Genomic DNA, 56,751 nt, shown 5'->3' with positions numbered 1-56,751 from the left:
TTCAGGTTCGATCCCTGGCCTTGCTCAGAGGGTTAAGGATCTGGCGTTGCCGTGAGCTGTGGTGTGTCGGTCGCAGATTCAGCTTGGAGCCTACATTGCTGTGGCTGTGGTGTAGGCCAGCAGCTGTAGCTATGATTTGACCCCTAGCCTGGGAACTTCCATTGCCTTGGATGCAGCCCTAAAAAGCAAAAAAATTAAAATAAAATAAAAAAAAAGAAGAAGAAGAAAAGAAAAGAAACATCAACCCAAACCAGTAAAGTAGGGGAGGGACTTACTGGTTTGCTAGCAGTAAAGTTCAGTAATGGTAAAGGCATCAGATACAGCTTAAGGCGGAGCTCAGTGTCACATTGTCACCTAGCTCTCTGTGTGGCTCAGCTCAGCTCTGCCTCTCAACTTGTGTTGTCCTTATCTTCAGATGGGTTTACTCCTCATACCTGCAAGATGGCTGTCGCAGCTCCAGTCCTCACACCACCTCATCTTGTAAACTCAGTACAGAAGAAATTGAGCAGCATTCCTGCTGTGGCTCAGTGGTAACGAACCTGACTAGTATCTATGAGGATTTGGGTTTGAGTCCCTGGCCTCACTCAGGAAGCTAAGGATCTGGCATTGCTGTGAGCTGTGGCATGGGTCACAGATGCGGTTTGGATCCTGAGTTGCTGGGGCTGTGATGTATGCCTGCAGCTGAGGCTCCAAATTGACCCCTAGCCTGGGAACTTCCATATGCGGTAGGGTACAGCCCTAAAAGGAAGAAGAAGGAGAAGAAGGACAAGGAAGAGGAAGAAGGAGAAGAAGAAAAAGAAATAAAGCTTCTTCCCCTAAAAGTCTTGGGCCTGGCTCGCACTGACTTCGATGAGGTCGTGTGATCATGCCTTGCCTACTGAGACTGGAATGGGGGCTGGAATACACCGGCTTAGATCAACCAGAGCCCATTCTATACTGGCTGAAAAGGAGGGGGGAGGAGTTCCCGTCGTGGCGCAGTGGTTAACGAATCCGACTAGGAACCATGAGGTTGCGGGTTCGATCCCTGCCCTTGCTCAGTGGGTTAACGATCCGGCGTTGCCGTGAGCTGCGGTGTAGGTTGCAGACGCGGCTCGGATCCCGTGTTGCTGTGGCTCTGGCGTAGGCCGGCGGCTACAGCTCCGATTCGACCCCTAGCCTGGGAACCTCCATATGCCATGCCGAGGGAGCGGCCCTAGAAAAGACAAAAAAAAAGGGGGGGGGGAGCTGTCACCATTGGTACAATCTCAACTGCCTGCATCAGGTCTTTCACCTGCCCTTGGTCAACTCCCTCTCCTGGATCATCCGTGAAAGGAGAGCCTTCCTAGGACAGACTTCCTGCGTGGGTGTGAGGATGCCCAGAGCTTGGAACCCATCCTGGAGCACTGAGTTATTGTCATCCCACTCTGCAAGGCTAAGCCAATTGGATCTACCGCCTGGTCAAGGCAATTGCTTCAGGGTTGGACAAGTGGCCCAGTTCAGATCAGTGATAGAGAAGAAATTGCTGGAAGCTCCTAGAAAAGAAGGTCTTCTCTCTTCTCCAAGCATAATAGGAAAGGAACCCCCCTCCAAGACCAGAAAAAAAAAGCAGGGGTGTGTGTGGAGCATGCAGCTCATGGCCCTGGCTGCTGTGTGGAGCCTCAGCAGACACCCTCAGCGACGACTTCTCTCAGCCCGTAAATTCCTTTTTATTAAAAACACTCGGAGGACTTCCCATTGTGGCTCATGGGGGACAAACCCAATTAGTATCCATGAGGATAAGGGTTCGATCCCTGGCCCTGCTCGGTGGGTTAAGGAGCTGGTGTTGCCCTGAGCTGCAGTGTAAGTTGCAGACATGGCTCAGATCCGGTGTTGCTGTGGCTGTGGTGTAGGCTGGCAGCGGCAGCTCTGATTCGACCCATAGCCTGGGAACTTCCATATGCCATGAGTGTGGCCCTAAGGAAAAAAAAAAAAAAAGGCTTTGAGTTGGGCTTTCTGCTACTCACAACCAAAATCAGTGGAACTCATCTCATGAAACCCATCGCCCCTCTGTGAGTGCATATGCACGATTCTCTCTGGCCAGGACCTTCTGCCTCCATTTTGACCCTAACCGGCTCACTTTTCAGGCTCCATCCTGGTGACAGGTGCTGCACACCTGGATTGGGTGCTGATCTTCTGGGCTCCCACTGTGTCTGAGGGTCTTCAGCATCGCCCTTTCCACATGGTCTTCGAATAGCCTACTTTTGGGTCTGTCTCCTCTAAAGAGTTCCTGGCACAACTCAGTAGCTATCAGTGGAATGAATGAATGAACTGAACACCAGTCAACAGTGGAGGCGTCGGGATTTGAACCCAGGACTCTCTCCAATGCTGTCTGACACCCCACTTCCTTAACATCCTGTTCCCTGATCCCCCAGCTCTGCCAACCTGAGGGCTGTGGCTCTGTCACACAACCCCACCTGTCCATCTGAGAGCACGTATTCTGTGGCCCAAACTTCCTTCCTTGCAGGCCCTTGCCTGCAGCTGTCCCCAGTTCTCTGCCTAGCCTGGCCTGGATGTACCAGTTCTACTGAATATCACACTGGATCTGTCTCTCCAGCGTAGTTAGAACCTCTGGCCCATCCTGCCAGGCTGCCCTTTTTTTTTTTTGGTCTTTTTGCCTTTTCTAGGGCTGCTCCCACGGCATATGGAGATTCCCAGGCTAGGGGTCTAATCGGAGCCATAGCCACCAGCCTATGCCAGAGCCATAGCAAGGCAGGATCCGAGCCATGTCTGCAACCTACACCACAGCTCACAACAACGCCGGATCCCCAACCCACTGAGCAAGGGCAGGGACCGAACCCGCAACCTCATGGTTCCTAGTCGGAACCATGCGCCACAACAGCAACTCCTAGGCTGCCTTTCTGCAAAGCCAGTGTGCCTCACCCCAGGCCCCCATCAGGAAGCTCTGCTTTGTAGAGGCTCACGCCAGACAAAGCCACGCCCTCAGTTGCCCTCCAGACAACTGTCTATCAAGGAGACAAAAATGACAATGTCCTTGATCTCTCTCCCTGTCTGTCCCTTTTCCTTCCAGGAATGGGACTTCTAGACTTTCCACTGCTTGGTGCTACAAGCACTGGTCAAGGTTTGTCGGGTGGGGTGGGGGTGGAAAAGACAAGACATGCTTGAGATTTTTAGGAGGCAGAGAATTTCTTAATTTAGCTGCTTCAGTTGATGTGACCACTTCCTGGGGCAGACGGCTCTGTCGAGGGCACTCAATTCTATAGAACTTTCACAGAGGCCCCTTGATCTCTAGCACTGGAAGCACTCTGGCCACCGCGCTCAGGAGGCAGTTTTGTTCTTGCAAATCTCATTCAGCTCTCAGGAAGCGCGTGGCTAATGCCGTTGGGCACGTGACCTGCTCAGCGACGACGGGGAGTCCTCTGGTCTGACGCCAGCTGGTCCCACTGCCATACCCCGGCCACTACCTGCCTTTCAACTTAACCCTCCACTCCCCTGACTGCTGTGTGACAGGTCCCGAGGAAGGTACAGAAATAAATGGTCAAGACATATTTTCTGCCTTCTAGGAGTTCACCATCCATTGGGCAGAGACCAGAGTGTCCTGACCTCAGCACTACCGACTTGGTGGGCTAGCTATTCCTTGGGTCGCCGGCCTGTGCACAGCAGCACCCCTGACCTCTGCCCGCTGGACGCCAGTAGAATCCACTCCCCCAAGAGTGACAACGAACCCATCTCCAGCCATCGCTAATTGTCCCAGGAGTCCCCGGCCGCCGAGCATCTATGGCGCCAGGCACTTGGCATATATTACTTCCCGAAATCTGAGTGGTATTTGAGGGGGTTTCCTCCCACTTTCCAGCCTGTGAAATTGGCGGTGGGAGCCTAGGATTTAAGGAAACGAAGGGTAAAAATTGCTCCGAGGCACACAGCCCCCAGTGTGGATTTCAGGCAAAGGCTCCGCCAGCCTTCTCGTGCTGCAGCGCTGCCCCCTGGCGGGAGAGCCTGGCACGTGCGTAAGGCAGCGAGGACTCCCCGCTGCTTTCCTTCCTCTTTTTCCTTCTCAAGGGACGGCCCGCAGGAGGTGAGGCAGATTCTTCAAGCACAGGCCACAGGATGGAAAAGCAAATGTATTAGAATCGTGGAAAATTATAATGATAAAAGAAAACTGGAGTTCCCATCTCTGCTCAGCAGTAAACAAACTCGATTAGTATCCATGAGGAAGCAGGTTCGATCCCTGGCCTTGCTCCGTGGGTTAAGGATCCGGGTGTTGCTGTGAGCTGTGGTGTAGGTCACAGATTCGACTCCCATCCTGCTTTGCTATGGTTGTGGCCTAGGCCCGCGGCTACAGCTCCCATTCGACCCCTACCCTGGGAACCTCCATATGCCCCAGGTGGGGCCCTAAAAAGACAAAAAGACAAAAAAAGAAAGAAAACCAATTTTAGAAAATAACACACAATGATGAAGGCAATGCTGGGGTGAGGGCAGAGGAGTCTTTGGTCCTTTGTCCAGAAGGGGTGCGTCCTTTTCTCCTCTTTTACAGAGGAAATGATGTTTCCAGAACTCGCATGGGCCGTGTTGGGGCTCTGAGGAGGAATACTAAGGCAACACACCTCTGGAGCATTTGTCTTGTCTACACGGCAGGGCTGGGCCTCGCCTTCGGGTCCCCAGCATGCTGCCCAGGGCCGTGTTCCTTAAGTCCTCGCTGGATTGTGCCACCCCGAGCGGCACAGCTACTCCCGCTTCCTTGGGCAATCCATCTCCCAGGCCTCTAACTTGCCTTGGTGATGGTGGTGAATATCTGTGGCACGGGCGTGTCCCCAAACGGTTGGAGACCCCGCCCTCGGGCAAACCAGGACAGTCACCCTGCTTGGTCAGAGTTCGCCCATCCCCACCCACCTCGCTGAGGATGGAGCACCCCCCACCCCGCCCACCCCTGCTGTGTCAACGGAGCGGAGCGCTTTGCCGAGGGAGTCAGCACACCCTTAGTCCAGGGACAGTTCCGGATTCTGCCCCGCTGATCCAATAAGAGGGGTCTCAGGCCTGCTTCCTGTTGTCTGCTCTTCTGGCCAGCAGATGTTTTTTTTTTTTTTTCTCCTCTGACCACCTGCTGTGAAAAGGGCATGAGAATGGCTTCCCCGTCGTGAGCCCTGTTTGATTCTCAGCCTGTGGGATTGCGACACCCCAGAGTGAGACACCCTAAGAAGGAAAGGCTGTTTTGCCAGCATGAGGGCATTAGTGGGTCAAGTTCTAAGACTCGGAGGACCAAGAACCTGTGAAAACATCACAGCTCATCATCTAAATCACACTCCGGATCCCTCCAAGCTCTGTTCAACCCCTGAAATGTATCTTGTCTTAATTACTGGCTTCGCCATACACCCCAGACCTTGACCTAGAAATGCAGAAATCATTCCAAGCTCTTCATTCTCCCTCTTCCAGTCTCCCCTACCAGGCCATTCCCCACGCAGGGCCGCTCCCAGCCCATGCAGGCTTTTCTGCAAAATTGGAAAGGGCATCTCTTTCTCAAGATAGTTTACTTCCACCGATTGAAAAATGGCCATAAGGCATGGATTTCATTAGAATAAGACAACGCACTACCTTCTGCCAAAGAAATGTCATAAGAAACATACAACTCTATAAGGTCTAAGATGTGAAAGGGGGCTTCTTGGATGTGGCATCCTTGTGCAGTGTGTAACCTGAACAACCACACCCAGCAGCCCTGCTTCTACATTCTAGAACTAATTCTATTACCACCCCTTCCCAACTGAAAAACTGTCTATAGCTCCCCCTCATCATATATCAAAGTTCCTGATATAACTGCAGGGAGTCCCTGCCACCCTATCATGCTGGCTTGTCCCATCTCCTTGGACCTGAGTAGACACCTGACTCAAATCCACCTGCACTGGGCAGCGCTGCCCATGACATGGCTTAGTTGGAAGAGGTGAGCTGGGCCACTCAGAGGAAGCTTGTTGGAAATGGTGCAGATGGAGCAGATGCAGAAAGAAGCAGCCACAAGAGGTCAGCCTTCAGGGACAGGTTCTGGTGGGTCCTTAGGACAAACTCGACCTGAGCTGTCCTGGGTGGGGCTCTGACCTGTGAACTGAAAGTCACCATATCAGAGCTGTGACTTGGGGAGGGCACCCTGACCCTGAAGATGGCAAATTTGAAGTTGTCTCAATATTCTGAAGACCTGGAGATGGGGGTCCTCAAATACACATGGGAATCTAATATATGACAAAAGGCGGCATTGGGGGAAAAAAGAATTATTTCATAAATATCTGACAGCCCTTTAGAAAAAAGATTCAGGAGTAACCTTTGGGGCTCAGTGGTTAATGAACCCGACTAAGATCCATAGGATGCGGGTTCGATCCCTGGCCTTGCTCAGTGGGTTGAGGATCCAGCATTGCCATGAGCTTTGGTATAGGTCACAGATGCGGCTCGAATCTGGCGTTGCTGTGGCTGTGGTGTAGCCTGGCAGCTGTAGCTCCGATTGGACCCCTAGCCTGGGAAATTCCATATGCTGTGGGTGGGAAGAGGAGCAGCTGGACTCTGGGCTCTGAGCCCACACATCTACCGCTCCTGGCCCCCTATTCCTGCTGCCGCCAAAGGGAGGTATTCGGTGATGAGCCTCCATCCCCTCCACCCATCTCAACACCCCTTGGTACAACGTGGGCCACAAGAATTTCACAGGGCAATGGCGGAACGTCACGCCTGTCCAGGGACGTCAGGTTTTAGTCTGGTGAATACAGAACTGATGACATCTGATAGCAGCAAACCCCACTGGGGGGAGTTGGCTCTCAGTGATTTCCGGGTCCCTCCCTGCTGCTCTCATTCGGGAGCCTCAGAGCCAGTGTCTCCATCAGCCCGGGCAGTAAGAGCATCTATGCTTTTACTCCACCCTGGATCCCCCGGGAGGGCTGGGATGGGTCAGTGGGCTGGACCAAGCCTTCTGTCTTGTCATCCCTTAGCAATTTCCCTCTGTTTCAGAGTAGCAGGCACTTCAGAGGGTCTCAGTGTTAGAGGGCATCCCCCTGGGCAAAGCGGAGGGAATGATCAGGGTTCTGCCCTCTCTGTCTTCTTACGGAAGCCTGGGGCCACCCTGTGCGCCTCCTCTCTTAGCAGGTAAAGGGCACCTGGTGGCTCTCACACTCCCCCGAGATTCCTCTGTGACATCGCTCCCCCGAGGGCTTATTCTCACTTGCATTTTCAGCTCCTCTCCCTCTACTGGTTCCTTCCCTACTCTCCAGGAGGCAGAAGAAGCACCAGCCAAGTCCAAGCCCAACCCAATCTGCTGTCTTCCCCTCGAATTGTCCTCTCATCTTGCTCTTCCCCTTCTCAGAAAGTCACTCTCAGAGTTCCCTCTGTGGCCCAGCGGGTTAAGGACCTGACATGCTGTCCAGGGGATGCGGGTTTGATTCCTAGCCTTGCACTTTGGGCTAAGGGTCTGCTGTTGCTGCAGCATTGATTGAGACAGCAGCTGGGATCTGCATGGCTGTGGCTGTGGTGTAGGCGGGCAGCTGTAGCTCCAATTCGACCCCTAGCCTGGGAATTTGCATATCCCGCAGGTGTGCTGTGAAAAGAGAAAAAAACCAGCACTGTCTCTCTTTCTGCTTCCAGTGTACTCTTCAGCCCACGGGCCTCTGCCCCCTCCTCTTGTTGCTCCAGTCAGGGTCCAGCTCATAGTTGGGGGAGAAGGACATCCATGGCCTCTGTGACTGCCTCCTCCTCCCCCAAGCCTGTCAGAAGACACCCTTGACTTCTGATTCGTCCTCTCCAGCAGCATCCTTTGCTTCCTCCACCTTTGAAGTTGGTGTTCTAGGCCTGCCCCTCTTTGTCCTCTTCCTCCACCTTTGTTGCCAGTGACTTTCTCTCGCCCGTGGATGGTTCGGAGCTCCAGACCTGAGTTCAGATCCTAATCCTGCCGCTAGGGCTCTTCCAGATCCCATCTCCTTTGATGTAACTGGACACTGACAGTCTTATGCTCACAGGACTCTGATGGGGTTGGGGGCTGGCGCATCCAAGGGGCAGCACAGGGAGGGCTCAGTAACTGTTCACTCTTTTTTTTTTTTTTTTTTGCTTTTTAGGGCCACACTCACAGCATATGGAGGTTCCTAGGCCAAGGGTCGAATGGGAGCAACAGCTGCTGGCCTATGCCACAGCCGCAGAAACGAGGGATCCAAGCTGCATCTGTGACGTACACCATAGCTCACGGCTGCGCTGGATCCTTAACCTACTGAGTGAGACCAGGGGTTGAACCCACAACCTCATTGTTTCTAATCGGATTCGTTTCCGCTGCGCCACAATGGGAACTCCAGTAACTGTTCACTCTTACTGTGCACTGATGACTCCCTCAAGGTGATAGCACAGTGGCTTGGGGACTGACCTCCCGCAGGTCTCAGTAAACCAGGTAGAGCCCTGAGATGCCGGCACCATGGAGGTCTGTGGGTGCCAGATGCCTGCCTCATGCCAACCCCTTCCGCCCCATCACCATGGGAGTGTTGCCAAAACACTCATCATTTCATAATTTCATCATTTCATAATTTTTCAAGTATTTCATAATTTTTCATCGAGTATTTCGCAAGTATTGAATGCTTCATCAAGTAGTTCTTCCATTTGTTGGGGGTTTTAGTTCTGCAGAAAGGCTCAAAGATATTGTTATGAGAGTTTCCATTGTGGCTCAGTAGTTAATGAACCCAGCTAGTATACATGAGGACGCAGGTTTGATCCTTGGCCTTGCTCAGTGGGTTAAAGATCCGGCGTTGCCATGAACTGCGGTGTAGGTTGCAGACGCGGCTCGGATCTTGTATTGCTGTGGCTATAGCTCTGATTGGACCCCTAGCCTGGGAACCTCCATATGCCTTGGTTGTGGCCCTAAAAAAACAAATAGACACACACACACACAAAAAGATATTGTTATGAATATTCCTTAAAGAGGAACCAGGACCTGCCCCCATGCTGCGCGGCTCCTCCCAGGTCTCTGCATCCCCTTCCTTCCCTGATTAGCAAATGCCCTTTGGAACTCAGGGAAGGTCATGGAGGCTGAGGCTTATTCCTGAAAAGCAAGAAATGGAAGACACAGAAAGGCTCGTGTGCCCAGGAGCCCCGCAGGGCCCTGTTGGGGGTCCTGTAACCAACTAGCTTGGTTACAGGAGCCAGGCTGGGGGGCAGGGAGGGGGCTTGGGAGTCTGGACGTAAATCAAAGACCTTGAAGAGGAAGAAGCGCCTGGGGGAGGAATACCTGCCCTGGTGCCGTGGGTCAAGGACCTGGTGCCGTGGGTCAAGGACCTGGTGCCGTGGCTCAGGTTGCCGTGGTGGTGTGGGTTGATCCCCAGCCCTGCAATGTGGGTTAAAGGATCCAGCGCTGCGTAGGTCTGCAGCTGCAGCTTGGATTCAATCCCCGGCCTGGAACTTCCATTAAAAGAAAGAAAAAGTCTAGGGGAGTTGATCTGAAGGGCAGAGCCCCAAGGGACCTCTCTTCTTCCTTCCTAAAAATAATGTTCTATGGAACAGGAGGGTCAGGAGAGATTTAAAAAGGTCCCTGGTCTTCCAGCTGGAAATGTCACCAATTAGATTTATTTGGGTCACAACATTAGTTCTTTAAAGAGCAAAGTAGGGCAGCCTGGAAGAGTGGAAAGAACACACACAGAGAAAGACAGGCCTGGGTTCAGAGCCAGCTTCTCCGCTGCCTGGCTCAGTGTCTTTTTTTTTGTTTGTTTTTTGGTCTTTTTGCCTTTTCTAGGGCCACTTCCCAAAGCATATGGAGGTTCCCAGGCTAGGGGTCAAATCGGAGCTGTAGCCACCAGCCAGAGCCACAGCAATGTGGGATCCGAGCCGAGCTGCGTCTGCGACCTACACCACAGCTCACGGCAACATCGGATCCTTAACCCACTGAGCAAGGCCAGGGATCGAACCTGCAACCTCATGGTTCCCAGTCGGATTCGTTAACCACTGAGCCACGACGGGAACTCCCTGGCTCAGTGTCTTAGAGAAATACTTGAACTCCGTCTTGGTTTTTCCTCCTCAGGATCATCACGCTGACCAGACAGGGATGTTGGGATGAGACCTAAAACGACATTTGTAAAGTACTCAGCTCCGTGTCTGGCATGCAACAGGCGCTTAATAAAGGCAGCTGTATGGGACACAGGATGTTAATTCAGGTAGTTAGTGTAGGAGCATGGGCTCCATACATTCTTGGATATGGATGTTGATTAACCTTTGTGGCTTAAGGCCTCCAGGGAGCAAAGCCCCCACAGGCCTTGTTTTATTATAGGAAATGGGCACTTCCCACAGGCTTTGTTTACTGGCGAGTCTCTAGCCCACTCCTCAAGGATAAAAAGAAATGAGAAGAATGGTGACTTGATCTAAGGAAAGAAAAGGACAGGGAAACCACAAAATTTACAAACTTACAGGGGACATTTCCACCCCTAAGACCCCCTATTGGACAAGGATGGATATAGGCAGTGGAGCAAGGCCAATGGAGAAAACCACATCGTTCTGGACCCCACGTTGGGGCCCCTCCCCACTTTTAAGAGATAAAAATCCCTCTAGGACAATAAAGAAGGGGGCTCTTCCCCCCGCCCAGCAGCCCTGGGAGCTATTTGCTTTTTTTTTTTTTAACTCCTTTTTTTTTTTTGTCTTTTTGCTATTTCTTGGGCCGCTCCCGCGGCATATGGAGGTTCCCAGGCTAGGGGGTCTAATCAGAGCTGTAGCCACAGGCTTACACCAGAGCCACAGCAACGCGGGATCCGAGCTGCGTCTGCAACCTACACCACAGCTCACGGCAACGCCGGATCGTTAACCCACTGAGCAAGGGCAGGGACCGAACCCGCAACCTCATGGTTCCTAGTTGGATTCGTTAACCACTGCGCCACGACGGGAACTCCCTGCTTTTCTTTAATAAAGACTTTGCTTGCTTGCTGCCTGTGTGTTCACTGAGATCATTCTTCGACGGCCGTGAACCAGAATCCAGATTCCGGTATCATCTTCCCAGAATCAGAGAGGCTGGTGCCATCTCAGTGTGTTTCCTTCACACCAAGCCAGCTCTGGGAAGAATGATGCCTAAAATCCCAGGTGTCACAGGCAACTATTACTCCTGAATCTGGAGCCTCTTCAAGGCCCCCATCTGGACCTCTCCCTTTCCTACCAGGGGTTCCAGGGGTTCACAGTATCCCCAGGATGGATGGGGCTCCCTATGTCATGGGAAGTCTTCCTTCACCAAAGTGAACTTAGGCACCTGGAAAACTGCCTTCTTTTCGCAGTTTGAAGAGCCTGGAAGATGCTCCAAGATAGGCTGGTGGGTGGTGGTGGGGGCAGCAGAGCAATTGCTCAGGCAGGACCTAGAGACTGTGGTTGGCTCTTCAGTCGCACCCCCACATCAGGAGATTCTGTGGTTCTACCACTTAATACTTCCTGGATCTGACCACTCCCCTCCACATGGCTACCTCCTGGCCTGAGCCCCTGTTCTCTCTCCCCTGGGGCTTGGCAACCTCTTGCCCAGTCTCTCTGCTCTAGCCCTGGCACCGTTCTGTTTGTCTCAAGCCAGACCGATCCTGTGAAAATAGAAGTCAGGGGCCCTTTTCGTGGAGACGGTACCAAAACTAAGGAAGAAGCACCTGCCCTCTTGTTGCAGGAAGGGGGACCCCTTCCAGGGGCTGAGCATGGGCTCTTTCCTAATGCTCAGAAATGAAGTGGTCAGGAGTTCCTGTTGTGGGGCAGCGGAAACAAATCTGACTAAGAACGATGGGGTTGTGGGTTCGATCCCTGGACTCACTCAGTGGGTTAAGGATCCAGCATTGCTGTGAGCTGTGGTGTAGGTTGTAGATGCAGCTCGAATCCCGCATGCTGTGGCTCTGGCGTAGACCAGCAGCAACAGCTCCAATTAGACCCCTAGCCTGGGAACCTCCATAGGCTGCGGGCGTGGCCCTAAAAAACACACAGAAAAACAAAAAAAAAGAAATGAACTGGCTGAGGAGACACGTGTGCTGACAAAGCAAAAGACTTTATTGGGAAGAGGTACCGGAGCAGCCAGCTGGTGATGCCGGAGAGATGGTACCGGAATCTGGGTTCTTGTTCTCGGTGGTTGAAGAATGAACTCCGCGAACACACAGGCAGCAAGCAAGCAAAATTTTTATTAAAGGAAAGCAGAGAGCTCCCAGGTTACTGGGAGAGGGGAGAAGAGCCCCCTTTCTCTATTGTCCTTATAGGGGTTTTATCTCTTGAAGGTGGGGAGAGGCACCAGAGTTGGGTTCAGAGAGATGTGGTTTTCTCCCATTGACCTTATTCAATTACCTATATCCGTCCTCGTCCAATAGGGCTTTTAGGGTTGGAAGTGGCCTGAAAGTTCTACTGGTTTTTTTGTCCTTTTCCTTGGCCATTCCTCTCATTCCTCTTTTATCAGTGGAAGCGTGGGCTAGAAATTCACATTTTCTATAGTAAACAAAGTCTGTGGGGAATGCGCATTTCCTATAATAAAACTGTAGGAGAAAATGTCCCAGTAAAATGTAGAAAGGAGAGACCCCAGCCATGATGACTAAGCAAAGTCTAGCCAACTGCCCCAGCCAGTCCTCCCCCATGCATCTGCTTCCGCATCTACTACCTTGCCTGACGTCACTCCAGTCCAACTAGTCAAGCTTGGACCCGGAAGACGTAGCCCATAAAAGTCTTGTGAAACCCTTCTTCCGGGCTGAGACTCTGGAGAGCGATCTCCTCTGAGCCCGCCGGCGTAACAAAACTGAGTTCTCCAACTCTCCCAGTGCTCGCCTGGTTTCTCGCCAGGTAAAAGAGCTGATCCCCTGCAGCCGCAAAGCTGCCGGAGCTGGTACGCTACAGCCACGGGGCTGTTGCCAGAGCTGATACGCTGCAGCGCAGGGCTGCTGGGTATCTGCCGTAACAAAACAAGGCCTGTGGAAAGGTTACTCCCTGAAGCCCTTAAGCCACAAATGTTCAGCAATGGCCATATCAAAGAATGCATGGAAGCCCAAGCTCCTACACTGACTACCTGAATTAATATTCTGCCTCAGTGGGGGAACCTGGGGGAATTGCTCTGCCGCATGGCTCGCTGTCTCTGGTTTTATGGGAATGAGGTTAGTTTCCAGGTAGTCTTTGGCCAATAGTCTTGCTCTGCCCTTAGTTAGTCTGGCCCGGGATCCTTCTTGGTGGCAACGTACCTCTTGGGCAAGGCGAATTCCAGCACCAAGGATCCCGTTGGCCTCTTCCAAATTCTCACAGTTCATCTTCAGGGCAGCATCTGATCCTTATCAGGGTTCCTATTGTGAGGTAACTCAAGCGTGCCTGGCCAAGGTGGGCCGTTTCAGTCAATGGTCACCTCACACTCCCAAAGCTGAATCCAAAGCAAAAGTTCTGAAGCCCAGGAAGGCAGTGCTGAAACACACGCACAGACACACACATGCAAGATCCACTCACACGTCACCCATCTTCCTGAGGACGAAGACACTATAGCTCTGAAGGCAGCCCACATACCCTCAGAAGAAACAAGCTTGACCACTATGCCATCATCAAGTTCCCCAGGCCACCAGGAAAGGTCCACCATGATGGAGATAAAAGATAGAAACAGGAGTTCCCATCATGGCGCAGTGGTTAACGAATCTGACTAGGAACCATGAGGTTGCGGGTTCAGTCCCTGCCCTTGCTCAGTGGGTTAACGATCCAGCGTTACCGTGAGCTGTGGTGTAGGTTGCAGACGCGGCTCGGATTCTGCGTTGCTGTGGCTCTGGCGTAGGCCAGCAGCTACAGCTCCGATTCAACCCCTAGCCTGGGAACCTCCATATGCCGAGGGAGCGGCCCAAAGAAATAGCAAAAAGACAAAAAAAAAAAAAAAAGATAGAAACATAGTTGTGTTCATTGTGGAGGTCAAGGCGACCAACACATGTGTCAGACAGGCTGGGAAGATGCTTTTATGACATCACATAGCCAAGGCCAACACCCTGATGGGGTCTGATGGAGAGAAGAAGGTATATGTTTAACTGGCCCCTGCCTGTGATGCTTTGGGTGGTGCCAAAAAAATTGGGGTCATCTAAACTGAGTCCAGCTGGCTAATTTGAAATATAATTTTTTCACCATAAATAAATGGTCAGGTCGTGTTCCTCCTTAGCTCCAAACCTTCTGGTGGCTCCAGCCTCAGCATAGTCTCCCCTCCCCTGCCCCGAAAAGGACCTGCAGTCCTGCGTCTTCCCCAGTTCTTGCTCACTCACTCTACTCCCCTGGCACTGGTCCCCTCTCTTCTGCTCCTAGGACAGCTGAGCCTAAGGGCCCACCTGAGGGCCAACACCTGGAATGCTCCTCCCTCAGGTCCTATTCCAGGTTCCCTTATCAGACAGGCCTTCTGGCAACACTCCACATAAAAAGGCAACTCCTTTCCCTTCATCCTCTCATCCAGTAAGTTTCTCAAGTTTCTCCCGGTTCTCATCACCTCCTCTGACATCAGCCCCCACCAGAATCTGAGGACTTGATGTATTCTCTGCAGTGCCAGTGGCAGTGCTTGCAAAACAAGGATTTATGCAAGAATGAATGGATGGGTGGGCAATTGTCCTGCCAGATGCCTTTTAATCCACACAAAAGCTGGGAGGGGTTAGGAAACTTGCCAGAGGGCAGGCAGCTGTCCTTAAGTGGTGGAACTGGGACTGGAGCTGGAGTTGTCTGGGCTTGATTCCAAACCCTGCCTGTTCCCCTCCCCTCCTAGACTATCCTTCCTCAGCTGGACACTAAACTAGGCTCTGGGGGGAAGGGGGTGTAGGGATTCCGTAAGGACATGGCTCCTGCCCTTAAATCTGGTGAGACAGAAACTAAAAAACAGTGCCTAGCAAATAACAGGCGCCAATAACACGTTTTGTTAACCGAAGGACTGAAGCCCTAGGTGGTCAGCAGACATTTCCGTGGAGCCCAAAGGAGACATTAATGTGTTGGATGAGAAAGGGGGCAGGAAAAGACTTCTACAGGGGACAGTTGAGGTGGTCCTTGAAAGGTAGGTCTTTGCCAGGGGAACGGCATGGAGGGATGAAAAGAAGGCAATCTGAGACAATGGAAGAGCTGTGAAAGCCACGATAGGGAATACTGTTAGTGTTAAAAGTCCCCCAGGAGCCCTCATGGTTCTAGCTCGAGATGGGCAGACAGTGCTGGGGCCTGGCCAGACCCCCGGACAGACCACGGTGCTGGCAGCAGGGTGGGTGACTACCCCGCACAGCTGCCTCCCCCAGCTTTCCCTGGCTCTGTCCTGCGGGACGACGACGCCTGGGACCGCCGAGTAGGCGAGGCCCTCAGCAGGCCGGACCCTCTGTGTTGTCACGTACGGAGGCGGGACTCAAGCTTGTGGGCGGAGCCGAGCTAGGGGCGTGGCCCGACGTGGCTCTGGCCCCGCCCCGAGAGAGGCCTAGGCGGGGGAAACCGGAAGTCCTCCCGCCTCCACCTGCCTCCAGGCTCTCTTCGATCCCTCCCCTCAGCTCCGTGCGCAAGGTCGTGTCCCGGAAGTGAAGGGGCCATGTTGGCGGGTGACCCCAGGAGAGGTACCGGGCGAGAGGCGAGTCTCGAGGAGTGGTAGCGCGCGCGCGGCCCGCAGGTAAGTCAGGGGAGGGGTGAGAGCCAGGGCTGGGGGCTCGCCGCCTTTCCTCTCAGGGCCGCGGCCGGTGCTCCCTATCCGGCCCGGGCTACCGACCTGGCCGCCGGGGGTCTGGCCCTAGCCTGCCCTGGGCTTTCCCCCTGAGGCCGCTCGTTGGCCCCGCCCCAGCCTCCGGAGCCCTCCCGGGGGGGCCTGAGCCGGCCTGCCCCAGCCTCGGGGTCTTCCCACTTCGGCTTGGTGCGAAGGCAGGGTCAGGGAAGAAACTGGGGACCCGCCGGGGCCCAGCCGCCCACTCGCCGCTCGACCTTGTAGTAACAGCTCTGGCGTGACAGTCGCTTCTTACTTTATAAAGCACTTTTCCTGTTGATTTCTGGACTTATCTCCTGCTGCGGGAGACCCTTAAGGGGGGCTGAGGGGTGCTCTTCTGCAGTTGAGGGAAAAGGGACGGGGATGGCTGCTAGCACTAGGCCGGAGGCTGATGGCTAGCTGGTTTGGGGCCCAAAGTCCAGACGTTTTTACCAAATGTTTCCCCCACTCCGTCTCGTTTCTGTATTTCAGAAACAAGGGTCATCATCATTTTTTTCCACAGAAGGACGTTTTGAGGGTTCCCTCTTTAGTATGTGCCAGGCCCTGTGCTGGGAAAGTTTGTAGAACACCTAGAAGTGCTGTGCACTTGGTAAGCTCCTAGCCAATGGTAGTAGCTGTCATTACAGAGGCAGGCAGAGTTGGGGACAAGCGTGCACCCCCTCTTTATAGCTGTGTGCCTGTGGGCAAGTTACTTCCCTCTGGGAGCATCAGTTTTCTCTACTTAAAATGGGGATACCGATGACACTGGTGGTGTTGATAGAATGGGATGAGTTGTCACGTGGGACCTGCTTAGCCCTCGCAGGATATCTAGTAAACAGTAAGTGTTAAAGCTTGACATGAACCCGGACCAGTTGTAAGTTCCTCAGCTTACATGTGATAAGGGATGACAAAGCACTTTACAAATGATAACCCCCTGCTGTTGTGTAAGGACTGACTGTGACAGTTTATGTGTAGCTCCATTGAATACAGATGAGAGTAGGTAACCCTAATAATAGCTGTCCCTGATAGACTGCTTAGTAGATGCCAAATGCTGTTCTAACCACATTCACATACATTCACTCATTTCGTCCTCTTAGCGGCCATATGGAAAATACAGTTTTAATCTTCCTTTTACACATAAGGAACTAAGGTAAGTACAGAGAGGTTAAGGAACTTGCCAAAGGTCATCGGCTCATAAGTGGTGGTGCTAGGATTCAGTTATGACTGAGAGCCCTTACCTTCAACCCACCTAGACGCCCCCTTAGGGTAAGGTTCTATTGCAGGTGCTTTGCGAACAATGTCTCAGCCAATTGTTAAAATAACCCTTTGTGATAAGTACTATATAGCAACGTATAAACGTAGATAGCATTATCAATGTTTTTGCAAACGAGGAACCTGATGCTTGTTATTGTACTTTGCTGGAAGTCATGTACTTTGCTCGAAGTCGTGGCAAGTAAGTGGCAGAGCCAAGAGCCAAGCCCTGGTCTTTCCACATAACCTGTAGTTTCCCAGGAGCAGGGGTCAGCAGGCTAGGATCTGGTCCCATCCCTGCCACCAAGTCATAGCGTGACCTTGGCAGGGTGAGGTGGGGTGTCTCTGAGACCGAGAGGAAGAACTGCTGTATTAGTCTCTGTGGGCCCTTCTGTCATGAATTCTGATTCTAGGCTTCTGTTCCTTCCCTTTCGCTTACAGCCTGACGCCCAGCCCCTGTCAGTCCCCCATGGCCTCATGGAGCCGAGAGGCGGTGCTGAGTCTCTACCGGGCTCTGCTGCGCCAGGGCCGGCAGCTTCGCTACACTGATCGAGACTTCTACCTTGCCTCCATCCGCCGAGAGTTCCGGAAAAATCAGAAGCTAGAGGACCCTGAGGCCCGGGAGAGGCAGCTGGAAAAGGGCCTGGTCTTCCTCCACAGCAAATTGGGAGGGCTTGTTTAGGAGTTTCCCTCTTCCCTTCCCATCCTAATTCCGAGGGCAAGAGGACAAAGGTGCCTTCCATAGACACGCTGCCTCTCCCCACCTCCACCTCCCAGATGCAGTAAGAAGCCTCAGGTAGGTAGGCTGATAGGTTTCATTTTTTCTGATGCAGGGAACCAAGAGAGGGACTTTTAATGACCAGAGTCCTTTAGTCATAAATCAGTGGCTGACGTACAAACATAGTAACAGAAGTATGTTCTCTTATTGAGAAGAAAACATGCCCTGAGTTTCAAGCCCCACTGGGGTACCATTTTGTTTTCCAGAATGTTTTACATATGAAAATGCTAGGAAAGGCATTGGTTAAAACCATTAGAGCTCAGGAGTTCCCGTCGTGGCGCAGTGGTTAACGAATCCAACTAGGAACCATGAGGTTGCGGGTTCGGTCCCTGCCCTTGCTCAGTGGGTTGACGATCCCGCGTTGCCATGAGCTGTGGTGTAGGTTGCAGACGTGGCTCGGATCCTGCGTTGCTGTGGCTCTGGCGTAGGCCGGTGGCTACAGCTCCGATTCAACCCCTAGCCTGGGAACCTCCATATGCCGAGGGAGCGGCCCAAGAAATAGCAACAACAACAACAAAAAGACAAAAGACAAAAAAAAACAAAAAAAACATTAGAGCTCAGTTCCAGGTTGGCTCATTCTTCAGTGGATTCAGCTCTCTTGTGGGCAAGGTTGTGCTCTCCCAGACACGACTGTATTCTGTTACAGCAGACTCTAAAGCCAGCAGAGTGTGTAGACCTCAGAGGGTGGTGCCTGGGTTCAGATCCTGGCACTGCTGCTAACAACTGTGGGATTTAAGGCAGATCACTGAACTTGTATAGGCCTTCGTTTCTTCATTTGTAAAATGATCATAGTACCCACCTCTTCAGCTTATTTCAAGAATTAAGTGAGACAGGGTACTCAGTACTTGGAATGGTTCTTGGCCAGTGGTATGTTAGCTCTGTTTGCTTCCAAGGCTAGTGTCACCTGGAAGTCTCACTGTAACCTAATGGTTATATTTAATTCAGCAGCTTGCCCACAGGGCCTTCTCTGGCCCTAGCATTCTGGTAGGCTGTGAGGTAGAGGGGACTGATAGGGCCCCTCCAGGGGCTCAGTCTAATGTGGAGATCAGTGGGAAGTAATCCCAGTGTGAGCAGCTCTGTACTGGAGGTCGGGTAGAGCTTGGAGATGAGGACAGAACTGTGCCTTGGGGGAGGGTGGTGATGGAGGAAACACAGGTGGCTATAGGAGGGAGGACATTGAGGTCCGTCTCAAATAAGAAATAGAAGCTGGCTGGGCCGACAGGCAGGCATAAGCAGAGGTGTGGTCTGGAAACTTAAGTCTGGTGCACTTGGAAGGCAGGTGGCCAGAATTGAAGCTGGCCTGGTCTGGGAGGACATCGAATCCTCCGTTGAGGTGGTGATATCTGGTAGTGGGGAACCATTGCAGCTCTGTACTTGGGGCCCCTGTAAAGTACTCCCCAGCACTGGGAACTCTAGGTTCAGCTCTTGGCTGCACAGTTTACTGACATGGTGACCTTGGGCCAGTGAACTTAAGCTCTGCCTCAGTTTCTTCATCTGTAAATTGGAGATAACAACATGACTGACCTCATGGGGTGGTTGTGAGAATTAAAGGGATTAGTAGGTTTTAAATGCCCAACACATTGTACACACTCAACATATGTTAGCTCTTATGTGTACTCAAGCCAGATAATGTTTGAGTCATATGACTTTTTCCAGTAAAATAAATTGGAATTTTCAGTTCTGTGCTGTCATCCTGGGAAGCTATAGGGCCTCCATTACTCATCACCCCCATGGTATTGGGGTGATGAACATTCCTAGTCCCATTTCTTTATTTAGGGAGACAGGTTAAACAACCCATCTGAAATGTTAGCAGAGTTCACATTCTCCATCAGTGCTGCTCACCAGGCAGTGTTCCACTTTTTTTTTTTTTTGGCTTTTTAGGGCCGCACCCGAGGCATATGGAGGTCCCAGGCCTTGGTGAAATGGGAGCTACAACTGCTGTCCTACACTACAGCCACATCAACCCAGGATCTGAGTCGTGTCTGCAACCTACACCACAGCTCACGGCAGCCCCAGATCCTTAACCCACTGAGCGAGGCCAGGGATTGAACCGGCAACCTCGTGGTTCCTAGTTGGATTCATTTCCGCTGCGCCATGACAAGAACTCCCACTTTTTTTTTTTTTTTTAAATTTAAATATTTTAACCATTTGTAAGTGTACAATTCGGTAGTGTTAGGAATATTCATATTGTTATATTCCAGCAGATCTCCAGAACTTTTTCATCTTGTAAAGTGGAAGCTAAAGCCCTTAAACAATAGGGTGCCTTCTTAATTGCACTAAGGGGTCCTTGCAGGTGGAGGGCCCAGCTCCACCAGGCTCTGGGCTAGTGCTGCAGAGCCTGAGTGGAGGGGGTACTGTGGACAGGTAGTTTCCCCTGGAACAGATTGAGTTTGGTTGTAGAAAAGGAGCTTTACTCTCCCTGTGGGAGTTTGTGGATGCTGTCTTCTTCCAGGTCACCAGGTCTTCGTGGGCCCCTGGTCCTTGGATGGGGCAGGGAGTGATTTGCACCAGAGTAGGAAAACTCATTTCCCAAGCCCACTCACCTTCATGGTTTTGGTCTCAAGCCCAGCATAGCCTCAGTGTGTTTTAGAGACCATCCTGGCTCCGTCTCAGGAGGTAGAATGTAACTCACAGGATGGTCTGGAGTGCTGACTGCCTCCTGGAAGGTGAGCCTTTGTCCTGTGGCTGGAAATCTTAAAAGACTTAAGGACAGCCCACACCTGTAGAGGCCTTTTACAGTTTCTAAAGCGTTCCCATGCAGCCTGCTAGCAGACGTGCTTTCCTCATTACCTCCCTGTGATTTAGGCCACGCAGCTATCATCATCCCTCTACCTCACTGAGGGTGCAGGGACTCATTTGAGGTCACCCAGCTAATTAGTCAGGGCTCAAAGGCAAGTACTCAGCCTCCAGATTTCTGACTCTGAAACCCAGGCTCTTTATTATGCTACCTCCCTGCCTCGATCTCACCAGTCAGCCGAGGGGCCAAGAACTAGATGGCCCAGAGAGGCTCCTTCCGGCTTCTGCCCAGGTGGATGTGCCTGCCTTGTTTTGTTGTGTCACATCCAAGCGTCCTTTAGAGAGTGGTTCTCCCCCCTGGGAAAAACTGCAGCAAGGTCTTTTATTTTATTTTAATTTTTTTTTTGTCTTTTTGCCATTTCTGGGGCTGCACTTGTGGCATATGGAGGTCCCAGGCTAGGGGCTAGGGGTCGAATCGGAGTTGTAGCCGCGGGCCTACACCACAGCCACAGCACCTTGGGCTCCGAGCTTCGTCTGCGACCTACACCACAGCTCATGGCAACGCCATATCCTTAACCCACTGAGCAAGGCCAGGGATCGAACTCGCATTCTTTTTTTTTTTCTTTCCTTTTTAGGGCTGGACCCTTGGCATATGGAGGTTCCCAGGCTAGGGGTTGAAGTAGAGCTGTAGCTGCTGGCCCACACCACAGCCACAGCAACACCAGATATGGGCTGTGTCTGGGACCTACACCACAGCTCATGGCAACGCCATATCCTTAACCCACTGAGCAAGGCCAGGGATCAAACCTGCAACCTCATGGTTCCTAGTCGGATTTGTTAACCACTGAGCCACGACGGGAACTCCAAGGTCTTTTGTTTTAAAAGACATGAGACAGAGGTCAGTATTCTGTACGGCGACTCTAGTGTTCACCTTGGTCCGGACGCGATTACTGTGCCTCAGGTGGGTCTGTCCCATCTCTGTCTCAGTGGCCACTGGAGGGAGGACAACTAGAATTCTTGCCCGACTTCACCTGTAAATAAATACAAAGTTTAACTCTTTTCAGCCTTGTTTGCTCTGCATTTGAAGTGGGAATATATTTAATTTGGCCAAGTAGTCTCTCATTATGTCCCTAAACCTGAAGCTCCTGTTGGCTGAAAGATGGAGAGAAGAAAAGTGCCACTAAGGTTCTGAACTTTAGCCGGAAAAAAATAATTTTGAACTTGACAGTGACCCTCAGTTAACTCAATTGCTGGAATAAGTTGAGTGAGAAATGTTTCTTGTTAAGGGGGGAGGTACAGGCGAGAGGCGTGAGGTGTGAAACTAGCCAGTGACCTCGTCTCTCTGTCCTCCCCTTCTGGTATACTGGGTGTAGTGGTGAATGGTAAACAACTGTTTTTCCCGTGTAGTTCCTGGTGCACAGCACGGGGAGGGTAGAGAGGAGAGGTGGTGCTGAGAGCAGTGTTCAGATCTGAGCCACTTTGTGATCGTTTATCTGGGTTGGGCCCAGGGTTCTAACTTCATGGGAAATGGGCTTAGGTGGGAACTAGAGGAACTTGAGTTAGGATGACTCCATTGTTGCCAGGGAGCAAAGGTGTGCTGGCCTCGCCCCAGCCCTCTGGGAAGCCCTGAGCCCTCTAGGAAGCCGGCTCTTCTGCCTTGTGCCCTGAACTCCTTGTAGGTGAGCACATTTTAGCTCATTTTCCTGGTGTGCTTGAGCAGGCTGACTTTTGTTTGTTTGTTTTCCAGTTAGCAGCCGAGTCTGCAGTGACGACTGGGTTTATTCTCGGTCCCTCTCATAGTGCTAGTCTCACTTGAGCCCCCTGTACGCTGTCCCTAAGACACAAAGCATCTGCCAAGTGAGACTGTCCACAGAGAATTCTTTTTGTCTTTGGACCTTTCTCACACATGGACTTGTAGCTGTGTCTCCATGGGCAGGGTATTTGGTGCATGTTATTATCACTGCCATAGTAATAATAATGACAAATATTAATATTGTTTATCATTATTATTTTTGTAGAAAGTAGAATAGGAACAGTTTTTTGGTTGTTTTTTGTTTTTTTTTTTGTCTTTGTCTTTTGTCTTTTTAGGGCCGCACTTGTGGCATATGGAAGTTCCCAGGCTAGGGGTCAAATCAGAGCTGCAGCTGCCAGCCTGCGCCACAGCCACAGCAATGCCAGATCTGATCCATGTCTGTGACCTACACCACAGCTCACGGCAATACCCGATCCTTAAACCGCTGAGTGAGGCTGTGGATCCTGGTTGGGTTCGTTAACCACTGAGCCACAAAGGGAAATCCAGGAACGGTTTGATTGAGGTAAGGGTATACATGATACAGTAGGAAAATTGTTATCCTAGGAGTTAAGAGTTTTGCATGTGGCTGTTACTCCTTTTCTCTGGGGCCTCTGGCGCGTCACTTCTGTGTGTATGAAGTGATAGATGGGATTAGATGAGTCTCCTCTAATTACATTAGACCTTCTCAGGTCTAACCTTCCAGAAGCAGTGGTTACGATGTTGGGAAGGGGTCTGTACTGCGTGGTGGGGAGTTCCTGCTCTGGTGCAGCAGGATGGGCGGTGTCCCCTGAGCACTGGGATACAGGTGTGATCTTGGGCCCGACACAGCGGGTTAAGGATCTGGTGTTGCCACAAGCTACTGTGTAAGTCTCAACTGTGGCTTGGATCTGATCCCTGGCATGGGAACTCCATATGCCTCGGGGTAGACAGAAAAAAAGATAAGTGTATTTCACGGTGGGGTACTTTACTCCAGTACAAGAAAAAGCTGGTGATGAGCTTGGTGCCCTCTGTAATCTCAATAGATTGGTGCAGAGGTTCTCCCACACCTGGCATGATCATTCCCCGCCTTGCCTCCAGATAACGTATGTCAGGGCCATGATACTCCCTTCTGACCCTCGAGCATGGAGGTGCTAGAGGCAGGAGGATTTGGTTACTGGAACTCACAGAGTACCCTGAACTTGTTGGGGACGGGCCTCCTGGGGGAGGGGGCAGGAGGGCTGGTCGAGGTCCCCGTGGTGATGGCGTGTTCTGCCTTCATCCTCAGGTGAGCAATGGCAGGCGCTGGTGAGCGCAAAAGCAAGAAGGATGACAATGGCATCGGCACGGCCATTGATTTTGTCCTCTCCAATGCCCGGCTGGTGCTGGGGGTGGGTGGAGCAGCCATGCTGGGCATTGCTACACTGGCAGTTAAGCGGGTAAGTACACTCAGCCAGGGCCAGGGACTGCCGAGTGGCGCTGACCTAGAATAAGACTTTGATGCTGCTGACGGGAATGTAATGTGATTTGGCATTATTAGAGGTGACCTTAAGAAAATTTGGTAAATCTACCTGTAGGACTTTGCTCTAAAGAACTTGTAGGTACAAATAAAGAAGTTTATCCTAGCGAGTAAAAAACCAAAATACCCTTCCTTGGCGGCCTTATTTAAAACAGCAGCACCCCCAACATGCATGTATTTCCTATTTCCCATTCCTGCGTTACTTTTCGTAACGTCTGTAGCTGCATACTGTTACTTGTTCGCTGTGTGTTGCCTGTATTCCTTTACTAGACTGAAAACTCCATGAGGGCAGGGATTGGCTCTCTTTGGTTTACTGCTTTATTCTTTGCACCTAGAACAATGCCTGCACCACCATTCAGTGATGTATTTGTTAAATAAATGAATCAGTATTCAACACTATGGTACATTAATAAGGTGCAAGATTCATAGTCAGCAATTACACCATAATGGTCAACATTGATTCTTTTTTTTTTTTTAAGAGCCACATCTGCAGCATATAGAGATTCCCAGGCCATGGGGGCAAATAGACCTGCAGCTGCTGGCCTGCACCACAGCCACAGCAACTTGGAATCTGAGCTGAGTCTGTAGTCTGTGCCTCAGCTTGTGGCAGTGCCGGATTCTTAAGCTACTGATGGAGGCCAGGGATCAAACCACGTCCTCATGGATACTAGTCGGGCTTGTAACCCGCTGAGCCACAATGGGAGCTCCAACACTGATTCATTAATAAATGATGTGGGGGCAGTGATAAAAATGATCAGTGGAAAAAATCCGGTTTCGGAGGCGTATATACAGAGGAGGACCCTAATCACGTAAATGTCTGTTTCCAGAAAGAAGTATACAGAATATGAACAGTTACCTCGGGGTTATGATAGTATGGGTACATCTGTGTCTTATTTATATCATGTAGTATTTCTTGAGATTTTCTGGGTGGAGCAGAGAATTCCATAATCTAGAAGACGACGAGGTTGTTCAAAAATAGTTGAACTCATTAAGGCAAAGCTGCTGGGAAGGAGGGAAACAGGAAGAGAACTGCGTGCTGAGCCCTCTCTGCTCTTTCAGATGTATGACAGGGCGATCAGCGCCCCTACCAGCCCCACGCGCCTGAGCCATTCTGGGAAAAGGAGCTGGGAAGAACCAAACTGGATGGGCTCCCCACGTCTGCTCAACAAGGACATGAAGACAGGCCTGAGCAGGTCCCTGCAGACCCTCCCCACCGGCTCCTCGGCCTTTGACACAGGTGAGGAAGGCCGCTACCCCTTCTGGGACCTGGCTCGGGGCTCTGAGTCCCGCTCCTGCCTTCCACACCGTTCTCAAGGACATGGGCCAGGCACCAGGCTAGGCCTTTGTGCCCAGCCCTTGCCCTCTCCGGGCCTGAGGCAGCTGTGGCCTGAGCAAGCCCAGGAAGAGCTCACGTGCCTCTCTCTCTTGCCTTGGCAGATACGTTCTGCCCGCCCCGGCCCAAGCCATTGGCCAGGAAGGGCCAGGTAGACTTGAAGAAGTCACGACTCCGCATGTCCCTGCAGGAGAAACTTCTCACTTACTACCGGAACCGGGCAGCCATTCCTGCCGGCGAGCAGGCTCGGGCCAAGCAAGCTGCTGTGGACATATGTGCTGAGCTCCGGAGCTTCCTGCGGGCCAAGCTGCCTGACATGCCTCTTCGGGACATGTACCTGAGTGGCAGCCTCTATGACGACTTGCAGGTAACGGGGTTCTCATGAAGGGTTGGGTTGGATACGGACCAGGACGCTTCTCACTTGTGCTGTCGGTACAGAAGATCAGTGTCCTCGGCCTGCCAGAGGGACTGAGCTTAGCCGCTTCTGAATTGTGCACACTGTGGTAGCATTTGGAGAGCCCTACCTGGTTTTTCAGTCTCACACACACAGCTTTGAGGGACTTCTGCCTGCAGTCTTGTCCCGTCTCTCCTCTCTAGTTTTCCCTCTTCTCGGGCCTTCAAGGCACAGGGGATGTCACATGTACTTCTCTTTTTGTTTTTGTTTTTGTTTTTTTGTCTTTTTTGGGCCAAACCCACGGCATATGGAAGTTCCCAGGCTCGGGGTCGAATCAGAGCTGCAACTGTCTACACTACAGCCACAACAACGCCAGATCTGAGCCATGTCTGCGACCTTCACCACAGCTCAGAGCAATGCCGGATCCTTAACCCATTGAGGGAGGCCAGGAATCGAACCTGAGTCCTCATGGATACTAGTTGGCTTTGTTACCGCTGGGCCACGGCAGGAACTCCGTCTCGTGTTCTTCTGTGTCAAGACAGTGTGCAGCTCCTGGAATGAGCCTGGGCTCTAGTGTCTGACACAGCTGGGTTTAAATCCTCACTCTGAATTGATATGGTCACATGGAAGAATTTAGTTTCCTTTATTGAACACAAGTTGCTGGGACCTGTGTTTGGGGACGCTTGTCTCTTGAGCAGGTGAAATCCCTCAAAACCTTTTAAATTCTGCTCCCCCAGGTGGTGACAGCCGACCACATCCAACTCATTGTGCCCCTTGTGCTGGAGCAGAACCTGTGGTCGTGTGTCCCCGGAGAGGACACCATCATGAACGTCCCTGGCTTCTTCCTAGTTCGCCGTGAGAACCCAGAGTATTTTCCTCGTGGTAGCAGTTACTGGGACCGCTGTGTGGTTGGGGGCTACCTCTCTCCCAAGACGGTGGCAGACACATTTGAGAAGGTAGTGGCTGGCTCCATCAACTGGCCAGCCATCGGGTCCCTCTTGGACTATGTGATTCGACCAGCGCCACCCCCAGGGGCCCTGACTCTGGAGGTGCAGTATGAGCGTGACAAGCATCTCGTCATTGACTTCCTGCCATCAGTGGCCCTTGGTGACACTGTCTTGGTGGCCAAACCACACCGGCTAGCCCAGTACGACAACCTGTGGCGGCTGAGCCTGCGTCCTGCCGAGACGGCGCGCCTGCGGGCTCTGGACCAGGCCGACTCGGGCTGTCGCTCTCTGTGCCTCAAGATCCTCAAGGCCATATGCAAGTCCACTCCGGCTCTGGGCCACCTCACTGCCAGCCAGCTCACCAACGTCATCCTCCACCTGGCCCAGGAGGAGGCTGACTGGTCTCCAGACATGCTGGCCGACCGATTCCTGCAGGCCTTGAGGGGACTCATCAGCTACTTAGAGGCCGGAGTTCTGCCCAGTGCCCTAAACCCCAAGGTGAACTTATTTGCAGAGCTCACCCCTGAAGAAGTAGACGAGTTGGGATACACTCTCTATTGCTCATTGTCTGAGCCAGAGGTGCTGCTGCAGACCTAGGGCAGGTGAAGGCCCAAGTGGGCGTCAGGGGGTCAGGCCCTGGGTTCTCCGTTAGAAACACTCGGCTACATCGTTGGTGCCTCACAGGGTCCCTCGGTGCCTCCTGTCTTACTGGTCATCGCCCTGGTCGTTTCATGCTGGTTAGAATGTCATCTCTGTTCTCTTTTCTCACAACCCTTTCTATTTTTGTTACCAAACCCTGTGCTCCCTCCTCCTCCCCTCCCCCGCCTCCTCCAGGTTCATTTTTCTTGAATGAATTGAGAAGGTGGAGCCTGGCCTGAGCTGCCGAGGCCACTTGGTGTTGGCATTTTGGCCCAGGTCTGCCCCTCTCCGGTGTCCTCTCTGTCTCTTCCTCCTGTTCGTACCTTCTGTTTTGCTCTTTTTCCTGAGCACAGCCACCTAATCAAGATGTTGCCTTTTAGTTGACTGTCCCTGAAGTTGTGATTGCCTGTTTCAAACTGAACTCTGCAGAGAGTGTTCAGACAGTATTTAGGGTTTCTGGGGGTAAAGCTGGTGGAAAAGCTGGCCTTTGACCCAGGTTCCTGGAAAAGAAGCCCATTCCCCCCACCTCTTGACCAACTTATGTCCGTTAGTGCTGAGACGTTCTCCTGGGAACACTGTTGTTGGCGCCCACGGGCGTGAGGGCTCAGGACGAGCTGAGGTAAAGTTCTTGAGATCGTGTCTCTCCGAGGCCATCCGCAAGAGCGCCGAGCGGGAGAAAGGGGCCTGGAGAGGGTCTGTGTGCCTCATGTCTGCGCCTCATCTGGCTGGTGCCGCCCAGCACCGGGTGGGTGACAAAGACCGGGAGGGAAGGGGCTGTTGCTTGCCCCCTTCTTGCCTTATTGCCAATAGGGACGAGGCCTTCAAGGACGCAGTCAGTGCTAGAGGTTGACAGGCCGCTGAACACTGGGGCTCAGTGACCTTGTTTCTCCCCTGTCAGGCCCTGCCTTTCTAGGATGTCGCCTTAGAGCAAGAACAGGCCCAACAGCAGCCCTTCGCTCCCCAGTGAGAGGGGTGTTTGCTGAACTCCGCAGGCACCGCCAGAGGCCAGAGGGCAGGCAGGCACGCGCGGACCTCTTCCCCGGCCTGCCGCTTGCCCAGCACCTGGGGAGATCCGCGCCCTCTAGGAAGAGGGCAGAAGGCTGTGACAGGGAGGTGGGTCCTTCCTGCATTCCTTCTTGTTTCCCGCTGCTAAAATTGCACTATTTATTGCAATGTAAAAAGTATCCTGGGGGTGGGGAGGAGTGTTTAATACACATTGTCAGTACATCTTGTTTTGTGTTCTTTTTTTGTTTGTCTGTGGCAAGAGGCTGGTGATAATTCTGTTTCCGATCTGCCCATCCAGTATTTTGTTCTCCTCCTGTCAAGTCTTATTTTTCTTACTACCTCTCCATCAGTGAGATTCTGGTGAAGCTCTCTGCTGCTGTCACATTCCTTTACAATGGCAGTGACATGAAATGATTCTTTAAATAGCACTGAAACCTCAGCTACCCTTTGGATTGAGGGTAGAGATTCTGGTCCCCTTTTTTGTCCTGGATTAGGAGGTCGGGAGCTAGGGTTAACCTTGGCTGTATCTGGAGCATCTTCCTGCCTCTTCTCTCACATATACCTAAAGCTTCCCTAAAATGGTTCAGACATTTCATGTGTATGAAGACATTGAGAGCGAATGAAAACTATAAAGGCCAGAACCCTGAGTGAGAGTCTCCTTCCTGGCTGTACAGTCTATGCTGGGACCTGGCCTGGGTGATGAATGCAGAGGGTGTGGGGTAGAGCCTGACACCAGTGGCTCCAATGCACCCATCCGATGTCATGAGGAGGGAGGGAGAGGGGAGGGCTGCAAGTGTTGGAAAAGCATGGGTTATGTTGCATTGAGAAAGGATTTGGTTTTCCCAATGTATTATAAAACCTCTAATTTTCCCAAGCTGGTGTCTCTGACCAAATTCTATTACAACATTGGAAGGAGAGTTTAAAAAGAGAGGTGTTTTTTTTTTTTTTTGGTATTTTTTCCTTTTCTAGGGCTGCTTCCTGTGGCATATGGAGGTTCCCAGGCTAGGGGTCTAATCAGAGCTATAGACCCAGGCCTATGCCAGAGCCACGGCAACTCGGGATCCCAGCTGCGTCTGCGATCTACACCACAGTTCACGGCAATGCTGGATCCTTAACCCACTGAGCAAGGCCCAGGGATCGAACCCTCAACCTCACGGTTCCTAGTCAGATTTGTTAACCACTGCGCCACTACGGGAACTCCCCTTAAAGACTAAATCCCAAATTATCAAAGGCAGGTGTAATTGTGATTTGAGCTTATCTCCTCTCTTAAAGAGCTTCTTTCTGAGGGCAGCTCTGTCTCCTGCCTATGTTTCACAAAACCAAAACTCATAACTTTGCCATTTCATAAGCAGGAACCTCCTAGAAGTCCTCAGAACGAGAAGCAGTGGGGTCGGCTCTGGTCCTGAGGGGTTTGCCGTCTGAGATGGACCAGTCTCATCATAGTACACGGAGGACAGTCAAGTGCTTCAAGATTCACTTTTTTTAACCTTTGGGGGAAGATGTGGGGCCTTTCCCCACCTTTCCGCCTTCCCACTCAGTAACTCCCACCTTTGCCTGAAGTAATAGCATCTGCTCCTACTTCTCCCTCTGGAAATTTTTTGCACCATCTAGGTTAGAAAACCACATAGCCTAATGCTTAAAAAATACTCATATCAAAAACCTAATCAATTTCAAAGTGTATTTTGGTTTTCTCTGTTGCCCATTCCTGAAACATGAGTTCAGGACAACAGATTTTTCTTTATACACTTGGTTGTGACTTTTTTTTCTTCAAATAAAGGAATAATTGAAGTTCATGGTGGGAAAAGTTGTGTTGTGAGGCCTGCAGTCTCCAGGGCTCAGCCCCTCATGGGCCTCCTGTTCACACTCCACAGATTAGCTGGTTTTGCTCCCTTGTGCTCTCTTCAGGTTGAGAGCTCAGATGGTTTTGACGAGGAATCAGCTTCAGGATCAGAAGGCCCCGGGGGGGTGTGGAAGTAGGGAATCCCCTGTATCCCGATTGCTACCAATTGTGGCACATCTGAGACGGTGGCCCTGGCTGAGAACTTCTGTCCTCACAGGATGTGTTAGAACTCTGCCCCTTGTGCTGAAGCTCAAGGCCAAAGAGAATGGTAAGAAACACTTTAGACTAGAGCTGTGAGAAGTAGCCCTCTTAAATTTTTTTTGTTTTTGGGTGGAGGGCAGGCCCATAGCATGCAGAAGTTCCCAGGCCAGGCCCAGGATCAAGCCTGCACAGCAGCAGTGAGCTGAGCCACAGCTGTGACAAAGCCAGATCCTTAACCTGCTGAGCCTCCAGATGCTGCTGATTCTAGGTGGCCAAATACGAGAGATGTGGGGTCTGGAGTTAACTGCATGCAGCTTGTTTACCTTTGCCTTCTGATCGCCTCATAATCTGTATTTTCTTGGCCCCTGCAACCAAGTCCACAACCTGCCTCCCAGTCACTAATCTGCCCTTCAGTGAGCAGTTGATGTGTTTAGCTGATAGATTTGGAATCAGTCATCAGTCTTTCTTGTTTTGTCCATATAGAAGCAGCTTAGCCCCAAGACCCAGAAAACTACTATCCTTTTTCTCCTTGAGGGAGGAAATAAAGCTGGGGGACACGTTGCCCTTCCACAGCCTGGAAAGAAAAGAAACGTCTCCTTTCCAACAGCTTTGACTCGTGTGGGTGGTGGGAAATAGTTTCCTATGTGAGTGGTACTGGTGCATCAGAGTGCTTGCTTGGGGTCTCCATAATAGAACGGATGGGGTTATTCCACTCCTACGGTGTCCGATTGGGGCAGTGTTACTTTACTTCTTAAGCATCTGCATGGACATCCATCAAGAGGCACTGACAAGTCCCCCATACAGCAGAGAGGAGGACATGCCCCGGGGCTCCTTAATGACACCTTCGGAAGACTTGGGTAGTGGCTGGGGATTCTTGCTGCCTTTGCACCAAAAGACTAGATGCCTTGTACATGTTTCCAGAGAATTGAGATTCCCCAAGGGGAAAGAAAAACCATACCTAGTATCCAGTATGCTTTCCTAGACCAGCTGTTTATAGTTATTGATTTCATCTCAGTAAATAACAGTCCTCTGAGGGAGCAGGATGTGATGGGGATGAGAGGTGGGTTAGAAGACATGAGTTCTAGTCACAGGAGTAATGGCAACCATTTATCCAGCACTTACCAGGTACCAGGCACATGGCTCAGTGCTGTGAATATATTATCTCAACTTCATTCTAAGGATGAGGATACCCATCATTACCCTCGTTTTACAGATCAGGAAACGAAGACTCAGTGGGGGTAAGTCACTTAACCAGAATGTCTCCACTAATAAATGGGAAAGCCAAGATTTTTTGGAATTTGCCCTTAAATCTGTCATAACTCCTACCCCATACTGCCCACACCAGGCAAGACACTTCATACCTTTAGTCGTCAGCTTACCACTGTAAAGAAATGGTTGGGCTAGACTGACTCAAATCAATGAATGGTTAGTTATGTAGGAAGTGCCTGCCCAATTTTTGACCTCACTGTCCTCATAGAAATAATATTTGTAGGGCCCACTGAAATGAAGGGGAGCGGAAACTCAAGGTTTCCCTACAGGGCCTGATTGGAGGACTGGAAGATGGTGAAAGAGCTTTCTCCTAGCTCTTGACAGTTCCCCAGTAGAGAGGGCAAGTTACTGGCCCTAACCTGGACTGTGGCCTCCAAACACACAAATTCCCCTAAGTGGGCAGGTCTGATCAAGCACCCAGGCAGTAGGACTTGCTGGGAAGTGGTTATGCCGCGGAGTTACAGAGTTGGTAAATAATTGAAACTACCCTAGAGTGAGAAAGAGCAGCTAAATAAAATACCTCATTTTTAGGGGAACTGAAACTACATAAACTGAAAGAAGTTCCCCTGTCATAGGTTTCATTCTTTAACAGAAAAGGAAACTTGTATTTTAGCAGAATGGATATGTAAAAATACAATTGTTTAGACCACAGGATTATGGATTTCCTCCACTCTACAGAGTTGAGTCAGGACGCACAGCAGGCCTTTGATGGTAGGTGGATCTCAGCTGAGGTCATCAGTCTCCCCTTCCAGTTACTGAAGGGTTCACACGTCCTCAGTATTCTGCAAGTGTGTGCAAGTGAAAACAGACGAAATAACATTTACTCTTGCCTAGTTTCACATTCGGGCCTAAACCCGGTCCCTAGTTCGGAGCTTCTCCAAGGGCAGTAGGAAAGGACTACGAGGATTCGGACCTAACGCCACTATTTGGATCTGGGCCAGGGCTGCCCGGGGCAATCAAGGCCAGCAGGGTGGGCGGGGCTGAGGGAGCCTTTGCAGAGCGGCGCTACGGAGAGCAGAAGGACGCCGGGGCCAGGCGGCGGCAACCTCACCCACCTTCCCGCGCAGATCAGGGGCTCCCTCGCTGAACAACCCGCCCGCCTCGGAGTCTGAGCCAATAGAAACTCGATGTATATATGACTCACCATGCCTAACCAATCATTTCGACGCGCGCTCTCCGCCAGTAGCTCGCGCGATAACCAGGAGACCTCGTACTTCACAATAAAAGCCCTTCTTGGGGTGAAAGACTCGTCTCCGCCTCTCGGACAGGCACCGGAAGTAGCTGTGCGAGATCCTTCCGCGCATCCCGGCAGCGGACGGTGGTGAGCCTTAGTTCTCAAAAGCCTTGTAAAGTAGTGCGCCCTTTTTTGAGGCTGTAAATAAAAGTAACTCATTTGGTCCTCACAGTTTCGCCCTCGACATAAAAGTTAGAGACTGGAAATGGTAGGGGCGTCGGCTAAATGAAAACGCGTGGGTGGGAGGCGCTGGTCACGTGACCGAGGCGGAAGAATATGCTCTGTGATGCGTCCTCACGGAGGCAGAGTCTATAAAGGACCCGCGCTCGGCGAACCGCCGCCATTTCTTTTCCTCTTCGTTGTAGATGTAGTCCTTTTCTGCGAGTCCGCGCTTTTCTTCCTCCGCTCCCGCAGGGTCCGCGGCCGCCATGGCGTATTAGAGGCAGCAGTGCCTGCGGCAGCATTGGCCTTTGCAGCGGCGGCAGCAGCACCAGGCTCTGCAGCGGCACCCCCCCAGCGGCTTAAGCCATGGCGTAAGTACCGGGGCCCGACGCTCTGGGCCGTGTCCCCCCGGGTCGGTGAAGGGTTCTTGTCTGATGCTGGGGCGCGGTCCGGCGGCGTCGCGGAGGGGGAAGCGGTTTTACGAGCGCCCGGGACGCGTGGCGGCTGTTGGGGTGTCGCCGAAGCGCCAGCGCCCCTGGGTCGAGAGGCCGCTGCGCTGTTCGGGCGTGGGGCGAAGTCCTCGGTACCTCCGGCCCCGGCCGGGGGGGCCGGGGCTCCCCCTGGGGCTCCACGAAACGTGGCAGCAGCCAAGATGGCGGCGGGGCAGGGCGGTGGCCGCGGCGTGAGTCACGGGCGGGCGTGGGCGGGGCCGGACTCGGCCGGGAGGACCGGGCGCCTTCCTGTGGTGGCGGGTCGGGGAACGGCCGGGCGTCCATCTTGCGCCGCCAGGCGGACGCGGGGAAGGTTGGCAGCCGGGGCCAGCGGCCCCCAAGTCGCAACAACCACACGGAGTCGGGATTTGGCCGTCCTGCCCCGGGGGTGGAGAGGCGAAAGGCTCAGACCAGCTGTTCTCTAATGGGGCTTGGTTTCTGGTTCCTGTTAAGGCTTCTCACGGCATTCAGCAGCAGCGTTGCTGTAACCGACAAAGACACCTTCGAATTAAGCACATTCCTCGATTCCATCAAAACCCCGCAATATGGCCGAGATGAGCTTCCTGAGCAGCGAGGTGTTGGTGGGGGACTTGATGTCCCCCTTCGACCCGTCGGGTTTGGGGGCTGAAGAGAGCTTAGGGCTCTTAGACGAATACCTGGAGGTGGCCAAGCACTTCAAACCTCATGGGTTCTCCGGCGACAAGGCTAAGGCGGGCTCCTCCGAATGGCTGGCTGTGGATGGGTTGGTCAGTGCCTCAGACAACAGCAAGGGTGAGTGGGCTTTTCCCTGCCGGTGGGGTCTGGTGATAAAGCCTTGCTTCCGCGTGCATCTGACTCTGGGTTCTGTCCGTCTTAAATCTCTTGCAGAGGATGCTTTCTCCGGGACAGATTGGATGGTGGAGAAAATGGATCTGAAGGAGTTCGACTTCGATGCCCTGTTGGGTATAGATGACCTGGAAACCATGCCAGATGAGCTTTTGGCCACGTTGGATGACACATGTGATCTCTTTGACCCCCCACTCCAGGAGCCCCCGCAGATAGTGAACCCAATTGGCCATCTCCCAGAAAGTTTACCAACAACTGACCAGGTTGCCCCCTTTACGTTCTTGCAAACTCTTCCCCTTTCCCCAGGGGCCCTGTCTTCCACTCCAGATAATTCCTTTAGTTTAGAGATACAGGGTGAAGTGGAAATCTCGGAAGGAGATAGGAAGCCAGACTCCATTACTTACATTACCTTGATTCCTCAATGCATAAAGGAGGAGGATGCCCCCTCAGATAATGACAGTGGCATCTGTATGAGCCCTGACTCCTATCTGGGCTCTCCCCAGCACAGTCCCTCCACCTCCAGGGCCTCTCCAAGTAGGAGCTTGCTCTCTCCGGGGGCCCCTTGTGGCTCTGTCCGCCCCAAACCCTATGATCCTCCTGGAGAGAAGGTGGTAGCAGCAAAAGTAAAGGGTGAGAAACTAGATAAGAAGCTGAAGAAGATGGAGCAGAACAAGACAGCAGCCACTAGGTACCGCCAGAAGAAGAGGGCAGAGCAGGAGGCCCTCACTGGCGAATGTAAAGAGCTAGAAAAGAAGAACGAAGCTCTGAAAGAGAAGGCGGATTCCTTGGCCAAGGAGATTCAGTATCTCAAAGATCTGATAGAAGAGGTCCGCAAGGCACGGGGGAAGAAACGCGCCCCCTAGCTGCCGGGCAGGGGTGTGCATGTGCTTGTACATAGGCTAGGGCTTTAGCTGTGTGTTGCAATAAATTATTTTGTAGTGAACGTACTGCTGATGACTGATTTCTTTAGATAAATATTCAGTCAATCCCCCCTGGAGCCACTTTTCTCACTTTTTTCTCCAGGTTCAGAAGTGAAGTGCAAACGCTCCTTAATTCCCTCTGCCTCAACTCTGCAGACAATGGGGTGGGGGGGGGCAGGAGGAGGGGGTGTGGTGAGTTGAGAGCAGCCCTGGAAGTGACCTGCCCTCCTTGATGAGGCTCATGCCAGTCATCCATTGCCAATCTGGGTGACCCACTCTGGCTTAGAAGGAAGCCCTCTTGGGTTGCTGTGAGGAGCAGTGCAGGTGAGGGTGTCTGAAGCCAGAGAGTGTGTGCCCGCCTCTCCACAGGCCCCTGCAGCCAAGGCCTCCCCAGACCCAAAAGATGGGGGAGGCAGGGGCCTCTGCCCTCCACTTACTGTGCTCCAGGCGCAATCACCTCCCTGTGCCCCAGTGAGCTCACCTGGCCTCAGCTTCAGCACTTGCTGTTCTTTTGTAAGGGTTTCCCGTTGGTTCCTCCCTCAACTGTTGCAAGGTTCCCTTGTCACTCCCAAGGCCATCCAAAGTGACTGCTGGTGTTCGCCCCTCACCTTTCCCTCTCACTTGCCCTCCGTGGTCCTTTCTCCAGTTGAGGTGTATACATGTTTATTTCCTGGGCTTGTAACTGATAAGCAGTAGCTCTGACACCCAGTTTTGCAGTCACTTCATGCCCTGATCTCCAAGACCTGCAGCAGTGCCTGAGGAAAAAATTGCAGCTTTACAACCATTTCCTGAGCGTTCGGAGGCACGGCTATGAATGTATGTTTACTGGAGGGAGACCCAGCCCCCTACACGTGGAGCCCTGTGGGCTGATAAAGGGCAGAGGTGGGCTGGGTCTTACCGCTGGTGGCGGGGGTGGAGGCGGGGGTGCTCCTGGTCCATTGCCAGGCCCCTGCTGCCTTTCTGAGGACGCGGGTCTTGGAGGTCGGGAAATAGCCTTCATGTCTCTGCAAGGATTCATGCGCATCCACTGTGTGCTAGACCCTTTTGAGGGCTGGGGATTCAGTGGTGGGAACACACATCTCTGCTGTCCTTTCTGCGAGGGAGACGGCCAATGAACAGACCTGACGGGACAGCGGGAGGGAGGACCCACTCAGGACGCACTTTCGGGCCGGGAGGAGAGGCCTGGGGTGGAGCGTGTGAACTGAGCGTCGGCTGAGTGACTTGGGGAGCCTCGGGGGCGGGAGGGACGAGCTGGCTTCTGCTCCAGAAGCGTCCCTCTGGGGGGGCTCAGCGTGGGCAGCAGAGGCCAGCTGAGCCGGTCAGTCAGCGGGCTCAGAATCGGGGTGTGAGAAAGGAGACAGATGCCAGAAAAAGCAGAAGGCTGGAGCTTCCGTTTCCTGAGACGGGGGGGTGTTTCCCAGGGCAGGATCAGGGTTTTCATGTCAATTCCGGTGCTGGCAGAAGGTGCACCAGTCCTGGCCAGGTAGTTTGAGATCCTCTTAGCCGTACAGGTGGGGATGGCAAGGAGCCCAGGGTGGGGGAGGCAGGTGGAGCGTCAGCTCCAGAGTCAGGGCTGTCCGTCCAAGGCTGGGCGACCTCAGCGGAGGGAACCTCCTGGCTGGGAGGTTATGACAGGCTGCCTGGAGCAAAGGGTGCCTGTGCTGGGGTTTTTTCCCTCCTTTGGCTGCGCCCAAGGCACACAGAAATTCCTGGGCCAGGGATCGAACGGGTGCAACCGCTGTAAACAGCCACTGCCACCAGAGACTCCCTGAGCTGGGCTTTGAAGGCTGGGGAGAGTTATGGATGTAGAGCATGGGGAGAGCGCCCCGAGAAAGCCAGCCGGACCGGCTCAGAAGTGGGAACGAGTGGACACAGTCCTGCCCATCCCGCCACGAGGGCTCCGGGCCCCAGCCCTGCTAGAGGAGGACGCCTGATGAGGACCCACCCAGCTCCCACTTCAGCCTGAGTTTAGCCTTTTGTCCACACTGCCTCCCCTCAGGCCTGCAGAGCAGGCCTGTCACTGGGCGTCCGTCAAGTCCCACTGCAGGCAAGTGGCAGTCCTGCCCCACTCCCGCTCGGGGTCTCAGCCAGCCCGCCCACTCACAGAGGCCCAGTTGAGTGTGGATGACTCAAGCAGCCCCTCCATCCCCGTGGAAGACACAGGAAGCCTTGGTTGGGGTTCTATCAGCTCGGCCAGCTTTGCTCAGCCTGGTGCACATGTCAGCTGCCCCAAACCCCCCGAGACACCGGTGCCTCCAGGTGCCCTCCATTGACGCAGGTGGAAAGGCCTCTCACTCCAGGTCTGAACAGTTAGGGCACTCGAGACAGCTGTTTTCAGAGTTCCCGTTGTGGCTCAGTGGGTTAAGAGCCCAATTAGTATCCATTAGAATGCGAGTTCAATACCTGGCCCTGCTCAGTGGGTTAAGGACCTGTGGCTGTGGTGTAGGCAGCAGCCGTAGCTCCAATTCACCCCCCAGCCTGGGAACCTCCATATGCTGCGGGGGCGGGGGTGAAAGACCGCTGTTTTCCTGCTCTGTGTACACCTCCTGCTCCACTCACGAGACCATCCAGTCCTCTTAATTACAAGGCTTAACTAGCCCCTGGTAACTGTGGAGCCCCCCTGATGCAACCACTCTTGTAAACAGTGGTGAGGAGTGCTGCCCCGCCCCGGCTTACTGGTTGCCACACATGGTGGGCTGTCACCCCAGGACCCTTTGTGTCTCTGTCACTGCCTCTGGCTCTGTCTTGGGTTTTGAGGCTGGGCAGCTACAGGGCTTGCAGGCCTGTGGGGTGTAGCCCAGCAGGCTCTTTTAGTCCTGGCCTCAATGTGGCAACGGAGTGGCCTCTTGCCTGGTTCCTGTCCCTTCCTTTCCCAGCAGACCTGTCCGTCCCCAGGTCCTGGAGCTCAGGGTCAGCAGCCCCTGCCGGGACAGTGCCAGCACCCACCTCCCGACCACCTGCACCCTAACTGTCCAGGGTTCAAGTCCCACCAGACCTACAGAACCAGACTCTTGGGCGAGCGCTAACACTATGCACGAGAAGGGGGCACGAACACACACCCAAGCAGTGTCCCTGGCATGAATGGGACATTAAGACTTACTGGATACGCACAAGCAGAGGAGCAGAAGCCCTGCTCTCCCCCTCCCCCAGGAGGCAGGCCCCTCCCTCTAGGCCTGGGGAGGGGACAGGAACCTGATCGTGATTGCTGTAACAGCCGCAGAAGGGCCCTGGTCAGCCCAGTCTCTGAAGCAAACTCCCAGGGAGCGAGAGAGCGAGCCTCTGAGCCTGCAGCTTGCTAAGCTAATTAAAAGGGGATGGGAACGTGTCTCCAAGGACACCTGAGTGTCTCCCCCCACTGGGGTCATTGCAGCTCAGCAGGGGAGGGCATGGAGGGCCCGGGAAACCTCGGCCTTCCCCGGCCTGGAACAAGCCCTTCTGCCCACCCTGACCTCCCGGTCTGCGACCTACTCCCACACCTGCAGACAGGCCCTGCTCCACCTCTGCCTCAGGGGAACCCTCCTGTCCCCATTTAGGATGGAAAGGAGGGACACCCCGAGATCTCTGGCCCAAAAGAACCCATGGCAGGTCGCTCCCCAGCCACAGGGGCCCTTCCGAAGTCCTTTACCAGAAAACATCCTGAGGAGCCCTCTAAGGTGTGGGTGGGGGGTGGAGCTGCCCCAAGGCACCCAGGGCCTTCTCTCCACGAGGCCCCAAGCCCTCCACAGGAGGGACTCCTGGGCTTCCCGGCCCTGTGGTCAATGCCACACTCGAGTCCAATTGGGCAGCAGCACCTAGCCACTCCCTGGTGTGTCTGTCCCACACACCTGCCGGACAGTCCAGCCTCTGCCTTTTCGTGGTGCAGCTCCGGGCCCAGCACCACCTTTCTGCTCAGCACACACCCGCTGTGAAACCCCATTTCTAGAGGTCGCCTTCTGAGTCGCCCCACGAGCCCCACCTCACGTGACAGAGCTAAGAGGGGAAAAAAGAGGCCCTTGACCCCTCGGCCCCCACTCCTGGTGCTTAGAGGGCACGCTACTCCCCGCCTGGACGCTGGCGTCCACATCCCTGGCACAAAGCCTCAGGCAGCTGTGGGCGCTATTTTTGCCTCAAGAGCTACCATCTCAGCTGTGGCTGCCACCCCCATGGGAGGCGGCCTGAGGGGAGGTGGTGCCTGCACGGGGCTGGAGGACTTCGGACCTGGACTCTCGGAACCGAGCTGGGGGGCGGGGGTGGGGTGGGGTGGGGTGGGGTGGGGAGGGAGGGAAGGCTCCTTGGCACCAGGGGCACAGGAGACACCCTGTAGGTCAGGGCAGCGCTCACAGCCGCTGGGCCACATTTATTAGAAGCCGGAAGCCCATCTAGCCCGCCTCCTGGCAGAGATGTGGTCCCTGCGGGCCCAGGGACGGGCCCTCCACGGCAAACAGCCCAGAGGCCCTCCTTGGGCCAAAGCAAACAGAACAGTCAGGAATGTTCCTTCCCAGCAAGGAGGTGACCCTCCGGAGCAATGTTGGGGTGTGGGCACAGGTCAAGGCCAGCTCCAGCCCTGCCGCTCCCGCCTCCCCTGCAGGCCCTGAGCCGCAGAGGCTGTGGTGAGGGGAGAAAGGCGGGCCCTCTGGGAGCCTAGCTGCCGAAGTACTCCTGCTGGAACTTCTGGAAGTCTTCCTCGGTGAACACCGTGCCCTCGGCCTTCTTCTTCTTCTTCTTGGTTACAGGCCGGTCACAGGCCTTGCGGCCCCGGTTCTGACGCACAATCTGCGGGTGTGTGGAAGTCAGGAGCCCCGGCTGGTGACTCTGGCATGAGAGGGACTCCCAGCCACTCAGAGCCACACGACCTGGCACAGCTGACTAAGGGCTGCCCTTCCACCGCCCCGGGAGGCAGGGCACACTGCTTCCACTTAGAGGGGCCAGCCACAGCCCAAGGAGTCGCAGGGAGTAAGGCCAGGCCCAGCCTCCCCCTTCCCCCACTCTGCTCCCGGCCCTTGGGGCGAGGCTCGCCCCAACACAAGTGTCTCCAGCTCTTAGGAGCCTGAAGGGTGGCCCAACCTCCACCTGTGCTTAGGGCCAAGGTGGGCAGGGCTGAGATGCCCGCAGATTCCAGGAACAGCCTCAACTAACCCCCAGCTTCCTTCGCTCTGACCAACCTGCCTGGTGACGGATTCAGACACTGTGCTTCTTGCGCTGGTCATAAACCTCAGGTTCACTCCAAGGTACCCTTGGTGCTCTCGCTTCTGGAACTCGGCTGTGAATGGTAGGCAGGGTGGCATCAATTCAGATTCACTCCTGGGAGGCTTCTGGTCCCCTCCTGACATCTCCCAGCTCACCCCTTACGCCCACAGCCCCACCAAAGGCACCATCGTCCCTCTTCTAGGTCACTGTGACAGCCCGGCCTCCTCCGTCAAAAGCACACTCCACACAGATCCTGCCTAAACCCCCGTGGTGCCAGCTGCTCAAGTGACTTATTCAATACACATGCCCTGGGCCCTCTCTGTGTCAGGCACTGTTCTAGGTGCAAGAGCAGGAAACAGAACAGACAAAAACTTCTGCCCTCGTGGAACTGACATTCTGTGGGAAGAGAGATGGTAAACAAGGCAAACGATTTTTTAAGGGTGATCGTTTCACGGAGAAAAACACAACAGCAAACGGCAGTGAGGGGTTGAGGGGTGCCGGGGGGAGGGCGGCAGTTCCCAACAGGAAGGTACAAGAAGGCCCCACTGAGACGAAATCCGCCCAAGGACTGGAGGGAGAGCGTGACACTGTGGGGGAAGAGCATTCTGGGTAGAGGGAACAGCCTGGGCAAAACCTCTGAAGCAGAAGTGTGACGAACGTGCTGGAAGAACAGAAAATGGCGGGGGTGGGGAGGGGAGAGCCCTAGGATTCGAACCTGGAGCGGACAGAGCCGTGGGGCCTCAGCAGGCACTGTGAGAACTCAGGCTCTCACCAAGGCGGACGGGAGCCCCTGGAGGGTGTAGGGCAGAGAAGAGACAGGTCTGCCCGAGGATTTTCCAGGAGTGCTTTGGCACTGTGGTGAGACAAGATTACTGGGGGTGGGGGTGGAAGGCAGGGGCCTGGGTAGGAGGTTTTTCCACAATCCAGGCAATAAACACTGCAGCTCAGACCAAGGTGGCAGCCACTGAGGCCGAGAGTCCCCTCCCACATCGCTTCAGTGCCATGACAGGGCGGTGGGACAACGATGGCTGGGATGGAGAAGTGACCCGGCACACCACGTGCTCCTGCTCCACGCCAGCAGCCAGCATCGCTGTTGCTCAGACGGGTCTCACTTCCTTGCCTCCACTTTGACTCATGTTGGGTTTCCTCCTTAGAACCCATAGTTCTTTGTAACAAATACCTGAACACCTTGTATGCGCCCTGGGGATTCAAAGATACCCTAGGAGCTGAAGAAGTCCTGCCACAAGTCAAAACACCCTACCATCCAGTCCACACCTGCCCCTCTTAAGTCTGTACAGTGGCACCACATTGCTCAAGATGCTCTCCTAGAAACAGGGCTCCATTCCCGCTGGATCTCCTTCCCCCTCCATCCTCACAGCCAGTTCACTGAGGCCATCAAGGTTCCCTCTTCACTGGATCAGCCACCTGCACAATTCTGTTATCTCTGCACCATCACCACCGCCCAGGCCACAGCACCTCCTAGTTGAATGACGTAGGTGAGAGCAGGGCTCTGGAAACACACTGCCTGGTTTCTACCTGTACCATCTGGGCAGGTGCCTGTTTCTGCACCTGTACAATGGGGTAATAACAGTACCGAGGGCACAGGGTTGCTGTGAGCGATGAAATCAGTGAATATTTGTACGAGACTTAGAAAAGCACCGGGCGCAAGGAGTTTTAATTTTTATTAAATGCTCCGTCTCTGACCCTCGTTCATTGTATGTTGCCTTTAACCAGGCTTCTTTTAAATTTTCAAAGGCAACGAATTTCTTTCGGACTTTGTAGATGCCATTCTCCTGGATTACTCCTCCCCTAGCTCACTCTTATACTTCAGGTCTGGGCTTAAATGTTGCTTCCTCAGAAAAGCCTGATTTGGCCCTGAAGTCCTTCTCAAAGCACGAAAGTCTTACTGCACAGACTTCATCACCGCAACTATATGCTGATTTTGAAACTCTATGATGCTTCTCTCCCCGTTTGAGGGCTGAGACGGTGATTTGTTCACCTCCGCGTTCCTAGGGCCCCGTCCTGCGCCCGTCGCACAGGTGTTCTAGAAATGTCTGGGGAACCTTTCAAGCCCTGACTCAAGTGCCCCCTCCTCCAGGGCACAGGCCCCTATCCCAGGAGCAGCACGTCCCATCCAGCCCACTCCCAAACTCACCCAGCGCCGACTTGGGAACCTTTCCCTTGGCCGAGTTCCGCAGTTTCTGGGCCTGGGTCGCCTTTGCCTTCCGGGTCCGTTTCTTTGGAGCCTGGCTAGGCTTAGTCTGGCCTGGCGCGGCCTCGGGGGCTGTAACGGGCACAGAGAAAGGCATGGACCCGGGTCGGAGGGCGCTCAGGGCTCCCATCCCACCGAGGCTAAGCCCGGCCTGGATCGTTCCGCACCCCGCAAGCTCCATCCCCAGTCCCTCCCACCTTCCCTCCTCACCTTCGGGAACCCCCAAAAGCTCCAAGCCCCGCCGCAGCAAGGCCGCCGACATAATTGCACTTAGCCCCGCCCACACACCTCAAGTACTTCCGCCCTGGACACCCCTGTTTTCTCGGCGGAAACCAGAGCGAGAACAGAGGTTCCGCAGAGAGCGGGCGGAAGTGCGTTAGGACGCATGCGTTATATTTACCACTGGGCGGGAAGGGGGCGGGATCTGGAGGTGGGGCCAACACACGAAGGACACATTTGTCGCCCAATCCCAATCCAACCAACCCTTTGCGAGCCAGGCCACACCTTCTCCAGGAAGCCGTCTACCCCTAGCCCAGCCCAGCAGAGTTTGGTAGGTTAAGCCTCTCGGTTCTGGCTGCTCCGTCAAGGGCGAGGCCGGGGGCAGGGCGGAGTGGTAATATTCTCAATTTTTATGAAAAAGGAGAATGCATTTTTTGAAGTATTTTTAAATGCAATTCAACCAGAGCAGCGTATCGCACAGATAGAGTTCACCTTAACGGCTGTCTTCTTTAAACCGGACATTAAAGGCATTTTCAATAATGCAAAACATATAAGTGTTTTCCCACTATTTTGTTGTTTTGTAAAATACAGTTGATTTCATTAAAATATGTCACTTAGGGAGTTTCCGTTGTGGCTCAGCGGTAATGAACCCGGATAGTATCCATGAGGACGCGGGTTTGATCCCTGGCTTCGCTCAGTGGATTAAGGATCCAGCATTGCCAGTGAAATGCGGTGTAGGCCGAAGACGCCACCTGGATCTGGCATTGCTGTGGCTGTGGTGTAGGCGGGCGACTACAGCTTTGACTGACCCCTAGCCTGGGAATTTCCATATGCCCCACGTGTGGCCCTAAAGAGACCAAAAAAAAAACCCCCAAACAAAACAAAACAAAATTCTCTTATATTAATAAGTAGGCTTGTCATATTAAACCAATTAATAAATATTTTATAAATTCTCTATTTTAGTTTCTTACATGGTAACTGTCGTTATGTATTTACACATAAAATAGCTCTTTGGGATTCTGAATTTTTCTAAGCATAAAGAACTTCTTATACCAAATAATTTGAGAACGTCTGGCTTAGAAGTTCTTGCTGTGTGGAGGAGTCCTGTCTGGTTCCCTGCTCCATCTGCAGATCCTGGCCTAGTACCTGGCATGCAGAAGACAATAAATGAGTGAGGAATGAGGACGAACCACTGAATTCATTGTACAAACATGTTCTGAGGGCCTCTTGCATACCTGACACTGTAGAGTGTAGGTCACAGAGATGACTCAGTTGGTCCTTTTTTTTTTTTTTTTTTTAGGGCTGAGCCCGTGGCACATGGAGGTTCCCAGGCTAGAGGTCAAATCGGAGCTGTAGCTGCCAGTCTATGCCACAGCCACAGCAATGCCAGATCTGAGCCGTGTCTGTGACCCACAACACAGCTCATGGCAACGTCGGATCCTTAACCCACTGAGGGAGGCCAGGGAGTGAACCCGTGTCCTCATGGATGCTAGTCAGAGTTGTTTCCACTGAATCACCCCGGGAATTCCCATGTATTTTTTATTGACTCTTTCCCCACCCACTATAAGCTCTACAAAGGCAAAGATCTTTCTTTGTTCACTGTTACATCTCTGGCACCTGCAGTTGTGCTTGGCTTATAGTAAAGGCTCCGTAAATGCACAAATCAGATAGATGAAGACAGAGATGTCCAGGTGGAAGTAGGATGGGTGAGTCCGCCGCTCAGGAGAGCAGCGGACCAAGCTAGACCGGGACTCTCTTTCTCCTCCCGACATAGGCTGGTCAGCACATGGTCCCTGTGGTGGAGAGATTTTTTTGTATTCTATCGTCGCAGCCAAAGTGTGGATTCTTGCAGGATCTCCAGTTGAGTCTGGACCTCCGCTGGATTGCGGTGGGGCCGAGCGGCTAGTTCGGCCACTAGGTGGCGCCGCAGGACAGCTCTTTCGCACAGCGTGGTTCCAGGATCCGGTCCGCAGAGGTCCAGGTTGCGGTGTCAGTGCGTGGGGTCAGGACGCCTCTGGGCGACATCTGACCCTTTGTGGCCAGCCCTGCGTGGCCCTGGCTTCCTGCTGTCTCTACCCCGCGGCTTTCCAAGACTGGGTGGGGAAGCTGAGGCAGAGCCAGCGGGTTGGGCCGCCTAGCAGGGAGATGAAGTCTTCTTGGGAAAAGGTTTGCAAATGACAGCTGGGCACGCACTGTCAGGGGCTTTGTGACCCTAGGCGATCCCTTAACAGACAGCACCTCAGTTTCCTCACCCGTTCAATGGGCTTGGCTCCCTAATAAAGTGGGTGTGAGGAGCCAGTAAGTTAATATGGATAAAGCCCTTGTTCCCCGAATGGGGACTGGGTGTCAGAGCCCAGCAGCTGTTCATGGCGGATGTTACAGAGGCGTCCACCCCACTCTGGGCAAGAAAGAGCCTCCTGCCTTTGAGCATCTAAGAATTGCCAGGCCTGTCCTGGACCCCTGAGGGGACAGGCTCAGGGAGGGCAGCTCCCTCCTGGGCCTCATCCTTGGGGTGGGGGTGGAGTGTCATGAGGTCTCACAGGTGGGTTCTTGTCCTGGCTGCCTGATGTCCCCCGGGGAACTGCTTTACTGCTCTCATCCCATTTCCTCGTCTGTGGGTGGAAGCACTGGGCTCCTGCCTGTGCCGGGCCCTTCTTTCCCTGCCCCCCCCCCCCCACCCCGTGCCTGCTCAGCTGAAGCCCTGGACCACACAGAAGAGGCATCACGGTGAGGTGGCCACATACCTGGCCCTGCCTTATGTCTGACTCTTGTCTCTCCACGTCTCTGTCCTCTCTCTGTCTCTGAGTCTTCTGTCTTTCTGTCTCTTCCCTCTGTCTCAGGCACCGCCCGCTCCCCCCACCCCCGCCCCGCCCCCAAGTTCCTAGCCTCTCTCCACCTCCAAATGGAATTTCCAATTGCCTTCTCCAATGGGGACCAGTGATTGCCAGTCTCCTCTCTGGGTGTGGGCCCTCTCCTTCCCTCTGCCACCTTGTCCTGCATTAACACAGGGGCCCCTCTCCCTCCCTCCCTCCCTCCCTATCACCTCCCACTCCTGCCATCCGTGGCTTTGAAGTGCCTTCAGAAGATCACTCGAGTGAAAATCCATTTCTTTTCTGTCTGGTTGTAAATGGCCAGAGAGTAGGCTCCTTTGGCCTCTGGTCTCAGCACCTCCCTCTCAGGCTTTCTGGAGCTTTCTTTTCTGAAAGGTGATACACATGTCTCCTCCTGCGTCAGTATCCCCGGGGTCACCATGGGACCAAGGGAGGTGTTGGGTGATGGGCAGGGCTGGGGGGATCCTCAGGGGGCTGCACCTGACGCAGGTGCTCTGGGCTCTACCACCTGGGCTCTCACAGCTGTGTGCCCGGAGCAACCCGCCTTCCTGCTCTGCGCCTGCTTCCTCCTCTGTGAGTTGGGCTTTGAGAAATATTGTCCAAAAAAAAGGAGTTCTTGTCATGGCTCAGCGGAAAGGAATCTGACTAGCATCCATGAGGATGCAGGTTCAATCCCTGGCCTCGCTTGGTGGGTTAAGGATCCAGTATTGCCGTGAGCTGCGGTGTAGGTCACAGACAAGGCACAGATCTGGCATTGCTGGGCTGGGGTGTAGGCTGGCAGCTGCAGCTCTGATTCGACCCTAGCCTGGGAACCTCCATACACTGCCGGTGTGGACCTAAAAAGACAAAAAATAAATAAATAAATAAGTAAAAAATAAAGAAGAAGAAAGAAAGAAAGAAATATTGTCCAGCCCTCCTTCCAGGGCTGAGGGTGGTGGGGGCCCAGAGCTCCTGGCTCTGGGAATCCTGAGGTCTGGTGGCAGTGTGGGTTCTGGAGCCAGGCTGGGCTGGTCCCAATTCTGGCTTTTTCATTCACTAGCTGTGTGACCTTGGGCAAGTCACGCAACCTCTCTGTGCCTTGGTTTCCTCATCTGTATGTTGATTATAATAATGGTCCCTTCCTGGTAGTGTGGCTGTGAAGATCGGGTGCAAAGTGCTTGGAGTGGCATTTTGGGCAGAGTAAGTGCCATAAGCTTGAAAATGAAGGATTGCCGTGTGGGTCGGCAGGGTGCCCGTGATCTGTGCCCATGTCTGTGGGTGTGACGTGCACATGTGAGTAGCTGCTGGACCTCCATGCTCCTGTGATCAGCCCATGGGCAGAGTAATTCTCAAGAAGCTGGAGCCAGCAGGTCTGCGTTTAATGCAGCCTTTGTCACTCACTAGCCTTGTGACCTGGGGAGGTTATGTGGCCTCTCAGAGCTTTGTAGGGGTTGGCGGTGTCTCCCTCTGGGGTCTGTTGGAGGGGGAGCATGCAGCGGGAGGTGGCATGGAATGTCCTTGGCACTGGGCCTGGTACTTAATCATGTATTCACTCAACAAACATCTGCTGAGCAGTACTAGGAGCCAGGCTGTGGGCAGGGACGTGAATTCGGGGAGAACAAGGGGCTTTGCCTGGGCCTGGCTGTGCTCACACATGTGTGTTACACTTTCAGCAGGTGTGAACCACTTCCGCCTCTCCAGGGCCTGTGTTTGTGGCCCCAGGGTTTGTGGGCTTCAGGGTGACATCCGTAGACAGGTCCCAGGGACAGCAGCCCATGGCAGGGGAGGGTCTAGGCCGAGGCAGAGTGGCCTCTTTTCAGTGATTTGAAAAGATAAAATGGTTGGCCTGACTGATTTTAAGAACTTAATAAAGACCCAGGAAGAAGCTGCTAGAAATTGTTTGCAGAGATCTGGGGTCAGATGGGGTCAAAGGTGGGATCTTTTTTTTTTTTTTTTTTGGATGCACCAGAGGCATAAGGAAGTTCCCAGGCCAGGGATCAAATCGGAGCCACAGCTGTGACCTACGTCACAGCTTTGGCAATGCCAGATTCTTAACTCACTGTGAGGGGCTGGGGATCAAAGCCTTGCTGCGGTGGAGACAACACTGAAAGGTAGGATCTTTTTAAGGGCTCAACCCTTAAAATACTAAAGACACAGCTTTGCCACTAACTTGTGGTGTGACCTTGGTACACCCCCCTTCCTCTTTGGCCTCAATTCCCTCAGGGGTCCCCTAGCCCTGCTAGGCTCCCAGGGCCACTGACACGTTGAGATGTTGCAGGGAGAGGGTGGGCGAGCTTGTGAGAGGCAGGAAAGGACTTGAGAGACCCTCAGCAAGCCAGCACCTGTCCCCTCAGCCAACTCACTTTTCCTTATGGCCACATCTCTGGCATATGGAAGTTCTGGGGTCAGGGATTGAATCTGAGCCGCAGCTGTGACCCACTCCATAGCTGCAGGAACTCCGGATCCTTTAACCCACTGCACCGAGCTGGGGATCAAACCTGCACCTCTGCAGCAGCCTGAGCCGCTGCAGTTGGATTCTTAAGCCACAGCACCACTGGGGGAGCTCTCCCTGGCCAACTCTTAGTCTGAGACCTCGCCAACACAGAAGGGGTCAAAAGGGGGTCTTTAGGCAGAGCAGCTGGGGATTTGTCCTCACTGTGAGATTTTGAATAAGCCCCATCTCTGCTCAGGGCGTCAGGGTCCCCATCTGAGCAGTGGGGACAGACACTAGGAATGTGGAGGCAGAGAAAGTTTCAGGACAGAGCTCTGGGAGGAGTGGAGGGTGGGGAGTGGGAAGGGGGGGTTCTGGCTCCCAAGGGATTGGGAGGGTTGATCTCTTCCAGCCTCTGCTTTTTAATTCTAATTACATCTCCATTAAAATGCAAATTGACAACAAACTAGGGGAAGGGAGGCTCTGTTGTCATGGCAACTGGAGTCTGAGCCTGGGGAGAGGAGAGCTGCTCGGCATCTCCTGAACCTTCCTGACCAAGCAGGGGGCCTGCCTGGGACCCCCCTTCTCCCCCTCTCAGAACTCTCACCCCCAGCTTGGGAGTCTCCTGCCCTGAGGCTGGGTCTTCGGGGAAAGGGAGCTGGATAAACTTGTTGAAGTCATTTCCCTTCTTGGCCTCAGTTTCTCCATCTATAAACTGGGGAAAACATTATAGGCCCCTCTTGCGGGGTTGTCCTGGGGACTCAGTGACTAAGACATCAGGGAAGAAGGGGTCCGCCCTCCAGGTGCAGCTCCAGGGTACTTACTTGATGAAGCTGTGGCCTGGACCCTTCCCTGTGAGGAAGCAGGGTGCCTCTCACCCTGGAGGTCTGGCCTCTGCTCCATCCCCGAATCAAAAGCCAAAAGATGGCCTGAGAGGGACTTTCAAATCCTGTGTGAGGGCTCCGTTTTTCAGGCTGGAGCTTCCTTTACATACTGTAGCCAGTTGACCTTATGCTGGTCTTTCCCTGCAAGGGAAATATGGGTGCCTAAAAAAATGGTGGTGGTGGTGGGTCTTTCTAACCCCGGTGGATCTGTCGACAAGGGAGGATAAAGAGAAGGAACTTTGGGAAAGGAAAAGAGCTGGCAAAAGAAGCAGGAAGGGCTGACTATATGGAGGAAGAAGTTTCCCTTTTTGCCTCTGTTGCTAGGAAGCTCAGGTTGAACAGCATTATTACTGTATATGATAATCAATGATCTGATTACATTAGTGCCTTACATTACTCTGTTATTCAACTGTAGTAAGTGTCCCCTTCAACTTTCAAGTCTATTCAGCTCAATCCTGTTCCCCACATGATTTATAATCTTTTATTTCCCTTGCTAAGAAATCCGCTTTAGACATGGCTGTGCGTATAAATTATAAATTAACAATATGACAGAGAAAAAAAATGAGCGAGGCCAGTTCTGGGCAAACCTTTCCGCCTCTAAACTTCTGGGTGATTGCAACCTTGTGCTAAGTGCAGGGAGTGGGAGGAGGTGGTTGTTGGGAGGTGGGGAGTGATGGCTGTAAAATGCATCTGATGATTGATTTTGAGTTCTTAATGCTAAGCTGGGAAGGCTGCATCTCCTTAAGACAAGGGTGGTCTTGGAGGGGCCAGATATTGAACGAGGTGGGGGCTCAGTTCTCAGAAGAGTCCAGGGAATGGGATTAACTCTCTCACCAGCCCCTGACGGACGGGACAGGGGGGTGTTTACACCACTTCCCCCTACCTCTACCGCTGCTTCCTTGGCCATTAGGTGGGGTGGAGAAGTAAGTTCTGGCTGATGGTGTGTTGCTGGAGGGGAGAAGGCCACTTGGGCCTGGCCTGGCTCTTAAAAGCATCCCTTTCCACCCCCAGCTCATTTTTCTTCTGCTACCGTGACCTTGGTACAATATTTGCAGCCGGCAGAGGAGGGTCCGATGGAACCATGACACATACAAACAATAGACAATAGTTGCTGTAACTTGTAGAGCTCTGAGATTTAAGGATCCATTTGTTACTGCAGCATAGCCATCATCCTGACTCACACACCTCAGTCCCCTCCTGACCATTCCCGGGAGTCCCCAGGGGGTGGGTGACCTGTGTCTTGTGAAGTTTATGCACAGAGGCAAAATGAGGAGGAGCAGGCATTGTCGTGGCTTCAGGGTCCTGTGTCTGTTTTCGGGAAAACCTTGTTTTGCTGGAGGCGCAGGCTTTGAGAATGCAGAGAGCTGGCCTTGAGGCCTGTAGGTGGACGGAGGCTTCTCAACCACAGAGGAAGAGCCCCCAGGATCCGGAGATGGCTTAGAGGGGGGACTTAGAGAGGAACACAGGTCAGAGTCTGTCCTGTCCATCCTTGCAGCCAGCCCCCTCTGGGGCTCCTTTGCCAACCAGTGAAAAGAGAAGGTATGAAATGCCTGGATCTCTTCGCCCCACACAGATGGAGCTGAGGGTGCAGGGGACAGGGGCTGGGTGGGTGCTGGGGACTTCTCAGACCCCAGAGCCCCTATTGGGTGTGTCCTGAGAGGCCGCCTCCCAGCAAGGAGCCTGGGACCAGAGTCAGGATGTGGGCAGGATCCCCCTGGATGAAGCAGAGTTAGAGATTTGCACCATAGCTCCACCAGGGACCCCCAGAGCGGCCAGTTCCTTCCCTCCCCCACAGCTGCTCCAACCCAGCCAGCGCCCTGAGGGTCTGCTTTCACCCCTGGTGCTGGGCTTTGGAGACACAGAGAAGACGCGCTCTGTCCCCGCCACCTTCAAGGAATCTGGTGGGGAAGACAGCACCCCTTGACCTGGAGTGATGACGGCCGGTGGGCTGGGTCAGAACAAAATAAAAATGCAGGGCCCCATGGTTGGGTGCTGGGGAGGGAGCCCGTGTGACTGCTCCAGTTGTTGCTCTACTTGAGGGCATGGGCGGCTGGGAAGAGTTTTCAGCCTGGGTTTTCTTTGCCCTCCCTCTTTCTTTTCTTTTCTTTCTCTCTTTCTTTCCTTCCTTCCTTTCTTCCTTCATCTTTTTAGGGCCGCACCCATAGCATATGGAGTTTCCCAGGCTAGGGGTCTAATCAGAGCTACAGCTGCCAGCCTACACCACAGCCACAGCAATGCAGGATCCCCGACCCATTGAGTGAGGCCAGGGATTGAACCCAGTTGGGAGGCAGGCAGCTTTTTCCTCCAGTTGGTGGCCCATGTGGACTTTAGGGCAGCTGTTTCCTCATCTGCTGCCCCCAGGTTGGGAACATGCCCTTCCCCCCATACAAACCCTTTGTGCCTGGGGCTCCATGGCTTCAGCTTTGGCACAGACAGGTTTATAGGACCCCTCAGTCCTGGGGGTGGGGCGCTAGACTGGCTCTCTGCCCCAGGTCTGGTGCCAGAACCATCCCCTCTTCTGCCTCTGTTCTCCCCTTTTTCTGCCAGATGACCACCTCCCGTGTCCTCCCAGGCCTGGGTCCTGGCTCCATTCCATTCACCACTCCTTTCCCTGATGCTCTCAGGCAGAGCAGAGTGGGTGGGTAAGGAGGTGACTCCGGAGTCAGATGCCTGGATTCATTTTTTTTTTGTTTGTTTTTGTCTTTTTAGGGCCACACCTGCGGCATATAGAAGTTCCCAGCCTAGGGGTCAAATCAGAGCTGTAGCCACTGGCCTGCACCACAGCCACAGCAACGCCAGATCCAAGCTGCATCTGCAACCTACCCTACAGCTCACAGCAATGCCTAATCCTTAACCTACCGAGCTAGGCCAGGGATCGAACCTACATCCTCATGGATGCTAGTCAGATTCGTTTCCACTGAGCCACAGTGGGAACTCCCGGGCTGCCAGGATTCAAATCCTAGCTGCACCATCTACAGGCTGTGTGACCTTGGGCAAGTTGCTCACCCTCTCTGTGTTTTCGTTTCTTTGTCACAAATTGTGCTTAACCGTAATGTCAGTCCCGTAGGTTGTGAGGATTAAAGGAACACATTCTTGGAAGTTCCCGTTGTGGCTCAGCAGTAATGAGCCCAACTAGTATCCATGAGGATGTGGATTTGATCCCCAGCCTCGCTCAGTGGGTTAAGGATCTGGCATTGCTGTGGCTGTGCTGTAGGTCTGCAGATGCAGCTCTGACTTGACCCCTAGCCTGGGAACTTCCTCATGCAGCAGGTGCGGCCCTCAAAACAAACAAACAAACAATAAATACATGGACACATTCTTAGTGTTCTATGACCATAACTGCCATGCTTTTGGTGTCTGTCCACTGCAGAGTCCTTTCCTAGTCCATATCTGGTCTTCACACCTAACCTGTGACACAAGTGTCAGACCTACTTGACAAACGCAGAAATTGAGGCTCCCACCTATTCCACACAGTGGAGAGCTTGGGACTTGGAGGTCAGACCTGGGTGTGAGTTTAAGCTCAGGCATCTTCTGTGTGTCTCTGGGGGGACACCCTTCTACTTTTCAACCTGTTTCCTGATCTTTTACCTGCCTTTTTTTTTTTTTTTTGGCTGCACCCGAGGCATACAGAAGTTCCCGGGCTAGGGATCGAACCCGAGCCACAGCAGGGACAACACTGAATCCTTCATGGCTAGGCCACTGGGGGACTCCCTGTTTCTTGATCTTTAGAGTCAGAATTCTAAGCCTTGCTCTGCAGGACTCTAAAAACCCACTGCTTCTCAGGTGCATGAACTTTTAGCCAGATTACTTGCCTCTCATTGCCTCAGTTTCCACATCTGTAAAATGGGGGTGATAATTCTAGCAACTACCTCTTAGGGCTGATGTGAAGGCTGATGAGGTGATATGAGAAAGTGCATTAGAGCAGTGCCTGTAGAATAAAGACTGTATGAGGGATTGCCATTATTATTAGAGTTGATGCAATTTGCACCTAGGCGCAGGATTTCCCAAATACCTCCAAGAGGTTCACCCATGGAGCGTCAACATCCTTGGGTTAGACATCCGCTGGGATTCCTTGTCAGGGATGTGGGGCCTGGCTGTTAGAGACCTCTGTGCGGGTAGAACTCGTGGGCAGGGGCTTTCAGCCAGAAAGAACCCTTTTAGGTCCTGGTTGTTCCTCTTACCTACCTAGTGGCCTTGGGTAAGTCATTTCCTCTCCTTTGGGCCTCAGTTTCCCCCTTTGCAAATGGCACATGATGATATTGTGAGATGAAAGCTGTCAGATACGGAGTTCCCGTTGTGGCTCAACATGTTAAGAACCTGACATAGTGTCCGTGAGGATGCGGGTTCGTCCCTGGCCTTACTCAGGAGGTTAAGGATCCTGCATTGCTATAAGCTGTGGCATACGTTGCAGATGCAGTTTTGATCCAGGGTTGCTGTGGCTGTGGCGCAGGCCAGCAGCGGCAGCTCCGATTCAACTTCTAGCCTGGGAACTTCCATATGCCACAGGTTTGGCCCTCAAAAGAAAAAAAAAAGGGGATGGATCAACAACAAAGTCATACTCAATAGCACAGGGGTCTATATTCAATGTCCTGTAATTGGCCATAATGGAAAAGACTATGAAAAAGAATATATATATATATATATATATATATGTGAGTTTCCACTGTGGCTCAGTGGTAATGAACCTGACTAGTATCCATGAGGATGAGGGTTAAATCCCTGGCCTTGCTCGATGGGTTAGGGATCCAATGCTGCCATGAGCTATGGTGTAGGTCACAGACAAGGCTCAGATCTGACGTTGCTGTAGCTGTGGTGGAGGCCGGCAGCTGCAGCTCCAATTTGACCCCTAGCCTGGGAATGTCCATATTCTGCAGGTACGGCCCTAAGAAAACCAAAAAAAACCCCCCACCCCCCCCAAAAAAAACCAGAAACCTGGGGTGGTTGGAGCTCTCTGGTGGCATAGTGGTTAGGAGGAGGTGCTTTCACTTCTGCGGCCTGGGTTCAATCCCGGGTCTGGGAACTGAGATCCCACCTCAAGCTGCTGCATGCTGTGGCAGAAAAAAAAGAAAAAATACTGTGTGTGTATTTCCCAATACTTCTTCTTTCCTTTACCAGCTGCCCTCGGGCCCTCTGCCAGCACCCTGCTTGTCCCGAAGTCCAAGTCCGATGGAAGGATTCCCTGCAGGGAAAGCAGGGGGCACACATGGTCCCAGAGGAAAATGGGGCCGTGGCCTCTCTCTCTCCCTTCCCTGAAACAGGAAGGGAAATCCGCCCCCCCCCTTTGGGGCCGATCGAGCATCTCCTCAGACTTCAGCGCAAAGCTCCTCAGAGACCTGAATGAATTAAAGATGTAATTAAATTAGGAATCATTCATTATTTGATGGCTGCGATTCTCTAGCAGGTGGGGTCATGGAGGAGAGAGGGCGGGACCATCTTTCTACGGGGCTCATAGATTCTCTCCTGAGGGATGCCTATGGCCAAGCTGGGGTCCAGGGGCTTGGGAGAGAGAGCCAGTCCCCTCCCCATCTGCGGCCACTCAGAAGGACCTCCCCACGGCCTGGGGCAGCTTTAGGATGCCACCATCTCCCTGGACCACCTTGCCCCAAGACCCCTCCCTCTCTCGGCCTCAGTTTTCTCATCTGCAAAATGGGACAAAGCAGGGAGGGAGGATTCTATGAAACTGCTTCTAAGTTTCTTTGGGCAGTTAAGTTTCCACCTAAGTCCTTGGAGGTCTCTCCTGTTGAACCCTACAACACCCCTCACTCGAGGAGGCAGTTTGTCCCCCTCTTCCCAATCCTGGGATAGTGAGTCGAGTGTGTCTTTGGCTCAGCTCACTCATCTACAAGGTAAGGGAGGCGATCCCACTTTGGTACAGCAGGAAGGGCAGCATCTTGGGAGCACTAGGATGCGGGTTTGATCCCTGGTCCAGCACAATGGATGAAGGATCCAGCATTGCTGCAGCTGTGGTTTGGGTCACAACTGCAGCTCGGATCTGATTCCTGGCCTGGGAACTCCACATGCCTCAGAGTGGCTGAAAAAAAATAAATAAATAAAAGGAAGGGAAACTCAGTGAATGGGTATGACAGGTTCTGTGCTGGCTGCTGGGGATACTGAAATGAGAATGGTACTTCCTGCCCTGCAGTGTCCAGCGGGTGAGCCAAGCAAGCTGGGCCTAGAAGGAGAAAGGGGGACAGGAGACACTCCACGTGGGGGGCACAGCACACGTGCCTTGGAGGCATGAGACACGGTAGAGATGCAGCAAGTGAAGCTGGAGCATTGGGGGCAGGTGTGTGCCAGGCAACGAGGCTCCTGACCTGGTGTGTGATGGGGATAGGGAGGGGTGGCACTCTTCCACGTCCCCAGAGGAAAACAAAAATTTTCCAGACTGTCAGAAAGGTGATGGAGCTGTCAGGAATACATGAAACGGCAACGTAGCCTGGGAAACGGAAGTCGCGGCTCTGTTTGTTCTGTGACGTTGTGAAAACTCACAACCTTCTCCTCAAAGTGGGTAATAGAAACACAGGAACACCAAAAGCGTTCTGAGGACGTTCCTCTGGGCCTGCCTGGTTTCTGCCCTCGGCCTGGATTCGTTTGTGCGGGTCAACCCGCGTCCGGGTGTGCAGACATCTCACTCCGCTTTGGTTCCTCGACTTGTCAGCCCCCTTCGCTGCTCTGAGCTTGGTCGCTGTGGTTGTTTGAAAACCATGTCAAAGGGGAAATCGCTCTTTTTCCCGGAAACTCTCTGGCTGGGGCCACCTCCCTCCCAATCTCTGTTCTTGGTCTCACCCCCCAACACCAACCTTCCCGCCACCGTCTCTGTCCTCAACCCTGCTGCACCGCTGGGAGAGGTTTGGGTGGGAATGGACACGGCCCAGGCTGGGGAGGGGTGACGGGAGGTTCAGCACCACGGACAGCAACTCAACCCAGGCTCTAGGGAGGTGGTTTCTGCTTATGCCTTGGGCTGGTTGGGTCACTGCAGGTGCTCTGGATGCGGGGAGCTGCATTGGGGGCTGATGATGTCCGAGGAGCTTCTTGTGGCTCCAGAGATGATTTTGCAAATGGAACTCTCTTTCTCCTTTGTTCCTGAGACCCTCAATCACTACCCCGCCATGTACCCTAGTTCCATTTCTTCCTTGTTCTGTAGGAATTGGCCCATGCTCTCTCTCCCTCCATGCTCCACTCTCCTTTCTCCAGCCCCCAGCCTACCCGCCCCTGGGCTCTCAGACCCACCGCCTCAGACCCTCACTCCTGTCTCGTGTGGCAGTTTCCAGCCTGGCAGTCACAGGACACTCTGGTAGGTCTCGCCTTGCATGATGTGTGATCTTGGGCAAGTGTCACCCCTTCCCACCTGAGCTCCTGGCACCACAAAGGGGTAGTTTAGAGTTTCCGTGGTGGCACAGCGGTAACGAACTCAACTGGTATCCGAGAGGACACGGGTTTGATCCCTGGCTCCTCTCAGTGGGTTAATGATCTGGTGTTGCCATGAGCTGCAGTGTAGGTTGCAAGTGCGGCTCAGATCTGACATTGCTGTGGCTGTCACTGTGGCATATGTCAGCAGCTACAGCTCCTATTTGACCCCTAGCCTGAGAACTTCCATATACCACTGGTGCTGCCCTAAAAAGACACCCCCCCCAAAAAAAAGGGGTAGTTTGGACCATGTTATTTCTGAGCTTGGAGCCAAGCCTCATGGTCAGCTCCTGCCATCCAATACACTGGTGGGAAGAGCCTTAGGCAAGGGCACTGGTGGCTGCCTGAGGGCACAGGCAGGGCCCTGTGGGCTTGGAGGAGGTAGGGGGGAGGGGGGCTGTGTGTGTGTGTGTGTGTGTGTGTGTGTGTGTGTGTGCGCTGGGGAGGGGAGGCGAGGGCAGGAGGAAGAATGCAGAGGAGCTGCTGGACCAGAACAGAAGAACCCCTTAGCCTGTATATTTAGCTCATCGAGGTATATAAACAGAAACCTGGAGCCAACCCAACGCTCCCCCCGAGCGTGAGTCATCCGTGCTGCTGCAGCTAAAGTTAGGCTCCAATCGCAGGCTCCGCTCCCTCTTTCCCTTCTTCGTTTTTCCGTCCCCCTTGCTGCCTCCTTATCCCCTCATCTTTTCTCCCCATCTTCCCC

General features: G+C 53.3%; 4 protein-coding genes and 1 long non-coding RNA gene across 5 annotated transcripts; 3 read left to right on the top strand and 2 right to left on the bottom strand.

The window, feature by feature from the left end:
• Positions 1 to 17,324: 17,324 nt before the first annotated feature.
• On the top strand, positions 17,325 to 17,537 carry LOC125130638 (MIEF1 upstream open reading frame protein). Its single transcript, XM_047786205.1, has one exon. It carries the CDS (start codon positions 17,325 to 17,327, stop codon positions 17,535 to 17,537), a length of 213 nt encoding a protein of 70 aa, XP_047642161.1.
• A 5,895-nt stretch (positions 17,538 to 23,432) lies between these two features.
• Positions 23,433 to 28,196, top strand: MIEF1 (mitochondrial elongation factor 1). Its single transcript, XM_047786202.1, has 4 exons — positions 23,433 to 23,576; positions 24,716 to 24,893; positions 25,094 to 25,356; positions 26,121 to 28,196. The coding sequence occupies exons 1-4, from the start codon at positions 23,433 to 23,435 to the stop codon at positions 26,925 to 26,927; spliced, it is 1,392 nt and encodes a 463-aa protein (XP_047642158.1). The 3' UTR covers positions 26,928 to 28,196.
• A 5,520-nt stretch (positions 28,197 to 33,716) lies between these two features.
• On the top strand, positions 33,717 to 34,939 carry ATF4 (activating transcription factor 4). Its single transcript, XM_047786203.1, has 2 exons — positions 33,717 to 33,942; positions 34,039 to 34,939. Exons 1-2 carry the CDS (start codon positions 33,717 to 33,719, stop codon positions 34,857 to 34,859), a joined length of 1,047 nt encoding a protein of 348 aa, XP_047642159.1. The 3' UTR covers positions 34,860 to 34,939.
• On the bottom strand, positions 34,608 to 39,159 carry LOC125130639 (uncharacterized). The gene is made up of 2 exons (XR_007135755.1): positions 35,815 to 39,159; positions 34,608 to 35,671 (listed from the first exon to the last, which is right to left on the bottom strand). It is a non-coding gene; the product is annotated as an uncharacterized LOC125130639 (long non-coding RNA).
• Positions 39,160 to 39,214: 55 nt separating this feature from the next.
• On the bottom strand, positions 39,215 to 42,639 carry RPS19BP1 (ribosomal protein S19 binding protein 1). Its single transcript, XM_047786204.1, has 4 exons — positions 42,505 to 42,639; positions 42,238 to 42,366; positions 40,058 to 40,155; positions 39,215 to 39,668 (listed from the first exon to the last, which is right to left on the bottom strand). Exons 1-4 carry the CDS (start codon positions 42,554 to 42,556, stop codon positions 39,537 to 39,539), a joined length of 411 nt encoding a protein of 136 aa, XP_047642160.1. The 5' UTR covers positions 42,557 to 42,639; the 3' UTR covers positions 39,215 to 39,536.
• Between the last annotated feature and the right edge of the window lie 14,112 nt (positions 42,640 to 56,751).

This window comes from Phacochoerus africanus, chromosome 7 (assembly GCF_016906955.1).
Source record: "Phacochoerus africanus isolate WHEZ1 chromosome 7, ROS_Pafr_v1, whole genome shotgun sequence".
Taxonomy (NCBI): Eukaryota; Metazoa; Chordata; class Mammalia; order Artiodactyla; family Suidae; genus Phacochoerus; species Phacochoerus africanus.
This window is presented reverse-complemented; position numbering and strand designations above follow the sequence as displayed.

What these genes read in the sequence shown, in the direction of transcription:
- LOC125130638 (XM_047786205.1), top strand. Translation starts at nt 17,325, where the DNA reads ATGGCCTCATGGAGCCGAGAGGCGGTGCTGAGTCTCTACCGGGCTCTG.
- RPS19BP1 (XM_047786204.1), bottom strand. Translation starts at nt 42,556, where the DNA reads ATGTCGGCGGCCTTGCTGCGGCGGGGCTTGGAGCTTTTGGGGGTTCCC. An exon ending in GCTTTTGGGGGTTCCCGAAG is followed by an intron (nt 42,367 to 42,504) that starts GTGAGGAGGGAA and finishes TGCCCGTTACAG; the next exon opens with CCCCCGAGGCCGCGCCAGGC. An exon ending in GGTTCCCAAGTCGGCGCTGG is followed by an intron (nt 40,156 to 42,237) that starts GTGAGTTTGGGA and finishes TACCATTCACAG; the next exon opens with CCGAGTTCCAGAAGCGAGAG.
- MIEF1 (XM_047786202.1), top strand. Translation starts at nt 23,433, where the DNA reads ATGGCAGGCGCTGGTGAGCGCAAAAGCAAGAAGGATGACAATGGCATC. An exon ending in CTCCTCGGCCTTTGACACAG is followed by an intron (nt 24,894 to 25,093) that starts GTGAGGAAGGCC and finishes TTGCCTTGGCAG; the next exon opens with ATACGTTCTGCCCGCCCCGG. An exon ending in GCCTCTATGACGACTTGCAG is followed by an intron (nt 25,357 to 26,120) that starts GTAACGGGGTTC and finishes CTGCTCCCCCAG; the next exon opens with GTGGTGACAGCCGACCACAT.
- ATF4 (XM_047786203.1), top strand. Translation starts at nt 33,717, where the DNA reads ATGGCCGAGATGAGCTTCCTGAGCAGCGAGGTGTTGGTGGGGGACTTG. An exon ending in TGCCTCAGACAACAGCAAGG is followed by an intron (nt 33,943 to 34,038) that starts GTGAGTGGGCTT and finishes AATCTCTTGCAG; the next exon opens with AGGATGCTTTCTCCGGGACA.